Source organism: Ovis canadensis, chromosome 11 (genome assembly GCF_042477335.2).
Source record: "Ovis canadensis isolate MfBH-ARS-UI-01 breed Bighorn chromosome 11, ARS-UI_OviCan_v2, whole genome shotgun sequence".
Taxonomy (NCBI): Eukaryota; Metazoa; Chordata; class Mammalia; order Artiodactyla; family Bovidae; genus Ovis; species Ovis canadensis.
This window is the reverse complement of record NC_091255.1, coordinates 45,989,699-46,060,505: the sequence shown is the minus strand read 5'-3', so window position 1 is coordinate 46,060,505 and position 70,807 is coordinate 45,989,699. Positions and strand designations below refer to the sequence as shown.

The following is a 70,807-nucleotide window of genomic DNA, read 5'->3' as shown; positions in this document are numbered from 1 at the left end:
AAACAAAACCTCTAATTTAAAAAGATACATGCACAACCTAAGCGCATATATGTTCAACCTAAGTGTCTGTTGATAAATGAATGGGTAAAAAAGATATATATACATATATTATAATGGAATATTACTCAGCCACAAAAATGAAATATTGCCATTTGTGACAACACGGATGGATCTAGAGGCCATTATGCTAAGTAAAATAAATCAGACAAAGATAAATAATGTTTGATCTCTCTTATATGTGGAAACTAAAAATAAAACAAAATGAGAACCGACTCATAGATACAAAGAACTAATGGGTAGGACTTCCCTCGTAGCACAATGGATAGGAATCCACCTGCCAGTGCGGGGGACATGGTCGGTTCCCTGGTCTGGGAGGAGTCCACATGCGGCAGAGTAACTAAACCCAAGCACAATGACTACAGTAGCCTGCACACGCTAGGGCCCAAGAGTTACAACTGATGAGCCCTTGTGCTGAAACTCCTGCAGCCCAAGTGCCTAGAGCCTGTCTTCCACAACAAGAGAAACCACCACAATGCCTGTGCACTGCACAATGCCCGTGCGCTGCGAGCAGAGGGTAGTAGCCCCCACTCTCCGGAACTAGAGAAAGACCATATGCAGCAACAAATACCCAACCCGCAGCCAAAAATGAATAAATAATGTTTAAAATGAATTTTTATATACATAGAAAAGAACAAATGGGTAGTTGCTGGAGGGGAGAGGTGAGGTGGAGTGAAATTAGTACAGGGGATTAAGAGGTACAAAATCCCTGTTATGAAATAAATAAGCCCCAAGAAGGTCAGTATAAGGAATGTAGCCAACAATATTCTAATAACTTTGTATGGGAACAGATGGTTACTAGACTAACCACGGTGATCACTTCATAACATATTCAAATATCAAATAACTATGTAATACACCTGAAACTAGCATAATATTGTGTCAGCTATGTTTTTTTTAAAGGAAAAACAAATAGATAAAACCAAGTCAGTCTCATGCAAACGGACAGTAGTCACCCTAATTCCATGCTATAGTACATGGTTTTGGTGCCCCGTGTACAAATACCCTCTACTGAGCCAGGGGTTCCCCTGAGGGTTGACTACTGATGACCCACAGCTTGTCTCCAGCTTGAACCAGCATCATCTCGCTACCACCATCAGCACCACAGCCTCTCCTCAGGGGAACCTGTAGCCAGTGATTAACAGAGAAGCTGGTACGAAAGGTTAGCCCCTGGTTCCAAGAGGGGAGGAAATGTGTGGTGCAATTTACACTCCAGAGCTCCGCATGGACTCACATTGAAGCTAATCTCCAAATGAGACCATGTCCTTGCTTCCCTTTCCCTGCTTCCATTATTTCTCTTCTCCTGAGGACAGTCCATTCATCAATTACGTGCGCGAGCATCCCTGTCTTAGACTGTACTCTAGCAAACCCAACCGAAGACCCATGACTAGTGCCAAACCAGTCAACGATGAAAGCAATGAAACTGGCCTGATTTACTTCAGGTTCTGCCACTCAAGTTGGGGTGGAGTCCCTTTCTGCGGTCATATATACCACTGTGGAGAGAAAACACCAGCCCAAACTGCCCTGAAGAAGGAAGAAAAGGAAGACAAGGTTATTAGTTAGGCAATTAATCCAACAGAGGCACTCTAGCAAGGAAAACTCTTGAGGGAAGAAAGGAAGTAATCCCAGTACACCTGGGCTACACACTGTATTACTATAAGAGCAAGTTTAGAGCTTTATGAAATGTAAGCCCCAGATTTTACTTCCTGTGAAACCCCTTTGTATCTCTGTAATAAGCCCTCCTATTTTAAAAATTTTGATCGCTGAGGAAGGCTTTCTTATCTCTCCTTGCTGCTCTTTGGAACTCTGCATTCAAATGGGTATATCTTTCTTTTCCTCCTTTGCCTTTCATATCTCTTCTATTCACAGCTATTTGTAAGGCCTCCTCAGACAACCATCTTGCCTTTCTTTTCCTTGGGGATGATCTTGATCCCTGCCTCCTGTAGAATGTCATGAACCTCCATCCATAGTTCTTCAGGCACTCTATCAGATCTATCCCTTGAATCTATTTGTCACGTCCACTGTATAATTGTAAGGGATTTGATTTAGGTCATACCTGAATGGTCTAGTGGTTTTCCCTACTTTCTTCAATTTAAGTCTGAATTTGGCAATAAGGAGTTCATGATCTGAGCCACAGTCAGCTCCGAGTCTTGTTTTTGCTGACTGTATAGAGCTTCTCCATCTTTGGTTGCAAAGAATATAATCAATCTGATTTTGGTATTGACCGTCTGGCGATGTCCATGTGTAGAGTCTTCTCTTGTGTTGTTGGTGTTTGCTATGACCAGTGAGTTCTCTTTGCAAAATTCTATCAGCCTTTGCCCTGCTTCATTCTGTACTCCAAGGCCAAATTTGCCTGTTACTCTAGGTATTTCTTGACTCCCCACTTTTGCATTCCAGATGCAAAATTAGAGATACCAAGGGAACATTTCATCCAAAGATGGGTACAATAAAGGACAGAAATGGTATGGACCTAACAGAAGCAGAAGATATTAAGAGATGGCAAGAATACACTGAAGAACTATACAAAAAAGATCTTTACAACCCAGATAATCACGATGGTGTGGTCACCAACCTAGAGCCAGACATTCTGGAATTCAAAGTCAAGTGGGCCTTAGGACGCATCACTACAAACAAAGCTAGTGGAGGTGATAGAATTCCAGTGGAGCTATTTCAAATCCTAAAAGATGATGCTGTGAAAGTGCTGCACTCAATATGCCAGCAAATTTGGAAAACTCAGCAGTGGCCACAGGACTGGAAAAGGTTAGTTTTCATTCCAATCCCAAAGGCAATGCCAAAGAATGCTCAGACTACTGCACAATTGCACTCATCTCACACGCTTGTGAAATAATGCTCAAAATTCTCCAAGCCAGCTTCAACAGTGTGTGAACTGTGAACTTCCAGATGTTCAAGCTGGATTAGGAAGGGCAGAGGAACCAGAGACCAAATTGCCAACATCTGTTGGGTCATGGAAAAAGCAAGAGAGTTCCAGAAAAACATCTATTTCTGCTTTATTGACTATGCCAAAGCCTTTGATTGTGTAGACCACAACAAACTGTGGAAAATTCTGAAAGAGATGGGAATACCAGAACACCTGACCTGTTTCTTGAGAAATCTGTATGCAGGTCAGGAAATAACAGTTAGAACTGGACATGGAACAACAGACTGGTTCCAAATAGGAAAAGGAGTACATCAAGGCTATATATTGTCACCTTGCTTATTTAACTTTCATGAAGAGTACATCATGAGAAACACTGGGCTGGATGAAGCACAAGCTGGGGAATCAAGATTGCTGGGAGAAATATCGATAACCTCAGATATGTAGATGATACCACCCTTATGGCAGAAAGTGAAGAAGGACTAAAGAGTCTCCTGATGAAAGTGAAAGAGGAGAGTGAAAAGGTTGCCTTAAAACTCAACATTCAGAAAACTACAATCATGGCATCTGGTCCCATCACTTCATGGCAAATAGATGGGGAAACAGTGGAATCAGTGACAGACTTTATTTACCTGGGCTCCAAAATCAGTGCAGATGGTGACTGCAGCCATGAAATTAAAAGACAGTTGCTCTTTGGAAGAAAAGTTATGACCAACCTAGACAGCATATTAAAAAGCAGAGACATTACTTTGCCAACAAAGGTCCATCTAGTCAAAGATATGGTTTTTCCAGTGGTCATGCATGGATATGAGAGTTGGGCCATAAAGAAAGCTGAGCATCAAAGAATTGATGTTTTTGAACTGTGGTGTTGAAGAAGACTCTTGAGAGTCCCTTGGACTGCAAGAAGATCCAACCAGTCCATCCTACAGGAAATCAGTCCTGAATATTCATTGGAAGGACTGATGCTGAAGCTGAAACTCTAATACTTTGGCCACCTGATGCGAAGAACTAACTCATTGGAAAAGACTCTGATGCTGGGAAAGATTGAAGGCGGGAGGAGGAGGGGACTACAGAGGATGAGATGGTTGGATGGCATCACCGACTCAATGGACATGAGTTTGAGTAAACCCCAGGAGTTGGTGATGGACAGGGAGGCCTGGCATGCTGCAGTCCATGGGGTCACAAAGAGTCGGACACGACTGAGTGACTGAACTGAGCTGATTTTAAAAATTAACTTGATTTGTATTCTGTTATTTGCAATCAGAGTCCTAGATGACACAGAAAGGAACACCCAGAGTAGGGTTCAGATCTCAGACCTTGAGAGATACTCTAAACTTGGCTGATCTGGGCAGAGGGGTGCAAGAAGAATATGTGACCACAGAAAGGGAAGCTGACGGTCTTTGCAATGTAGTAATGAGATGATTAGTTAAACTCTTCCCTGGTGTCTCTCTCTCTCTCTCTCTCTCTTTTTTTTTTTTTTTTTGGTAGTTTCTTTTTTTAATTCAAGCATAGTTGATTTACAATGTTGTTTTAGTTTCAAGTATATAGCTAAGTGACTCATATCTTCTTTTTCAGATTCTTTTCCGTTATAACTTCTCACAAGATATTGAGTATAGTTCTGTGCTATCCAGTAGGCTTTTGTTGTTTACCTATTTTATATATGTTAATCCCAACCTCCTAATTTATCTCCCCCATCTTCCCCAGTATCTTTTGGTGCTCAATCCACATGTTAACTGAGACCAAAGCTTCAGATAACCTTATAGCAAAACAGAGTATGGTGGCCATTGTTTGTGGACTTTAGTAAGGTGCAGGGCATCCCAGGTGGCGCTAGTAGTAAAGAACCAGCCTGCTAATGCTGGAGACTTAAGAGACTAGGGTTCAGTCCCTGGGTTGGCAAGACCCCCTGGAGAAGGGCATGGCAACCCACTCCAGTATTCCTACCTGGAGAAATCCCTGGACAGAGGAGCCAGTACATAGCATCGCAAAGAGTCGACATGACTGAAGTGACTTAGCACGCAGGCAAGGTGCAGCCAGAGACAAGCTGTTATCCAGCAATGGTCCAATTGACAAAAAACGGTAAAATCCAGGGGGACCCGAGGTTGCTGTGGTCATGATCAAGAATTAGCCTTGGGGGGATTCTCTGGGGTCCGGTGGTTAGTACTCTGATCTTTCACTGATGAAGGCCCTGGTTTGATCCTTGGTCGGGGAACTAAGCAGAGAAGGCAATGGCACCCACTCCAGTACTCTCGCCTGGAAAATCCCATGGACGGAGGAGCCTGGTAGGCTGCAGTCCATGGGGTCGCTTTGAGTCAGACATGACTGAGCAGCTTCGCTTTCGCTTTTCACTTTCATGCATTGGAGAAGGAAATGGCAACCCACTCCAGTGTTCTTGCCTGGAGAATCCCAGGGACAGCGGAGCCTGGTGGCCTGCTGTCTATGGGGTCGCACAGAGTCAGACACGACTGAAGCGACTTAGCAGCAGCAGCAGCAGCAGCAACAGCATGGAACTAAGATCCCATAAGCCAAGTGGCTCATGATAAAATATGTTAGCCTTGGAATGGGAGTTTGGGACTAGCAGAAGCAAACTATTATACATTGACATATAGGATGAAAAAACAAAGTCATATTATACAGCGCTGGGAAATATATTGAATATAGTATGACAAACCATACTGGTAAAGAATATACGTATATGTACAACTGAGTCATTTTTCTGTACATAAGAAATTAACACAATATTGTAAATCAACCATACTTCAATTAAAAAAAAATTTTTTTTAAGAATCTCAAATCCTCCTGAACTGTTGTGTCAGATTTTCTGATTCTCTATACCTCCCCAACACCCAGGAATGAAGTTAGAGCATTGATTAGAAGAATTGTAAAATCTTAGCTGTTGGAATGAAAGTATTGATTCATTCATTCAATATATACGTTTTGAGCACCTACTCTGGCCAGATACTGTTCTAAGCATAGTGAATTAACATCCCTGCCCACAAAGAGCTCACGCAGGAAAGAGAAAGATTTGTTGTTGTTGCTGCTGTTGATAAGCTGTGACTATTTGTGACCCCATGAAATGCAGCGCACCAGGCTTCCCCGCCCTTCACTATCTCCCAGAGTTTGCTCAAACTTTTTCATGTCCATTGAGTGATGATGCCATCCAGCCATCTCATCCTCTCTCACCCTCTTCTCATCCTGCCCTCAATTTTGCCCAGCATCAGGGTCTTTTTCAGTAAATCTGCTCTTCTCATCAGGTGACCAAAGTATTGGAGTTTCAGTATCAGTCCTTCCAATGATTATTCCGGGTTGATTTCCTTTAGGATTGACTGGTTTGATCTCCTTGATGTCCAAGGAATGTTCAAGAGTCTTCCAGACCACAATTTGAAAGCAATTCTTTAGCATTCAGCCTTCTTCATGTTCCAACTCTCACATCCATACATGCCTAGTGGAAAAACCATAGCTTTGACTATACGAATGTTGTCGGCAAAGTGATGTCTCTGCTTCTTAGTATGCTGCCTAGGTTTGTTATAGCTTTTCTGCCAAGGAGAGAGCATCTTTTAATTTCATGGCTGCAGTCACTGTCCACAGTGATTTTGGAGCCCAAGAAAATAAAACATGTCACTGTTTCCACTTTTCCCCCTCTAGTTGCCATAAAGTGATGGGACCAGATCTTAGTTCTTTGAATGTTGAGTTTTAAGCCAGCTGTTTCGCTCTCCTCTTTCACCCTCATCAAGATGCTGTTTAGTTCCTCTTCGCTTTCTGCCGTTAGAGTGATATCATCTGCATATCTGAGGTTATTGATACTTCTCCCGGTAATCTTAATTCCAGCTTGTGCTTCATCCAGCCCAGCATTTCACATGATATACTCTGCATATAAATTAAATAAGCAGCCTTGACGTACCCCTTTCTCAATTCAGAACCAGTCTGTTATTTCATGTATGGTTCTGACTGTTGCTTCTTGGACTGCATACAAGTTTCTCAGGAGACAGGTAAGGTGGTCTGGTATTCCCATCTCTTGAAGAATTCCAGTTTGTTGTGATCCACACTGTCAAAGGCTTTAGTGTAGTCAGTGAAGCATAAGTAGATGTTTTTTGGGAATTCCCTTGCTTTTTCTATGATCCAGCAGATATTAGCAATTTGATGTCTAGTTCCTTTTTTAAATCCAGCTTGAACATCTGGAAGTTCTGGTTCACAGACGGCCTAGCTTGAAGGATTTGAGCATAACCTTGCTAGCATGTGAAATAAGAGCAAGCGGGTAGTTTGAACTTTCTTTGGCATTGTCTTTCTTTCGGATTAGGATGGAAACTGACTTTTTCCAGTCCTGTGGCCACTGCTGAGTTTTCCAAATTTGCTGGCATATGAAGTGCAACACTTTAACAACATCATCATTTAGGATTTGAAATAGCTCAGCTGGAGTTCCATCACCTCCACTAGCTTTGTTCGTAGTAATGCTTCCTAAGGCCCACTTGACTTCACACTCCAGGATGTCTGGCTGTAGGTGTGACCACACCATCTTGGCTATCTGGGTCATTAGGACGTTTTTTGTATAGTTCTTCTGTGTATTCTTGCCACCTCTTCTTAATCTCTTCTGCTTCTATTAGGTCCATACCATTTCTGTCCTTTACTGTGCCCATCTTTGCATGAAATGTCCCCTTGGAATCTCCAATTTTCTTGAAGAGATTTCTAGTCTTTCCCATTCTATTGTTTTCCTCTATTTCTTTCCATTGTTCACTTAAGAAGGCTTTCTTATCTCTGCTTGCTGTTTCCTGGAACTCTGTATTCAGTTGGGTATATCTTTCCCTTTCTCCTTTGCTTTTCACTTCTCTTCTTTTCTCAGCTTTTTGTAAGGCTTTCTCAGACAACCACTTTGTCTTCTTGCATTCCTTTTTCTTGGGGATGGTTTTGGTCACCACTTCCTATATAATCTTAAGAACCTCCATCCATAGTTCTTTAGGCACTCTGTCTACAAGATCTAAGATCTATTCTGATCTTAGATTCAGAATATTAGATTAGATTTAGAATATTCTTGATTCTAAATTCAAGTATAGATTCTCTTGGATCTATTTGTCACCTCTACTGTATAATCATAAGGGATTTGATTTAGGTCATACTTGAATGATCTAGTGGTTTTCCCTACCGTCTTCAATTTAAGCCTGAACTTTGCAATAAGGAGCTTATGATCTGAGCCACAGTCAGCTCCTAGTCTTGTTTTTGCTGACTGTATAGAGCTTCTCCACATAGCTGGCTGTATATAGCTTCTCTTCTTCTCAGCTGCAAAGAATATAATCAATCTGATTTCAGTGTTGACCATCTGGTGATGTCCATGTGTAGAATCATCTCTTGTGTTGTAGGAAGAGGACAAAGATAGTAAATAGTAAACAAAGCAATTATATTTGTTTATAACTTTCAGTATACAACAGTATGAGAGAAGGTGTTGGGAATTTCCTTGGTGGGCCAGTGGTTAAAAATCCACCTTCCAACAAGGGACCTAGGTTCAATTGCTGGTTGGGGAACTAAGATCCCACTTGCCACAAGGCAGCTAAGCCTGGACATCACTACTAGAGAGTCTATGCACTGCAACAAAAGATCCTACATGATGCAACTAAGACCTAATGCAGCCAAATAACTTTTTTAACGTGCTGAGTACTGTGGAGGAAATAATGGAGCAGAGTAAGAAATTTGGATAGAGTAGGAAAGCATTGGTTGCGATTTTAAATAGAGTGGTCGGGGGAGACTCATTGGAAAGGCAAGAATTGAGTGAAGACATGCAAGAAATGAGGGAGTGAGTTGTTTTTGCTTGTGCTCAATCACTCAGTCATGTCTGACTCTTTGCAATCCATGGACTGTAGCCCACCAGGCTCCTCTGTCCATGGGATCCTCCAGGCAAGAGTACTGGAGTGGGTTGCCATGCCCTCCTCCAGGGGATCTTCCCAACCCATGGATCAAACTCGCATCTCTTGCGTCTCCTGCCATTGGCAGGCAGATTCTTTATCACTGCACCACCTTGCAAGCCAAGTGAGTTACATGAACATAAAAGGGAAAGAGCAAGAATGTGCCTGGGTGTTCATGCAATAACCAAAAGGCTAATGGGGCTGGAGCAGGGCATGGGTGGGGAGAGTTGCTGGACAGGTCAGACAGGTAATGGACTAAGTGGGATGGAGTCTAAGTAAGGACATTGGCTTTGACTCTGGGAGAAGTGAGAAGCCATTGCAAGATTTTGAGCAGAGAAGTAATACAGTATACTTATATCTTAAACTAATCTCTCTGGCTGCTGGGTCAGATGAGAATAGACGACAAGAAAGCAAGCAAAAAAAAGCAGGACAAGTGTTAGGAGACCTCCCCAGTAACCCAGGTGAGAGAATGAAGGAGACTCAGGCTAGAGCGGTAGCAGTGGAGATGTGATTAAGTGGTCAGATCCTGCATGAATTTTGAAAGCAGACCCAGCATGGCTTCCTGGGATTGAATGAAGTATCTAAGAGAAAACAGCTTTTTTTTTTTTTTTAAAGAAAACACCTGATTTCTCCAAACCATCTCCTATTGAGCCCCCTCTGCTGGGCAAATGTGAAATTGCCTCCTACTTTAAAAGACCAACCTGCTGCTCTGGGACAACCCAGAGGGATGGGGAGGGGAGGGAATTGGCAGGAGGGTTCAGGATGGGGAGACACGTGTGCACCTGTGGGTGATTCATGCCGATGTATGGCAAAACCCCCACCACAATATTGTAAAGAAGTTATCCTCCAATGAAAATAAATTAATTAATTTTTAAGAAAAGACCTTCAAGGTTGCAGGGATGACCTTCCAAGGCAGATTAGAGGAGGAATTTAGACACCACCCCTGATATTCACCATACATACCCTGAAGCTAAAGCATTAACTGGAGAACTTGTATAACTGAGTAGACCCCCTAGGCAGGTCTAGCTTTGCATCTTAACCAGGCCTGGATAGTACCAAGAAAGACAAGATTCCTAGTTTGGACTTTTTAGCAGAGACTTTCCAAATGAAATGCCCAGGTCACCAAAATTTTACGGGAATTGTAGCACCAGAAAAAAGAAGTGGTGCTGGCAAACAGAGACCTGAGATTTTCATAAACCAATGTTACAGGAAGACTCAGTCCCTAATCACGGAAAAAAGATACCAGGAAAAAAATAAAAAGATACCGAAAATAGGAAGTAAATGACTCCCTAGAGAAGATCCTATCCACTAGTCTTCTTTGGTGCAGACCTGAAGGATGCTGGTTATATAAGGGAAGTCTTCCAAGCAAGTAGATCACAGGAACCCGGAACTCACTCCACTGCTCAGGAAGTGTGTTATACGACGATGCCCCCAAGATTTGCTGTTCCATCACTTACCTATGCAGACCTGTCCAGCAAGATACAGCACAGGTCCTGAACCACCAAACCCGTTTCTTAAGAGTAATTAATGTGATTGTCCTTTTTTTTTCTTTCCCACTATTGCATATGAGTAGTGCAGATACTACTAATCAGAACTAAGATTGGGATTGTATTATGGTCGATAATATGTAAGGAAATGTACCTTATAATTGATGCTAACATAAGATGATTGGATAGCATCGCCGACTCAATGGACATGAGTTTGAGCAAACTCTGGGACCTGGTGAAAGACAGGGAAGCCTGGCGTGCTTCAGTCCACAGGGTCACAAAGAGTCGGACACGACTGAGTGACTGAACAAAGACAAAATGAGTGCAGATGTTTAGGGATAGTTTGTGTTAGAAAAAAACTTCAATAAAGTTAGATGAGTATGTCTTGGTCAGCAAAATGCTGGGAAATTCAAAACTGATTTTAAAAACAGATTGTACCATTTGACTTTTTTTTTTTTTAATCATGAGAGAGGGAAGCATTGGGCTGAAAATTGGAAGAACTTTGTGCAAAGATAGTGATTGAGAGCCTTAGACTAAAGATTTGCCTGATGGACAAAATGGACTGCAATCAACCTAGTGCTCAAAAAAGGTCTTGGCCCTGCACCTGCATAAATGAACCAAGTGTTCTTGAATCTGTTCTTATCCTTGCACCACCTGAGAACTTTGATGCATGTGAAGGAAGCACAAGTGAGATAGGTGGGCTCTATCTATTGTTTAGTCCATCAGTTCAGTTCAGTTGCTCAGTCGTGTTCGATTCTTTGCGACCCCACGGACTGCAGCACATCAGGCTTCCTTGTCCGTCACCAACTCCTGGAGCTTGCTCAAACTCATTTCCATGGCATCAGTGATGCCATCCAACCATGTCATCCTCTGCCATCCCCCTGTCCCCTTCTCCTCCTGCCTTCAATCTTTCCCAACACCAGAGTCTTTTCCAGTGAGTCGGTTCTCCACATCAGGTGGCCAAAGTATTGGAATTTCAGCTTCAGCATCAGTCCTTCCAGTGAATATTCAGGACTGATTTCCTTTAGGATTGACTGGATTTCCTTGTAGTCCAAGGGACTCTCAAGAGTCTTCTCCAACACCACAGTTTAAAAGTTTAGTCCAGAAGTAACAGGATGATGTAGAACCACACCAGGGTAAGATAAAAGTCTGAACTAGAAGATTAGATAGACATCTCCGGGAGATGATATATGTGGGGAACAGCTGCTTCATGATGCTGCCTCTGGCTACAAGCTGGACATGGATGATTTTAACTTTGGGAAGAAGGTGAGTAGCAGTTGTCCTTGAAGTGGTTAGGTCATGCTTAGTGGGCTCATCTTAGGCTGTACAGGGAGAAAGGTAGGGGGGCTGGTAATTAGGATATAACTATGGCTGATTCATGTTGATGTAAGGCAGAAACTAACACAATATTGTAAAGCAATTATCCTCCAATTAAAAAAAAAAAGAATGTAGTGGAGACCTTTCAAGGTGATGGGGGTCTTTACTTCCTCTTCTCTAGATGCTGCCCATCAGTTTTTGATAGGGACTCCAACAGTCACATTTGAAAGGTTTATTTTAATGTCTAAAAGCATGTTTCATAATGTTTTGATTTCTCATTTAATTCTACTGTGGTCAGAGAATGTGGTCTGTGTGATATTGATTCTTTGGTATTTATTGAAGCTTGCTTTGTTACTTAGTAAGTGATCAATAAGTGTTCCATGTATGCTTGAAAAGAATGTGTACTCTCTAATTGCTGAGAGCAGCGTTCTATATAAGTTCACTAAATGAAGTTAATTGCGTCATTCAAATCTTCCATATCCTGGTTCATTACTGCTCTGTAGATCTGTCAGTTACTGACAGAGCTGTATTATCGCCCACTGTGATGGTGAATTTCTGAATCTCCCCTTACACTTCTGTCTATATGCATTTTATATGCATGTCATTAGAAGCACACACTTCAGAATTATTATATTCTCTTCATGAATTGAACCCTTTGTTAGTGTGCATGTGGTCCTTTTTTCTATAGTAGTGCTTTTTGCTCTAAAGGACACTGTGCCTGACATCAATACATAGTTATCTAAGGCCAGCTCCTTTTGGCTACTCAAGAGCATTATTTCAGAAGTCCTCACTTTTCTTTCATCATCAGTTTTTTTCCATCTTTGTTGGTTTGTTCCAATCACCATAAAATCATGCTGTTATTTTTTCTATTTAAAAAAATTTCATTTGACCCCACTTCCTCATCTAGCTACAGCCTAATTTCTCTGTTTTCTAAATTCTCAGTAGAATTTTTAGCAACATTTTTTGAAAGAATGATATTTAGCCTTCTCCTCCCATTCTCTTATTTTTCTCATGTTCAGTTTTTTCTGTTATGTTTTAAAATAATATATTATTTTAGATGAAATACACAACATTGTAGAAAATGTAGATAAACAAAATACGTGAAAATTATTTGTTCTCACTATACAGAGAATATTAATCTTAGTAACTTAGCACTCCAATAATAACTAGATCTTTTACATACATATTTTTTAACATATGGGGTTTGTTTAAAACAAACTTTTAAAACAAACATACTTTTATTGAGGTAACATTGGTTTATAACATTACATAAGTTTCCTGTGTACAACATTATATTTGCACTTTTGTTTAGACTACAGCGTGCTCGCCACCAAAAATTTAATTTCCATCCATCACCAATATAGTTGATCCTCTTAACTCATTGCACCCTTCCCTTCTTCCCTGGTAATCAGTACCCTGTTCTCTCTATCTGTGTGCTTGTTTTCATTTGGTTTGGTTTGTTCATTTATTTTATTTGCTTGTTTTCTACATTCCACATAAAGTAAAATTATGCAGCATTTGTCTTTCTTCATCTAATTTATTTCACTTAGCATAATACCTTCAAAGTCCATCCCTGTTGCCACAAATGGCAAGATTTCATCTCTTTTTGGTGGCTGGTAGTCTGTTTTATACATGTATATATATGTATTTATAAAGAACATCTTTATTATTTTTTTTGAGAAGAAAAATGTTTTAATTTTACTCATAGGTGTAAATCATTAAATTGTTTTAAACCATCAGTAACTTGAGAAGAAGAGCTTCTTTATATCCCAGTTTTTCCAAGATACAATTCAAAGGGGTAGTTCTAGGACTGCTAGCTCCCATCAAATGAAGCCCATTGCACTTCCAATCTGACCAGATCCTGGAATTCCCAATCTATGTCCTCAGAAATCTCACATTTGCCAGCAGTGCCTCCATCCATATAGACCAGCTGCACAGCTTGTCTTGAAGATCCTGGACGAGCACCCAAGATAATAGCTTCGCGGTTAACAGTGAACAGTGCCGCTTGGATTCGTGGTCTCTGAAGGAGATTTAACTTTTATTGTTGACTGAATTTTATCATGCTTGAAGTGAAGTGAAGTTGCTCAGTCATGTCTGACTCTTTGCAATCCCATGGACTGTAGCCTACCAGGCTTCTCTGTCCATGGAATTTTCCAGGCAAGAGTACTGGAGTGGGTTGCCATTTCCTTCTCCAAGAACATCTTTATCCATTCATCTATTGATGGGCACCTAGATTGTTTCCACATCTTGGTTACTGTAAATAATGCTGTGAGAAACATAAGGGTGCCTATATCTTTTTGAAATAGCATTTTCATATTCTTTGGGTAAGTAACCAGAAGCGGATCATATCCCTTGCTGGATCATAAGGTAGTTCTGTTCTTAATTTTTTGAGGAATCTTCATACTGTTCTCCACAGTGGTTGCAACAGTTTACATTCCCACCAACAGTGTGCGGGTTCAATGTATGGATTTGTAAAATATTTATTATTTATTTGGCTGAGCCAGGTCTTAGTTGCAGCACATGGGATCTTTGATCTTTGTTTCAGCATGCAGGTTCTTTAGTTGCAGCATACAGGATCTTTTAGCTGCAGCTTTTGAACACTTAGTTGTGGCATGTGGGGTCTAACTCCCTGACCAAAGATTGAACGTGGGCCCCCTGCATTGGGAACATGGAGTTTTAGCCACTGGACCCCTGGGAAGTCCCTGTATGGGTTTTTTTAAATCAACATGAGATCACATCATACATAGCACCAGGTAATTTCTCTCTATCAGTTAATCATCTCTGCCTTTCCAAAATGGAAATTTTTCATCTCATCTAACACCTAAACCATAATCAAATTTTCCCAATTGTCCCAAAAATGTCCTCTATAACTGATATGTCCATATCCTACTCAACCTATGGCCATACATTATGACACTAACTTATTGAAGGCACTAGCCCATATGTCCTTCCTTCTGGATTTGTCTGGTTGCTTCTTCATGATATTATTCAGTTTGTTTCTCTATCATCTGAATTTCTTATAAACTGAAAGTTAGATCTAAAGTCTTAATGGTTTTAAGGTAAATGACTTTGAATAAGTATACAATAAATGATGTATATTTCATTTTGCATCTCATTGTAAAGCACAATATCTAGTGACGCCGATTGTGACAGCAGTATTAGACACTGGCCCAGGGTGAAGACAGCCATATCCTTTATCTTAAATTAGATTTCCCCGATGTAACTAGAAAGTAAGCTCTGTGTTGTGACTTTGGCACTACACAATGTCCACTTCCCATCTGCTCCTTCTCCTGATGGTTTTAAACCAATTCATAATCTTTGACAGAATCAGTAATTTCATAGAGTTTGCAATATTATGATGCTGAAATTCTAGATTATTCAGGAAGGTTTTTCTTTGTCAACTGAATCTATTTGATTATCCTAAAATACTGTTCCTACTGGAAAGGCAAGGCCAGTGCTCATTTATTTTCCTTTGATTACTAATTTTCAAAGTACATTTTAGTTAAATGGTCATTTAAAATGATGACAAATAACTATGTTCTTAAACCCACTCTAAATCATCTTTCACTCCCACCAAGCCACAAAACATCCCTTAAGTTCACAGATGACCTCCAGGTTGCTCCATCCAGAATTCAAGTCTAGGTCTCCTCTGATTCAAGTCTAGGTCTCCTCCTCAAGTCTAGGTCAAGTCTAGTCTCAGCACCCGTTGAGACAGTGGACCACTCCCACCTTGAAACATTTTCGAATTTGACTTTCAAGCCATGACTCTGCCTAATTATCCTCCTACTGCCCTAGCCATTCCTTCTCAGACTCCTTTGCTAGCTCCCCTCATTTCCTTGACCTCTTAAGACTGATCTCCTCTATCTACACTCATTCTTTTTCAACTTTGAACCAAAAGGTATGTTTTCATTGCTAACTGATATATTTGATTTTTCAAAGTAAATGTATGTATGTTCATTATATACAATTAAAAGTTTTTTTAAAAAAATTAATTAAGGCCTGTGTTGCTTATAACCTAAAAATCCAGAGGCAATCATTGTTAACAGATGTATTTTTCAGATTATTTGGTTCTCTGTCTAGAAGTTGTGACAGGCCATTAAAAAGTATTTATAGAAATTCCCTGGCAAGTCCAGTGGTTAGGGGGCTTCCCAGGTGGCTCAGTGATAAAGAATCCACCTGCCAAGCAGAAGACTAGTTCGATCTCTGGATTGGGAAGAGCCCCTGGAGAAGGCAATGGCAACCCACTCCAGTATTCTTGCCTGGGAAATCCCATGGACAGAGGAGCCTGGCGGGCTACACTCCATGGGGTCACAAAAGAGCTGGACATGACTTGGCGACTAAACAACAACCAGTGGTTAGGACTCGGTGCTTTCACTGCTAAGGGTAATGGTTTGGGTTCAGTCTCTGGTTGGGGAACTAAGATCCTGAAAGCCACAAGGCTTGGCCAAAAATAAATGTCGATAAATAAAATATATCTTAGTCAATCAATCGTGTCCCACTCTTAGGGACTCCATGAACTGTAGCTCACCAGGCTCCTGTGTCCATGGAATTCTCCAGACAAAAATACTGGAGTGGGTAGCTGTTAAAAACAATTTATAACTATTTACATATCACTTGGATATATTTTCCTCCATCTTGTAGTGTGTGTGTTGTGTGATACACAATTTTTAGAAAAACAAAATTTTGCACATATGTATTTTTAATTGTGGTAAAATATACCATATTGGAGTTTCAGCTTGAGCATCAGTTCTTCCAGTGAATATTCAGGACTGATTTCTTTTAAGATTGACTGGTTGGATTGTAAGAGCTTTATAATACTTTTCACACAAATAATACATTAAAAACAAACACAAAAAATAAAGAAAACGTTTTTAATCTTATAGTACAGTACCTTGAAAAGTACAGTGGTTCAGTACAATAGCTGGCATACAGGGGCTGGCACTGAGTGAGCAGACAAGAAGAGTTACCTACTGCAGGAAGGAGAGGGTGGGGGAGATCCTAGAGCTGAAAGATCACCAGCAATAGGATTCAGAGGACAAGCTGCAATTTCACTCACAGCTGATGATGATGGAACACATATTCAAATACTTGAAAGTTCCCAACTTGAAGGTTAGTATGTAGGGGACTTACTGTATTATAAACCTCATTAACACAACTTTATAATTGCTGCTGTATGTAATGGTCTCAGATCGGGTAGAAGAGGAAAAGAGGGGGTGCACCATGAAGCATGTAGAACTTCCCCAACCAAGGACTGAACCCATGCCCCTACATTGGCAGTATAGAGTTTTAACCACTGGGCCACCAGGGAAATCCATCCTGTATTGTCTTTTACATTTACTTATGCATTTACATTTGCTAATGCTATGTATTTCTTCCTGTGTATTTGAATTACTCTCTAATGTCGTATCATTTCCACCTCAAGGGCTCTCTTTAGCATTTCTTTTTTTAAACTTTTATTTATTTATTTATTTTCGGCTGCCCTAAGTCTTCATTGCAGCGAGCTGGGGCTACTCTCTAGTTGTGGTACCCAGGCGTCTCACTGCTGTGTCTTCTCTTGTTGTGGAGCACAGGTCTAGGGTACACTGGTTTCAGTAGTTACTGCATGTGGCTCAATAGTTGCAGCTCCCAGGCTCTAGAGCACAGGTTCAATAGCTGTGGCACACAGGCTTAACCGTTCCACATCATGTAGGATCTTCCCGGGCCAGGGATCAAACCCATGTCTCCTAAATTGGCAGGCAGATTCTTTACCACGAGCCTCCAGGGAAGCCATTTTTAGAATTTCTTGTAGGGCGATTCTGCTAGTGCTGAATTTTCTTAGCCTTTGTTTATCTGGGAATGTCAATTTCTCCGATAATTTTCAAAGGATATATCTGCCATAAATAGATCCTGGCTGACAGTTCTTTTCTTTCATCACTTTCAATTTGTCCTCCCAGCTGCCTTCCGGCCTCCACAGTTTACAGTAAGAAATCAGCTGTTAATTTTATTGAGGATTCCCTTGTCCATCGTCAGTCACTTTCCTCTTCCTCTTTTGAACTTTCTCTTTGTCTTTTGACAATTTGGCTCTGATGTGTCTAGATACTCTTTCTTTGATCATCTCAACCAGTCTCGGGATGTTAAATGCCAACTATTTACTGATAACTCCCAAATAAATATTTCAAGCCCAGACTTTCTTCTAGACCCCAGACTCATATATTCAAATGCTGACTGTTGCTCTCACTTCAGTGTGTAACAGTCACCTCAAATTAATATGTTAAATTGAAATCCTAATTCCACCTTCAGAAAAAGAAATCTGCTCTAAATATGGCCAAACCTTATCTCAGTTAATGGCAACTCCATTATTCCAGCTATTCAAGGCAGAAACCTTGGAGTCATCTTTAATTCCTCTCATTCTCTCATCCTCATCCATCAATGCTGTCGTCTCTACTTTTAGAATAAAACCGGAACCCTATCATTTCTTACCACCTCCACTGCTACCATCTTGGTTCAAGCTACATCATTTTTCATCTAGATTATAACAGTAACCTCCAACTGGGGTCCCTGCCTGTCTTTGTCAGTATTATTTTCTCTGAATTACCTTTTCAAAACATATGTCAGACTATGTCACTCCTCTACTCAAAACCCTCTAATGAGTCACCATTTCACTCGGAGTAAAAGTCAAAATTCTTATAAAGCTAATATTTATAGAGGTTCCTCTTCTACCCCCACCCCCACCATCATCATCTTTCTAACTGCATCTCCAATGACACTCCCTCTTGATCCCTCCTCTCTGTTCAAACTGGTCTATTTTTATTCCTGGGATGTATTAATAATGGCCTTTCCACCTTTTGTTCTTTCTGCATGGAATATGTCCTCCCCATATATCCTCATACCTTACTCTTTCAAGATTTTGTTCAAATGTTACCTTCTCAGAAACTTTCTATTGTAGATAACTTATTCTTTCTTTGTGGTAAATTTTAATATCTTCTCTGTGTAGAGTGGTCTATTGTTTGACTAAGATGGGAATCGTGGATTTTTCTCATTTTATAAAATCCTATTTGGGCTTTGTTGAGATTACTAAACCAGAAGATTCATGTTTTTCATCAGTGTGTAAACTTCTCAGCTATTATCTTTTCAAATAGTGATTCTTTCCCATTCTCTCTATTCTCTCCTTCTAATATTCTAATTATGTGGATGTCAGCTCTCATTTTGCCCTCCATGTCCCTTAACCTCTTTTCATATTTTTGATCTTTTACTTCTTTGTACTTCAATCTGGATAATTTTCTCAGACCTATCTTCCAGTTTGTTAATTTTTCCTTCAAGCTGTCATCAATCTTTTGTTTAACCTATCCATCAGGTTATTTTCTTAATTTCAATTACTATATTTTTCACTTTTTATTTCATTTATTTCTTTTTCTTTAATTGTTCATTTCTTATTTATTTTGCTTTTTTATTGGAGTGTAGTTGATTTACAACGTTGTGTTAATTTCTGGTGAACCACACAGTGATTCAATTGTTGTTGTTGTTTAGCCTCTAAATCATGTCCTATGCTTTTGTGATTCCATGGACTGTAGCTCACCAGGCTCCTCTTTTCATGGGATTTCCCAGGTAAGAATACTGGAGGGGTTGCCATTCCTTCTCCAGGGGATCTTCCCAACACTGGGATCAAACCCAAGTCTCCTGCATTGGCAGGCGGATTCTTTTTACCACAGAGCCACCACGGAAGCCCACCCAAACTCCTAATTTACGCACCACCACCATTTATTTATTTTTCAAATCTGCAAGTTCTTTTTTATACCATCTTGATTTTTTTCCCGTGTCCTTGATCATTGTAAACATACTTAGTTTTAAATAATAACAAACATATTTGTGACACTATGTGCCAAGTGCTGTTCTAGGTACTTTATAAATATTAATTCATTTGATCCTCATAACAATCCCATATAAGGAAACGGAGGCATAGAGAATTTAATCAACTTACCCAAGAAAACCTGGATAGTAAGTAGAATGGCCTGTAGTCTGGCTTTAAATTTTATTCTCTTAATCACTGCATGTTACTGCCTCTTCCATAGTTGAGTTGTCATCTGAATATTACGTTATCTGAAATTCTTGCTGTTTTTTAATGTTTGCTGATCCTTGCTCATTGTGGATTGTTTCTTTATGGAGATTACTTTTCAGTCATCGTGAGAATCTTGCACAGGTTCAAAGGGGTTTTATGTTGTTTCATACCAGGGACACCCCCAGCCTAGAATAACTTTTCATGTCAATTCCTTAGCTTGAGCGTTCCTGGACCCAGGGTATATATCTGAATCCAAAACCAACATAAAGTATAATCTTGTAGTTATAAATTCTCAGGAAAGTTTTAGTTTTTTAAAAAAATATTATGTATTTATTCTTCAATGCCAGGTCTTAGTTGCAGCATGTGGGATCTAATTCCCTGACCAGGGGTCAAACCCTGCACTGGGAGAACAGAGCCTTAGCCACTGGACCACCAGGGAAGTCCCTAGTTTTAGTTGTTTGTTTTTCCTCACTGAGAGCCAGGAATAGGCAGACAAGCTTCTTTGTCACCTCCCTGTGGATGGTAGTCCACATTTAAGTCCACCCTTCAAAGGGTGTAGCCTTTTGAGGATCTTAGGTTTATTTGGAAATTTCAATTCTAACTCCTCTTATACAGACTCCAAATCTTTTTCTCCCATGGGGAATTAAAACTCCAGCCAGTTAATTTCTATTACTGATACCCCTTCCTCTATTCCACCATATTTCCAGACATGGCAGCTTCAGTTTAGTATACATGTTTATGGCTCTAATTTGTCTTCTCTTTCTTTAGGGTCTTTAGGCGTGCTCCTTAATTTCTTGTGAGCTCAGCTATGCATTTAAAAGCTAGCATTTATCACTATGAATCATCTCTCCCCTAACTACTCCCCTCCCCCCAAAAAAACTCCCTTTATATTCGTTACTATTGTTGTCACAGAATATATCATCACCAGCTGGGTCATTTGACAAAGGAGGTGTTTTTTTCAGGCGGTGGGAAATTAGCAATTTGGATATAATATAGAATATATTTTCTTTTAACTGTCAAAAACAAGGTTATGGGACTTCCCTGGTGGTCCAGTGGTTAAGAATCTGTCTGCCAATGCAGGGGACACAGGTTCGATCCCTGGTCCAGAAAGATTTCACATGCCTCACAGTAGCTAAGCCTGTGCGCCACAACTACTAAGCCCTCATTCTGGAGTCCATGCTCTGCAACAAGCGAATGGCTATGTTACCACAATGAAAAGCCCAAGCACCGAACTAGAGAGTACCCCCGCTCGCTGCAACTAGAGAAAGCCCAGGTGCAGCAATGAAGACCTGCAACAGCCAAAAATAATAAAGATTTTTAAAAAGCAAGTCTATGCAATATATGTGTTATATTTTATGTAGTGTTTTTAGATGTCATAGCAAGGGAATTTTCAGAATACTTAATCTGGCCATATTACCAGAATTGGAGTGTGGTAGTCATATTTCTGCTGTCCCAAGACCATGACTGATTAGTCTAAGTTTGGCTACACCAACTCTCCTGGGTTTCTACACATGTTGTTCACTCTGGCTGGAGTATCTTCATCCATTCTCACTTTCTCCCTTGACATATCTAGGTAACCAATTTTATCCTCAAAGCTAGCCCAAGGCTTCCCTGGTGGCTGTGTGGTAAAGAATCCACCTGTCAACGCAGGAGACACAGGTTCAATCCCTGATCTGGGAAGATCCCACATGCCATGGAGCACGTGGGAAAGCCGGAGCACATGGGAAAGCCTGCGCACGGAAATTAGAGTCACCCCCACTTTCCACAACTAGAGAAAAGTCCATTCAGCAACAAAGACCCAGCACAACCAGAACTAACGAACTAAATAAAATTATATATACGTTTAAAGAAAAGCTCAGCCAGAATTTTTTTTTTTTTTCAGAAAGGTCTTCCTTGGTTCTCTCTAAATGAAGTTAGTCCCTCCCTTCATTGTATTTTGCAAGTAGTTTTCTTGTGACGCTCATTAAGATACTAGTAAGGCAATGGCACCCCACTCCAGTACTCTTGGCTGGAAAATCCCATGGATGGAGGAGCCTGATGGGCTGCAGTCCATGGAGTCGCTAAAAGTCAGACATGACTGAGCGACTTTACTTTCACTTTTCACTTTCACACATTGGAGAAGGAAATGGCAACCCACTCCAGTGTTCTTGCCTGGAGAATCCCAGGAACAGGGGAGCCTGGTGGGCTGCCTTCTATGGGGTCGCATAGACTCAGACACGACTGAAGCTACTTGGCAGCAGCATTTAGTATTTATTTGCCTATTTATTTTCTTGCTAATTCTGAGATTTCTACTAAGCATTGGAAGGACTGATGCTGAAACTGAAGCTTCAATACATTTTGGCTGCCTGATGCGAATCTCCGATTCATTGGAAAAGACCTTGATGCTGGGAAAGATTGAAGGGAAAAGGAGACGGGAGCAGCTGAGGGCTAGACGGTTAGACAGCATCACGGACTCAATAGACATGAATTTGAGCAAACCCTGTGAGATAGTGGAGGACAGAAGAGCCTAGATTGCTATAGTCCATGGGGTCGCAAAGAGTCGGACACGACTTAATGTGGAAACTGGTTCTATTCATCTGTGTATTCCAGCACAGTGCACCACTTAAAGCTGTTAAGTGCTTTAAAATGTTTGTTGCGCTGAATTCCTAAAGGAAAAGTGAAACTGGATTAGAAGGAAAAGAAAGCTGATCTGAGATAAGATTCTCGGTGGAAGAGGTAGGTTTCGAAGAGTCGAAAATGTCTTTAGAAAGAGGGACCTGAAAAAAAGAAAAAGAGGAACTGCTCGTATTGTTATGCATGTTTGCCCTTTGTCACTGTCATCAAAAGCTTTTTTTGCCATACAAATGAACTTATTTACAAAATAGAGATCCACAGACATAGAAAACAAACATAGCTACCAAAGGGGAAAGTTGGAGTCGGGAGGAGGGATAAATTAGGAGTTGAGGATTAACATATACACACCAAAAGAGATAACCAACAAGGACTTACCAGATAGCACAGTAGGTTCTATACAATACAAAATCTTGTATAGCCAATATTTTGTAATAAGGGAAAGAATCTGTAAAAGAAATATATATATGTATTTATAAAACTGAATCATTGTGCTGTACACCTGAAATTAACACAGCATTGTAAATCAACTATATTTCAATTAAAAATTTTTTCTAATAAATCACTTTGTAGCCATTGAAAAAAAGCTTTTTTGCCTACTATGGAATCCTCTTACCTCTCAGAGTTCCCAAAGAAGTTAGTGGGTTTCCTCTAAGTCAGCTGGTACAATCCTGAGATGTCAGGTCTGAATTTGAGGTTTCCTAACTACCTTCCATTTCCTATAGTTTCTCCTAGCTTACCAGTACTTTTTACTTCAATAATTAAATGAGCACCTCTACATGTACTACCTCATTTACTCATAACAGTTCTTTTATAGATGATGACAGAGCCTTAGTTAAGTTAAGAGCCTTGCCCCAAACCACAAGGCAGTAAGTGGCAGTGCTAGGACTACTGCTTATTTAACTCCAAAACTCATGTCTAAGCATAGTAATGAAATATCTGATTTCCAGCAGGCCACAGGATAAACTTGACAGTGTTGAAGTCAAGCTATGAGTCAGTCAGTCAGTTCAGTTCAGTCACTCAGTCGTGTCCGACTCTTTGCGACCCCATGAATCGCAGCACGCCAGGCCTCCCTGTCCATCACCAACTCCCAGAGTTCACTCACACTCATGTCCATCGAGTCCGTGATGCCATCCAGCCATCTCATCCTTGGTCGTCCCCTTCTCCTCCTGCCCCCAATCCCTCCCAGCATCAGAGTCTTTTCCAATGAGTCAACTCTTCGCATGAGGTGGCCAAAGTACTGGAGTTTCAGCTTTAGCATCATTCCCTCCAAAGAAATCCCAGGGCTGATCTCCTTCAGAATGGACTGGTTGGATCTCCTTGCAGTCCAAGGGACTCCCAAGAGTCCTCTCCAACATCACAGTTCAAAAGCATCAATTCTTCGGCACTCAGCCTTCTTCACGGTCCAACTCTCACATCCATACATGACCACTGGAAAAACCATAGCCTTGAATAGACGGACCTTAGTCAGCAAAGTAATGTCTTTGCTTTTCAATATGCTATCTAGGTTGGTCCTAACTTTTCTTCCAAGGAGTAGTGTGTCTTTTAATTTCATGGCTGCAGTCACCATCTGCAGTGATTTTGGAGCCCAAAAATATAAAGTCTGACACTGTTTCCACTGTTTCCCCATCTATTTCCCATGAAGTGATGGGACTGGATGCCATGATCTTCGTTTTCTGAATGTTGAGCTTTAAGCCAACTTTTTCACTCTCCTCTTTCACTTTCATCAAGAGGCTTTTTAGCTCCTCTTCACTTTCTGCCATAAGGGTGGTGTCATCTGCATATCTGAGGTTATTGATATTTCTCCTGGCAATCTTGATTCTAGCTTGTGTTTCTTCCAGTCCAGCGTTTCTCATGATGTATTCTGCATATAAGTTAAATAAGCTCTATGAGTAGAGCTATGTAACAAATCTGGATGTGAAAAAAAACCAAAACATGCAAAGTTAGGGATTTCCTCATGAAACTATAACTTGTCCTAGAGTAGTAACAGAAAGGGAATATTCACCAAATACCAACCTATGCCTGGGGTTTGTTTTATCTCACATTTCTAAAAGGTGAATAGTATTAACACTTTTTATAGGTTCTCCAGTTTCAGGGAGGATCAAGAACTAATGATTAAACACTTTGGACCCAGACCTACCTGGACCCACATACTGACTTTACCTCTTACCAAATATGCCAAACTGGAAAAAATGATGCTCTGTAACATGGGGGTAATCTGTAAAATGGGGATAATAATATCCACTTAAAGGGATGTTGTAAATATTAAATCATATAATGGGTGAATGCACCTAACCCAATGCTTGCTATATGTTGAGGCCTCAGTAAACAGTAGCTTATTACACTAAAGCCAAAAGAGATTTGGTAATCTGCTTAGAGAGAGACATATCTAATTATATAATATAGCCCTGATGGGAACTCAAGTCTGTGTGATTTCAAAACCCCATATTCTTTCCATTGTACCATTCTGGCAAGATATCTTAAATCTCAAATCTCAATCTTAAAATATTTTTTCTAAGAGTCCAAAGTTCTGACTATCTGGACTGGCATAATTGTTAATACATACAATCAAATTGCCAACACCTGCTGGATCATCAAAAAGCCAGAGAGTTCCAGAAAAACATCTATTTCTGCTTTATTGACTATGCCAAAGCCTTTGACTGTGTGGATCACAATAAACTGTGGAAAGTTCTGAAAGAGATGGGAATACCAGACCACCTGATCTGCCTCTTGAGAAATCTGTATGCAGGTCAGGAAACAACAGTTAGAACTGGACATGGAACAACAGACTGGTTCCAAATAGAAAAAGGAGTACGTCAAGGCTGTGTATTGTCACCCTGCTTATTTAGCTTATATGCAGAGTACATCATGAGAAATGCTGGGCTGGATGAAGCACAAGCTGGAATCAAGATTTCTGAGAGAAATATCAATAATCTCAGATATGCAGATGACACTATCCTTATGGCAGAAAGTGAAGAAGGACTAAAGAACATCTTGATGAAAGTGAAAGAGGAGAGTGAAAAAGTTGGCTTAAAACTCAACATTCAGAAAACTAAGATCATGACATCTGGTCCCATCACTTCATGGCAAATAGATGGGGAAACAGTGGAATCAGTGACAGACTTTATTTACCTGGGTTCCAAAATCACTGCAGATGGTGACTGCAGCCATGAAATTAAAAGACACTTGCTCTTTGGAAGGAAAGTTACGACCAACCTAGACAGCATATTAAAAAGCAGAGACATTACTTTGCCAACAAAGGTCCATCTAGCCAAGGCTATGGTTTTTCCAGTAGTCATGTATGGATGTGAGAGGTGGACTATAAAGAAAGCTGAGCGCCGAAGAACTGATGCTTTTGAACTGTGGTGTTGGAGAATTTTGAGAGCACTTTGGACTGCAAGGAGATCCAACCTATCCTAAAGGAGATCAGTCCTGAGTGTTCATTGGAAGGACTGATGGTGAAGCTGAAACTCCAATACTTTGGCCACCTGATGTGAAGAACTGATTCATTTGAAAAGACCTTGACGCTGGGAAAGATTGACGGTGAGAGGAGAAGGGGATGACAGGATGAAATGGTTGAATGGCATCACTGACTCAATGGACATGAGTCTGGGTAATCTCCGGGAGCTGGTGATAGACAGGGAGGCCTGGCATGCTGCAGTCCATGGGGTCGCAGAGAGTCAGACATGACTGAATGACTGAACTGAACTCATAAAAATATAAATCAACTTTATTACACCATCCAGAAACAACTATTAATATTGTTTTCTTTTCTTTTTAATCTTTTTCTTGTTTTTCTTCACAATGCTATACAACTCTGCATGTACATCCTTAAAATTTGTCTTACATCATATAGATTTTCTCAATATAAAATGTAAAACCAGAAACATGATTTTACTGGACTTGCCTCAATTTCTTTTATTTTTTTATTTTTATTTTTTTGCCTCAATTTCTGATGCTGCCTTCTTCCTGGCAGCTGCCCACAGGGAGGGTTCACAAAGGACCCAAAGTAGAGCTGGTGAGGAGCTATCTTAATGCAACCCTGGATCTGAGAGCCCAGAGGAAGGCTGGGAAAGTAGAGTGTTGCAGTGGAAAAAAAAAGAGGAATGAATTTCTTTCTTTCCCTTTCCTGAGAACAAAAAAAATAAAGAGAACAGAGAGCAGGCCTGAACACTCCTAGTTTTGGCAACCCACTCCAGTACTCTTGCCTGGAAAATCCCATGGATGGAGGAGCCTGGTAGGTTGCAGTCCGTGGGGTCGCTAAGAGTCAGACACGACTGAGCAACTTCACTTTCACTTTTCACTTTCATGTATTGGAGAAGGAAATGGCAACCCACTCCAGTGTTCTTGCCTGGAGAATCCCAGGGACGGGGCAGCCGGGTGGGCTGCCGTCTATGGGGTCGTAAAGAGTCAGACACGACTGAAGCGACTTAGCAGCAGCAGCAGCAGCTCTTAACTCTGAATGCATGTAACTGTTTGTTTTTCTGCCCTCACACTATCATACTTAACTCACTGCTGACAACCTTGTGCTGAACTTACACCATGGAAATTTCACCCAGGGAAGTGACATCAAGGGTAAGAAATGAGGCTGGTTACCTAGAACTTGGCCCCCAGAGAAGTGGATCTGTTTTGCCTCCGATTTTTGAGGAGACAGTTTGGGGTCCAGCACACCCCCCTCCTTCCCCCTGGCAACATTTGATGGCTCCCCTAGCATCTGTCCTCCCAGTCCTTCTTGGATGAATGAGGGCTGACTCATTTTCAGGGAAACAACTTTTCCTCCTTACGTGGGCCAGGGATGTTGGGACTGTGTGATTTCTCCGTGATTTCCTAGTGCTCACTCCTCTTGAGGATGGGTGCCCACTCCTCTTGAGGATGGGTGCCCACAACCACTATCCTAGGATTTTTTGTTTGTTTGTTTGGCTGTTCCAGGTCTCAGTTGTGGCACACAGGATCTTTGATCTTTTTACAGGATGCAGGATCTGGATCCTGGACCAGGGATGGAACCTGAGCCCCCCCACATTGGGAGCAAAGAATCTTAGTCACTAGATGGCCAGGGAAGTCCCCCATCCCAGGAATTCTAAATAAATTTTTATTAAACTGAAAGGAAAAGAAAGAAACATAATTTAAGATATCTGCTTATTTCATCAAGTGAAAATATGGCAATTTATTTAACCATTTACTTGTTTCCAATTTCAATAAATTCTTCATCCTTTGAAGAGAATCTTTGCATTTGATTTTGTCCTTCAAGATAGATTTCTGAGTAATATTCCTGGGTAAAGGGATGGAGAGTTTAAAGGCTCTCAATTCCTCGAGAATTTCTAGGTCTAAGATGGACCATTCAAAGTCTGTCAACAAATACAGCCAAACAGCTTTCAAGAAATGTTCTAATTCATATTTTCACCAGCAAGTACACAAGTACCTGGCTCACATTAGTAAAAAGAACTCTGCACTTTTGATTAGTGAGAAAAGTTGCATTTAAACTTCTATTTCTTTGTATAGTTTAACTGAAGATACTTTTCCTTCAATTTATATTTCTTTCTGCCTGTTCCCATCGTTTTCCCGTCAGCATGTTAAGTGTTTTATCCTTGTAATGTTGTTGTTACAATACGAAAATACTTTAAACAAACAACTAGTTGCTAGTCCATGACTGCTCAACGCTGGCAGTGGTCCACAAACCTGCGCCAGCCCATGAGCGAGTAGACAGCCGGCATTTATGCTTCGTTGCGGAAGCAAGCCGCCCACAAATCTTGAGGGCGGGAATTGCTGCAAAGGCGTTGGCTCGCCCAGCCTGGGAGTCTCGCGGGATCTCAACCACCTCTGAAGCGACTACAAATCCCAAAAGACAACGCGCCTCAGGGCCCGAGTGCTCGAATGAAGGCTAAGGTCCAAGGTCATGTGTCTGTCTGCGTAAGCCGTCCGGTCTCTCCCCCATGCCTTTTTCTTCAGCTTTCCACCTTGGCCGCCATTTTGTGGGGAAGGTTATGGAACCTCTTGGTCCAGCAGACTCTATGGTCGAGCACTTCAGAAATCGGCCAATCGGAAGCCAGATCTCAAAGGAAAACCCCGCCTTTGCCCACATGGAGGCGGGAACTGCCACGAAGCTCCTGTGGAGAGAGAGAAAGAAGTTCCGCAAGACCAATAAGAAAGGAGGACTAGAGGATGTTAACCAATGGAGACTCGGGGGGATTGCGGCCAATGAGAGTTGGGGAACCCCGGGACACGTGGGTCCGGGAGCAGTGTGCCGAGTCCTAGAGCTAAAGCCGGGACGTGAGTCAGTCACCTTGAGCCGGGCGAGCGCTGTGGTCTGAGCAGGGGCAGCCGGGGCAGTGGGAGTACAGGTGACTTGAAGCCGAAAGCCAGCAATCGGCAAGGATGTGGCTGGGTTGTATGGAGGGGCATTTGTCCGTAGGGCCGGGGAAAGCGATGGGTATCTGTAACCTTAACAATTAATCTTAATTACCAACGGTAATGAGCGATAACTGTCCCAGCTGAGGCGGGCGGTGGACTGCTGTTTGAAATGGGCAGGACCCTGAACGGCATCTGTCTAATTCCTGCCTCCCCAGTCTATCCCGGAGATCATCCTCTTTGAGCATCATTTCCCTGCTGGCCTCGGGCCTTCTTTTACTTCCAATCTCCATGACCTTTCTTTACAGACCTGTCGCGCTGAAAGTGGTGGAACGGGAGTTTGCGCTGTCCCTCTGACCTCTAATGTTCTTCTCGGCTGGGGCATGGTTCGAGGAAGAGCGTGGTCCAGGGAGGACGGGCGGGGTGAAGGGGACGACCGAAGGTCGCAACTGTAAGCAAACAACTGGGCTGTCAATGGATTTTTTTTTTTTTTCCCTCTGCAGACTGAAAAAAAAATGCAGACCACCGGGGCACTACTCATTTCTCCTGCTCTGGTAAGCTGCGGCTCCTGGGTGCTCTGTAGCACCAGGTGTGCGAGCCATCGTGTTTAATGAATGAACCGAGAGGAGCTTGCATCCTGATGATGTTGCTCCTTTAGCGAGGCAGTAAGATGGATGCAGTTAAACCCTGATTATTTGTGCATGTAAACCAAGCTATCTTGGCTTTGGAATGTGGTCAGAATCTGGATCTGACGTGTACCCCCAGTCTAGCTTGGCCACAGCAAGACTGCCCTCTGAAACAGTGATTCTCAACCTTGGCTGCACGTTGGAATCATATGGGGAGCTTTAAAAAATCTTGATGCCCAGGCTGCACCCTATGGGGATGAAATCCATGCATCTGTATTTTTTTTAGAACTGAGGTGATTATAATGTTCAACCAAGTTTGAGAACTGCCACATTATATTTCTTAAAATAGCTCAAGAAAGCTTTGTTACAGGAGTCTCTGCTTTGGTGACTGTTTCAGGAGCCTTACCAGGCTTACTGGCCCACTCCATTCAGGGTGTGTAACAGTGACTACATTTTTAGCAAAATAAGATTTTTCCCCTTCTGATTCCTTTGGTGGTCTGGATGCAAACCCTTCCTGTGCTTGATCTGATGTTAGTGGTTTTTTGTTTTTTTTTGCATTCTGGGATACTGTGCCCATAGAAGTGAACTTTGTTACTCAGTTTTAAATGGAAAGATTGCCACTGCTGACTGCACCAGGGTCTCTGGTACAGCCATGTCTGATAGAAACAATAATGCATTGATTGACCTTGAAATACCTTGGACTTGTTTTATTTATATTTGTAATCTTTTTTGACAGAAGCTCACCGGTTAGAGGGGTTTTCTCTTTTGTCTTCTTGCCTGATTTGGAGGAATGTGTGTTTCTGATTTTATAGATCCGTTCTTGTACCAGGGGTCTGATTAGGCCTGTGTCTGCCTCCTTCCTGAGTAGGCCAGAGATCCCATCTGTACAGGTAAAGGAGAATGGGCCCTCTTAAGAATGTTCCCAGACTAGGTTCCTTTAAGTTTGTGCAGTTGCCTCTAAGGCAAAGTGGGAAGACAGTCAGAAAATCTGGGGTGCTTTAATAGTTTTAAGTACCCACAAAGTGAGTATTATATGTGAGACTTGGAAAACTGAAATTGTGTTTTCATGAAATTTCCCTAGCCCTGTCTGGAAATGGACCGTAAGACTAATTCTAATCACACCCTGCAGTCTGAGCATTCTGTACTTGCTAAGCAGCCTTCCAACAATTTCTGAGCTCAGGTGGGTGGAGTAAGGGGCGGGGTCAGCCACCTGTCCTTGAGCCTTACTATCTCCTCTCTCCTTCCCTACTTTCCCTCTCTCTCCCCCTCCTTCTAGCCTTCCTACAGCAGTGGCCCACTGCAGGTGGCTCGGCGGGAATTCCAGACCAGTGTTGTCTCCCGGGACATTGACACAGCGGCCAAGTTTATTGGCGCTGGGGCTGCCACAGTTGGTGTGGCAGGTTCAGGGGCTGGTATTGGAACAGTGTTTGGCAGCTTGATCATTGGCTATGCCAGGTAAGGTCCAGGGTGGTCTAGAGCATCTCCTACTGTAAATTCCACCTTCAGCAAAAGATCCTTCTAGCTTTGTGTTGATTTCATTTACATCCTATTTTCGCAGAATTTAAATGTTTCCAACTTGGCTCCCTTAAAACTTACCATGTTGATACTCTGCTTGCCTGTCCAGTCCCCAGGATATATGCAAGCTGGGCCCTCTCCCATTTAGCACCCGCCATTCACCTAAACTACTTGAGTCTTCCACCACCACCCATGATCCATGCCCTCACCCTTTTCTTTCCCTGTCTCTGTGCCTTCACAGGAACCCGTCTCTGAAGCAGCAGCTCTTCTCCTATGCCATTCTGGGCTTTGCCCTGTCTGAGGCTATGGGGCTCTTCTGTTTGATGGTCGCCTTCCTCATCCTCTTCGCCATGTGAGGCTCCGTGGAAGTCACCTCCCCACCCCTGCTGCTTCGACTCCAGGCCATGCCCGGTGCTGGAGTGTGCTAACCTTTACCATTAAACACAATGTTTCTCTAAACTCATATGCCAGTGCCTCAGTCCTTTGCCCTTGGGGAGGGCCTTCATATATTAATAGAAAGGTGAGACAAGGAAGTAGGATTAGGGCAGCCACTGGAGATTAAAACTCCTCAGGGCTGAGAAGTAGCACTGCCATGACTGTAATAACATCTCCCAAAGGAGAGAACATGGATTTGTCTAATGATGATTGGTGCTTTTTTCAAATTTAGTGTAATAACATGTAACATTTTTGAGGGGCTTAATTTGCACCAAGCTCTTTATAGAGTGTTTTGCATTTCTTACCCCAGCAACCCTATGAATTATAAGTGCAGTGATTATACCTGTTTTGCAAATGAGGGAACTGAGGCGTAGGGAAACAAAATAACTTGTTCCTCATCTCAGAGCTGGTAAGTGGCAGAATTAGGGATTCCCCCCTCAGGCCAGCCTAAGCCTTTATCTGCTGTGTTGTCCCATCTGTTTTCATTTTGGCCACACAATTAAGGTGGCACAGACAGGGAAACTGTCCTAAAGACATTGAATAGCACGTTAGAGGTGGGCCTCCATCTGCCAGCATTTGGCTCCACTGTAAGTTTCATTGCCATTCTCAATTAGAACACTTAGAGTGCCTAAATGTTCTTGAATAAAGCTGATAAGGGACATGGTCTGTGTTCCTGGAGAATTTAAAATCTTAGCTCTGCTAGAGATGAAAAGGAGCCAGTGTGGGGTGAGCAGGCTCCGGGAGTTGGTGATGGACAGGGAAGCCTGGCTTGTTGCAGTCCATGGGGTCGCAGAGTTGGACATGACTGAGCGACTGAACTGAGTGCGTGGGTGAGCAAACTGCTTTCAGAGCTCCTCAGAGTATCTTCCTGTGGTCTCAGTCTCCGCTCAGCCAGTGTCCCACACTTGGCCAAAGTGGACTTATGACCCAGGTAAAAGAAAGCTAAGCTGATATATCCACAGAATCAAGGGTGCTGGTAGACATGACCTGCCTCAAAAAGAGACTCACTTTTTGAAAGCGGTACTTAAATATACTGTAAAACTGTGAACTAGAAACAATAATTAACACCTTCCAGCTGAAGGGCAGCTAGCAAAGGTTAAAACACAGAAAAAAAATGTGAGTCAATAAGAATGAATTCAATTTACATGCAATTTAAATACAGTCATGCAGGTATTTAGGTGTTAAGCATTCTCCTAGGAGTTTGGGGGAACGCTGAAAATCAACAGAGTGGAAACAATACTGAACAATGCCACAAATTATCAGCTCTGTGGGTAGACAAGCCATGTGCTGAAGAAGAGGGAAAGCAAGGAGGCAAGTGTTGGTTGTAATAAAACCAGCTAACATTTGGGCACTTGCATGACAGGCATATGTGTGTGTGTGTTGCTCAGTCATGTCCAACTTTATGACTCCGTGGACTGTAGCCCCACCAGGTTCCTCTGTCCATGGAATTCTCCAGGCAAGAATACTAGAGTGAGTTGCCATTTCCTTCTCCAGGGGATCTTCCCCACCCAGGGATCAAATTTGGGTCTCTTGTATCGCAGGCAGATTCTTTACCATCTGAGCCATCAGGGAAGCTTCATGACAGGCATCAGTTCAGTCGCTCACTTGTGTCTTGACCCTGCAACCCCATGGACTGAAGCACGCCAGGCTTCCCTGTCCACCAACTCCCAGAGCTTGCTCAAACTCATCCATCGAGTTGGTGATGTCATCCAACCATTTCATCCACTGTCGTCCCCTTCTGTCTTCAGTCCTTCCCAGCAGCAGGGTCTTTTCCAAGAAGTCAGTTCTTCACATCAGGTGGCCAAAGTATTCAAGCATCATCTTCAGCATCAGTCCTTCCAATGAGTATTCAGGACTGATTTCCTTTGAGATTGACTGGTTTGATCTCCTTGCAGTCCGGGGGACTCTTAAGAGTCTTTTCCAACACCACAGTTCAAAAGCATCAGTTCTTTGGCACTCGGCTTTCTTTATAGTCCACCTCTCACATCCATACATGACTACTGGAAAAACCATAGCTTTGACTAGACGGACCTTTGTTGGCAAAGTAATGTCTGCTTTTTAATATGCTTTCTAGGTTGAACATAGCATGACAGGCATGATGATAAGTATTTTCAATTAATAACCTTAACATCCCTAGGAAATAAGTTGCTCTATTGGTAAGGAAAATGAGGGAGGCACAGAGGTAAGGAATCCTATGAAGGTCATTCAGCTGGTCATTCAAACTCCAGAACCTGTACCCTAATCACTGTGCTGAGTCATCTAAGGTCAGTGACATGCTCAAGGTCATATAGCAGGCCAACGGTTTCAATCCTAGACCACCTCACATTCAATAATCATGGTCTTCTCCCAGAGGTTTGCTCACCTGGCACATTGGAGGTCAGATAATTCATTGTATGAAGATGTTTAGCAACATCCTTAGTCTCTACCCACTAGATGCCAGTGACAACCATCCCTTCCCCGATTGTGACAGCCAACTGTGAAATGTCAGATATTGACAAATGTCTTCTAGTTAGGGGACAAAATCACTCTCAGTTGAGAACTATTGGTCTACCATAATCTGCTGCTTGTCCTCATAGCCTCTCCCCCTTATGTAACTCAAGATTGTCCACAGCAACCCAGTGATAGAACCTAAAGCAGAGCCCAGGAATTTCAGGGCCAAAGAGAAGGAACCAGACTGAGGTTGAAGTGGTAGCTCAGGTATCATCAAGAGAGCAACTGATCAACTGGTAATGCTAGTGTGCAAATGGAATATGGTAACCTTTTGGGATGTCAGGCTGGCACCCTCGGGCCAGGAGCAGCCCTTAGGGAAGATGGTTGCCTTTTCCTTCCTGTGAAGTTCCTCGAACCTTTATTTTCCCAAGTGGCATCATGGGTTCCAATCAGCTTTGAAACTGCTGGGGTTTCAGATCCAAAACAGCAGGATTGGGAATGTGGTTCGTGAGCCCATGGAACCTCAGAGTCAAGAGAGAATGTGTTCCTAGCCTGAGTCAGGCAAATAGTCCATGACCATTGAGGTTCTTTAAGGTCTATGGCTCATGGGTGGGATCATTTTGCTTACTGCAAAATATTTGAGTGGAGACAAGGGTACATTGTTCTTGGGAGAGGGTCCTTTGTTTCATTATACTCTCAGAGGAATAACGACATTGAGTAACCACGGCCTTAAGCATGGTGGCAAAGAGCATGGACTTGTGAGTTACAAGGGAGTGCAAATCTCAGCCCTGCCATTTCCTATGAAGTTAATTTTCTCTCCTGAGCCTTGATTTTCTCAGCTCTAAAATGGGGATGAGATCAATTCACGGTGGTTGTGACAACAAAGTAAGATAATACAGGGAAATATTGGGTTTCCCTGGTAGCTCAGATGGCAGAGAATCTGCCTGCAATGCAGGAGACCTGGGTTCAATCCCAGGGTTGGGAAGATTCCCTGGAGAAGGGAATGGCAACCCAGGCAATCCCACTTGCCTGGGGAATTCCATGGACAGACCATGGGGTCAAAAAGAGTCGAGCAGGACTGAGTGACTAACACTGGCCTCTAGAAGGAATCTTATAAAGACCTTTATTAAGATGTCAAAAATACGACCTTTTGCAGAAGGAAATAGTAACCCTGGCAGGCTATAGTCCATGGGGTCACAAAGAGTTGGACATGACCGAGCAACTATCATTCACTCACATATGCAAATGATAATACATGTAATATATACATGTACAGATTTTTAATATACATGTATAGCATTAATATATGTAATATAAAGATGTATTGATATATGTAATAACAATACATATATTCTTAAATTTTTTTAATTTAGCTATTATTACTTATAATCAGAAGTCTCAAGATACCCAGTCCAAGTTCTGATTTTTCCGTTTATCCCCAATTTACAACCTGGGTGGGAGTTCTTCATCTGTTCCCGGCACCCCAAGACAAAAGGCTAGGCACTGGGGAGGAGAGGCACTCCCGACAGCAGTGGGACACAGGATCTTGGGGAAGGACCACCTTCACGATGTATCGATATAGAGAGGGTCGAGGCACAGCGGTGACCTGAACTCCAGGGTACTTGCTGGCCTCTGTCCTGGGGAAGTGTGCTTGCCAGGTTGCCATGAGTAAGGTGCTACCAAACTGCTGCACTAAGAGATGGCTCAGTGCAGTCCAGTGTGCTGGGGAGGAAAGAGGCTTGGATCCAAGTTCCCATCTCCCAGTTCTCCCAGGGAGATTGCTTGGTTGTGTCATCTATCCCCAGAGGCCATGGGACTGGCTCCAAAAACCACTCTTGCCCTCTGGTCAAGCTGCCAGGGAAAAGCGCCAGGTATTGCCTTGAAAAAAGTAGCACGTGACCAAGAAATGCCAGTTCACAAAGTCCTGCTAGCCTCTCCCTGGTCCTTCTTCTTCCCAGTTTATAGGCCATCTGGAGTTCCCTTGGGAGTTAGCTGGTCCTTTAAGCAGTTGCAGCCCTTCAGGCCTCGAGTTGATTCTTTGTACAAGGCTGGCCAGCCCTTTGGAAAGAAAACAGGCATTTCTGAGGAAAAGGAAGTGAAATCTTAAAGATCCATGGTAAGGGGAAGGGCAACTGGCTACCATGTCTTAATTTCCATTCCGTTCATCATTTCTTCAATAATCACACAGACTGTCAAGTCCTGAAGATGAAGGTTACTCCATGCTTATATCCCAGAGAATGTATGGACAGATGAGTAACAAAACCACTAAAATAAAAAGCAGGATGTGCTATAACAAAAGAGAAGGCAATGGCACCCCACTCCAGTACTCTCGCCTGGAAAATCCCATGGGTGGAGGAGCCTTGTAGGCTGCAGTCCATGGGGTCGCTAAGAGTTGGACACGACTGAGCGACTTCACTTTCACTTTTCATTTTCACACATTGGAGAAGGAAATGGCAACCCACTCCAGTGTTCTTGCCTGGAGAATCCCAGGGACGGGGAGCCTGGTGGGCTGCCGTCTATGGGGTCACACAGAGTCCGACATGACTGAAGCGACTTAGCAGCAGCAGCAGCTATAACAAAAATCTGAGTTACTTCAGAGGATGGAATCATTTTAAATGGCTAATTAGTAATAATATTAATAATATGCCTGGAGGTGTTAACGCTTGGCAGAGAAAGTAATATTACAGCCAGCCTTGACAATGAGTAAGAACAATAAGAAATAATAATTACTGAACACTTACTCTGGCCAGGTATTGTGTACATTCACTATCACATTATCTCTTCTTTATAACTGCTATTACTTTATCAATATTAGGAATATTAATATTAGGAATATTAGGAATATTAGGATGAGGAATAGAAGCATAGAGAGTTTAAATAACTAGGATTTTCCCTAATGAACGGAAAGAGTATTCCAGGTAAAGAAAATTATGAGCACAGGCTCAGAAAAGGTACATGGGCAAGTGAAGTGCCAACTATTTAGACAATGCTTGAAGGTGAAGTCTCTCAGTCGTGTCCGACTCTTTGCGACCCCATGGACTGTAGCCTACCAGGCTCCTCCGTCCATGGGATTCTCCAGGCAAGAATACTGGAGTGGGTTGCCATTTCCTTCTCCAGGGGATCTTCCCGACCCAGGGATCAAACCCAGGTCTCCCTCATTGGAGGCAGACGCTTTACAATGCTTACCACTTTGCAAAACACATCTAAAAGTGCCACACTTAATCTTCAGAAAAACCCTGAAAGGTAATAATTTATCACCATTCTATGGATGCAGAAATTGGCTCAGAGAGGATATTTGCAGAGTGCTGCAGATCAAAGGTTGAACCTCATTCTCTAAGGCTGTGTTTTCTGTCATTGTCCCATTGCTGATGGACCTTATACTTGAAAACAATGTTCCAGTAATAAGGAAGAGACTCACTAAGGGACTCCCTGAGGGTGGGAGGGAAGAGAATCTCACCCATGGGTCTCTGCAGTCTGTAGCCCTGGAGAAGCTATGTAGTGTTTTTCTTTGTGTGAGGTTTTACCCTGTGAGTTGACTTTTGATCATCTTACTAAGTAACTAATAACCAAGAAAAATTCTGGAATCCTTGAAAAACAAATGAAATGTATACTTTGAATAGGCAATAGATGCACAGCACATATAAAAGGTACAAGTGTGTGAATATGTGTGTGTACCTATGTATGTATGTTGCAACCAAACCATCAAGAGGCAACCACTGTTACCAGTTTCTTGAGAATCCTTTCACAGATATTTGGGCATTTTTATTATAGAGAGGTAAAACACTATACCAACAAAACATGAAATCTGTATAGCATATCAATTCATTTTGCTTCATGTTAAGTACCTAAGTTTATGACAGGGTCCCTGCTAGATTCATAGATAATACATGATCTAAAGTCCCAAGAAACAGGGGTAGAGAGTAGGAAGCAATAGGTATCAAATTAGTTGTACTTTTATGTACCATAATTAGTATAAGGTATAATATGATAGTGTCAGAGAGTTCCAAGCTGTAACAATATGCCACCTATCAGAAGGGACTAATAACAATACTCACTTCACAAGTTTGTTGAAAGGAATAAACAAGACAAAATATATAGAGCCCTTGGCACATATTCAGTTCAGTTCAGTTCAGTTGCTCAGTCGTGTCCAACTCTTTGCGACCCCATGAATTGCAGCACGCCAGGCCTCCCTGTCCATCACCATCTCCCAGAGTTCACTCACACTCACGTCCATTGAGTCGGTGATGCCATCCAGCCATCTCATCCTCTGTCGTCCCCTTCTCCTCCTGCCCCCAATCCCTCCCAGCATCAGAGTCTCTTCCAATGAGTCAACTCTTCGCATGAGGTGGCCAAAGTACTGGAGTTTCAGCTTCAGCATCAGTCCTTCCAATGAACACCCAGAGCCGATCTCCTTTAGAATGGACTGGTTGGATTTCCTTGCAGTCCAAGAGACTCTCAAGTCTCCTCCAACACCACAGTTCAAAACCATCAATTCTTCGGCACTCAGCTTTCTTCACAGTCCAACTCTTACATCCATACATGACCACAGGAAAAACCATAGCCTTGAGGAGACGGACCTTTGTTGGCAAAGTAATATCTCTGCTTTTGAATATGCTATCTAGGTTGGTCATAACTTTTCTTCCACGGAGTAAGCGTCTTTTAATTTCATGGCTGCAATCACCATCTGCAGTGATTTTGGAGCCCCCAAAAATAAAGTCTGACACTGTTTCCACTATTAGGCACTCAATAAATGTTTTTTTTTTCTTTTTTTCTTTACTCAATAAATGTTAACACAATATTTTAATTCCCAATAAATGCTGGCTATTATCATTCAGCTCCACAGTCCCTTGTTGGAAAATTCACAAAACAGTGAAGACAGGACTTCCTTTTTACGAACAAATTTGGCGGCAAGAATATAAAGTAAAGCTATTTGTTTTAGTATGAATATTCATAAATTACCCAACTAGTATGAATATTCATATGCTTTCCTGCAGAAATATCAGTATGGTTACTCAGTGCTGCCCCAGGCCCCGCTGGGAGTGCTAGATTATGATCCTGTACTCTTGCTAGGAAGAAAAGGGAAGACTTTTTTTCCTTGATAGCTTGTGTTCCTTAGCCCGTAGTGTTTTTTCAGCTTACATATCTCAATAAAGCCCTGAGAAATCCTTCCAGGATTTAAACTCACATCCCCTTGAGTCCTGCATATTCAAAGATTTGTGGGAAGAAATGCTGAGCGTGGAGTCAGGAGGCTTGATTTTTTTTTTTTTTTTAATCAAGCTTCTCTAGGTCTGTTTCAATATCCCTATGGCAACGCCTAGCAAAAGTGCCTGGCATTTAGCAGGCCCTTCATAAATATACATCGAATAAAATCTAAAACGAGGTAGTTTTCCCACTAGCAATTTCTGATTCCTTCCTTCCTTCCTCTTGCTTGTGTTGCAGGCAGGGGGCAATGGCAGCCTGCCCTCCGTGAGTGAGGGTGCAGGAAAAATAAATCACAGTTTCGGACAGGAAGGGCCCTAAGCGAGTCAACTCCTCTATTCAGGGCCTCCCCACAAAGAAGCTGGAGCCTCAGTCCTCCCCCTTGCGCAGGTCTGAGGGTCGCGTTCCTAAATGTGGTCAATGGTCCTCCTCTCTTTCCCTTTCAACGCTTGAAAACAAAATATTCCTTGGAGTTGGGCACCCAACCACACCTAGGAGTTCCAACCAGCCTCAGGACCCTCTCTCCCAAAGCGCGGGATCCGCGCAGGCCCAGTACACACTCTTGCCCGGTGAGCTCCGACCCCCACCCTCTCTGGAGGACTGTGGGTGGACGCTCTTGCAGAGCGCTTCTCGCTGCTCTGGGAGGGGGCGGGCGGAGCCAGCGCCGCCCGGCCCGGGGAAGCGGAGGGTGGGGACACTCTGGCCCGGCTCTCGGTGGTGCAGGCACGGGAGGGAGCAGCGGCCGCTCTGGTCGGCGGACGTGCTGCCTAGCAGTCCCGGAAGCGAAGGAGCGATGGCGGAGAGTCCGACTGAAGAGGCGGCGACGGCGACAGCAGGCGCCGGGGCGGCGGGCCCTGGGGCAAGCGGCGTTACCGGTGTTGTCGGTGTTAGCGGCAGCGGCGGCGGGTTCGGGCCGCCTTTCCTGCCGGATGTGTGGGCGGCGGCGGCGGCAGCGGGCGGGGCCGGGGGGCCGGGGAGCGGCCTGGCTCCGCTGCCGGGGCTCCCGCCCTCGGCCGCTGCCCACGGGGCCGCGCTCCTTAGCCACTGGGACCCCACACTCAGCTCCGACTGGGACGGCGAGCGAACCGCGCCGCAGTGTCTACTCCGGATCAAGCGGTGAGCCGGGGTTTTTCCTCCCCCAGCCCCGAGCTCCGGGACTCGACCTTCCCCGCCCCCCCTACCTTTTCCCACTACCACCCCCCCAACCCCCGCTGCCTCCGCGCTGCCCTCGCGGTGGCCCAACTCCAAGGCCCACGTCTTGCTTACCTGGAGCTTCGGGATCCAAGTCCTCTTTCCCCCCGCCCCACAAGCACCAAGCCCCTCCTAGGCTGTCCAGGTCCGACCCCGCCCCTCAGTAACCTCTCTTGAGCCCTTGGTCTCCAGTCCGGACACCCTCCCCCACACCACCCGACCTCCCGCCCGAAACCCGACCCTTTCGCGCTTCAGTAACACCCCCTCCCGCCCTCTGCACCGCCTCAGTCCCCTCTTCCCCACCCCAGCTTTGCTAGATGCTGCCGGGAGGCCCCACCCAGCGGTCCCCTGTGTCGTCTCCTCCCGAGCCCCGTTTGTAATACACAGCTTGCTTTGCCCGGGCTGAGACTCCAGACCAGTCTGGCTTTTTATTCCCGGCCTCCTCAAACCCCCTCCTCAGAGACCCTTCCCCAAGTCTAGGTCTCTTCCCCCATATGCCAGCAGCCTTCCCTTGAACCACTTTTCTAGAATCGCAAAACTGTCTGTTCTCACACCTGTTCCAGGAACTCAAGCTTCCTTCACACTCAGCCCCCACCCCTAGTCTCACTTTTGCTTGTAATATCCCACTCAAGACTTTGTTTTCTGTAGTCTTTCCCCTGAGTCATGTGATTTACTTTCTGAAGCCAATATACCCAGTTCAAATATAGGAACAAAGGTCCAGGTCCCTTCTGTGCTTATTTCTTGGGTGACTGGTCTTAGATCATATCATTTAATAGATAGTGTTTTTGCGAAATTGGTTAGCGTATAGTACCTATCACAGAGGAAAAGGGAATGCTTTTTAGCTACTGTCAGTCCTGAAACCTGTTTGCTGACAACCAGATTCTCTCCCCATGCCCCCATCACAGTCATCCTCATCTGGGTAATCACATTCCCCACATTCCAGGTTCCTTCAGATGTTTCTACCTACTGATTGTTCTGAAAATTAAACAGCATACTGTGTGTAAAGTACCTGGCTCAGTGCCTGACACAGTTTGCCGACTCCATCGAGGTTGCCACCGCTAAGTTAAATTCAGCACTCCTCAACTCTTGTAGTCCTTTGGCCATTTTCAGCCTTCCAGTCCTAACATACCACTCAGTTCTGCCAATACTTCTTTTCCTTTACTCTGTTGCTTATTTGCACTTTTTAATGCCCCCTATGTACCCTCAGTTCAGTTCAGTCCAGTCACTCACTCGTGTCCTAACTCTTTGCAACCCCATGAACTGCAGCACACCAGGCTTCCCTGTCTATCACCAACTCCAGGAGCTTGCTCAAACTCATTTCAAGAGCAAGTCCCTAAACTTTCCAACTAGAACATTCTTCTGTAGACCCTTGCTCACAACTGATCCGTTCTAGTTCATGAGCTATGACCTAGAAGTTTTCTCATCTTATATAGTAATGGTTACATGACCTCTTCCACATGTGCAATTCTCAGCAATTTCAGAGGATCCCTTCCCCAGCCTGAGGACATTTGTACCCTATTAGTCTCCTGGTCAAGAAGGCTGTTATTGCTCCCTGTTAGTTCACTTGCTTCATATAATCCACATGCCAACAACGATCTACTGTGTGGTTTATAGAATTGGATTTTTAATGGAATTAAGCCTTCCTAGTAACTGAAAAGTCTTCATTTAGCATTCAGGAGTAGTACCTGGGAATCTCGGAGGTGGGGAGTGAATGAAGTGCCATGTGGGAGGAAGTGAGAGTAAATGGGATGTGGCTTTTCCAGGGTGACATCTGATGCCATTGGGATCTCTGATTCCCCCCCCCCCACTACCCTCCCCCTGAGGAAACAATGCCCCTTTGATAATAATTTGCTCTCTGCTTGCCTGACAAGTACTCCCTCAGCTGAGATTTCTCAGCCAACAAGACAGTGCAAACATTTGTGATACCAAGCACCACCTTTTCAAACCCTGGCCTCACTGAGGTGACAACTATCCTGCTCAAGGGATTCCCTTTTTTCTCCTCTCCCTCACTCCCTTCCACTTCCTCTTGGTGTTATACAGGGATATCATGTCCATTTATAAGGAGCCTCCTCCAGGAATGTTCGTTGTACCTGATACTGTTGACATGACAAAGGTATGTACCTTGGGGTTTGGGGAAATTGGGGCCATAAAGTTGGAAGAGCCTAAAAGAGATTATCCAATTCACATCTTTGATTATATAAGTGAATAAATCAAAACTGCAAGAGAGTAAGTGGCTTGCCCAAGGTGACACAGTGAGGTGGAGCAGAGTCTTGAACAGGTTATTTGTTTTTGGGGTGCCAAAGGTTCTAGTTGGCTTGGAAAATCCCAGTTTATGCCTGTTGTCCAAGCCTAACTATTAATAGGGCTCTCTTTCCCTCAAAAATGCTCCAGTTTGGATAATAAATTATATGGACATCCTATTGTACTACCCAACTCTTCCCCTATCCTGCCATTCTTGACCTTTAAGTGTGGTGCTCTAAATCAGATGAAAAGATGGTTGGGGATGGGGAAGCTTGAGTGAGCAGTGTTTGTAGTTGCAGGGCCTTGCTTAGGCTCCTGTCCTTACTGATCCTTTGAATATCCCTTCCACCCCAAAGACTATTCCTGTCTTGTCCACACACAAACACAGAGAAAGCTTAAATTCCTCTGGCATAGATACCTAGACTTCCTGTCACTGATTACTCTACCTTAGAGATGAATTTTCACTTAAACTGATATTAGGAAGAAATTGGATTACCTGAATCTTGTGTTGTTTAAATGAAAATTCCTCATATCATATTTCTTACAGTAAAAATTCAGATTTGGTATTTTTTGTGTGTCTCTTTTGTTTTAAATAGGTTTCCCTTTAAATTGAGATTTTCCTTTTTATGTGGTTGGAAATTTTTTCCTGGGACATCTTGTCCTTAGTTAAGTATCAGTGTTATACACTAGTCCCTGGCATCCCAGAGTTGATGTCATGTTGATACCATTTGAGCTTGCTATTCCAAAGAACTGAAGGCTAAAAGATAACAAAGGATGCCACCAGGACAAGGTGGGGACTATAAATGGAGGCATTGGATTGCAGGTTCTTTTTCCTCTTGCTGTTTAAATTCTGAGCAGACTTAAGTGCCTAGGAGCCTTTGCAGATGAAGAAATATAACTGAGTCAGTTAAGGTTTTCCTCCCTTGGAGAAGAGAAATCTTGTTTGATAATCACAGCTGGAGGAAGAGAATTTAGTTCTAAGTGCTGATTTTTATTATTGAACCTACGGTGTTGGGGAAAGTTCTGGGGATAGTCTGTGGCTCCGAGTGGACCCTGAGTTTCCCCATTTTTCTTTGTATCTTTCACACAGCTGGATGCTGCCTGAGCCACATCCTCTACAGTAGGTTTGATCCTTTGCAGAGGAAACAAATACCAGAGGCCCCCATCACAAACCTCAGCTCTGCCCTGTGATTGGCACTGTTGTTGTGGCCTCCGACCCCTTTCCTCTTTTCTGTTCATCTACCTCCCCTTTGTGCTACATACCTGGAGGGTGGAGTTGCATCGTACACATGTTTAACCTAGGCAAATCCAAATATTCGTACTCAGTTTAAAAAAAAGTATTGATTTCTTAAAATTAAACATTGCTAGGATAATATTTTACAGGTGTGTGTTATATTTTGTACATTGGTGTTCTATTCATTTGTTACATAAAATGCTGATCAGCAAAGTCCAAACGGAAAACATACCTTAAGGGACACTCAAGGGTGATTTTTGGCTAGATCGAATGTTCACCCTGGGCTCTAACTTTAGAATGTAACCCCTGAGTAAGATGCCACTCCACTGTAGTGGGGGTTCTTAAAATTCCAAAAATATTACTGTGAGTGAGCACAGGCCATTGATTCTGCATGGTGAGGATATGGAATATGGATTCAGATGAAGGTCCTGCTTCTGGTGTGGGTAGCAAGTGGAAGTCAGGAGGGTTTGGGATGGGACATCACCTCACAATTTTGAGATGGGGTTTTATTTTGCAGATTCATGCATTGATCACAGGCCCATTTGACACTCCTTATGAAGGGGGTTTCTTCCTGTTCGTGTTTCGGTGTCCGCCCGACTATCCCATCCACCCACCTCGGGTCAAACTGATGACAACGGGCAATAACACAGTGAGGTTTAACCCCAACTTCTACCGCAATGGGAAAGTCTGCTTGAGTATTCTAGGGTAAGAGGAGACTCCTAAGTGGCCAAGTTGGTTGTCAGCAAATACTACTCAAGGCCAGCCTTTATCAACCAGGGTTTCTCATCTGAATCACAGAACATGGAAAATAATTGGAATGACTGTTTCCTCAATTCTACCCTGGATGGTACTTGATTAGTATCATTCTAGATGCAAAAAACAGAATTTATGATGTACACTGGATGCCTTAGTGAAGTGGTTCACCTGGAGCAGCAGTAACACCTGGGAATTTATAGCCATACAGAATCTGGGCCCCACCCTAGACTTACTATATCAAAAGCTCTGAGGGTAGGGCCAGCAATGTGTCTTACAGGCTCTCCAGGTGATTCTGGTGCAGACTGTTGGAGAACCACTACCTTAGGGCATCAGGGCTTAATTCTTTGCTGAGCAGGTTGAGAAAGGCTGCAGATCCTGTGCCATTCAAGGGTGTGAATGTTTTATTTCTGAGTTTATCGTGAGTGGCTTTGAAGGAAGTGGTGGTGGTGATGATTAAATATTTTAACTGAATGAAAAATGTTAGATTGGAAATCATATCAGATATGAAACAAATTTCAAGTTCATTTTTGTTTCTAGGTGATGCCAAGGTTTTGCTTCATGTAGTTCTCATCCATTCCCTTTTAACCACCTTTGGGGGTTAATTCAGAAAGAAAATATCTTCTAGCATATTCTGGATTGGTCTTTTTAGTGTGATCTGAATTTCCCTGAGTCGGAGAACAAGTAAAAACTGAAGTTAAGAAAGTTGCCCAGACTGGTGGTACTGTTCTCTTTCTTCCTGTCCAGTCCAGTACTTTTTAGGCTTGTGTAGGGAAACGGCAGCTGAAACAAACTTCTCCTCATCCCCGTTTCTCTCAAATGTAGGAATATGTTACATGATTGTGGCAGTGAGAAAGTCCTTTAAAGGAGATTGTCTTTAAAGAAGTCCTCTTATCTCATTAGGGTGGAGAATTGTCTGTGCTGGGAAGATGGTGATATGTGTGTCCCATAGTGGTAAGGAGATTTAGTTGTTGCTTTGTATGGAAGCCGTTCTTGAACGTGTTTTTGTATTAAGTTTTCCTTCATTAGGCCAGTATAAAACTATTTTGAGCAAACATCAGCTCACGGTAGAAACAGGGGAAGTAAGATGGTGTGGAGTACAAGTGACATAAGTACTGGGTGGAAAGGAAAAGAAGCTACTCTGAAATGGGAAATTGCCATCGAGAGTCAGAGGAGAATATTCTCATGCATACTTAGTTGTCCATTCACTTTATCACCGTCATCCCTTTCCTCCTTAACTATAAAAAATATTGGGCTGACTTACAAAAGACATTGAAAGTTTACCCTGTTGACTTTAATTCCCACATACTAGAAGCTTCTAAGAGTGTGATGTCTGGGGTTCCTGGGGGAGCAGAGCTGAGAAGAGAAGTTGAGAGGCACTGAAGAGTGAGCTCTGAGGAAGTTGTTATTCCTCATCACTTACTGGCCTTTTCTCAAGACGAGCAGGGAGAAGGAAGTGGCCAGTTAACTTGAACAAGCCAATACTGTTTTAGGTTGTGTTCAGCTTCCAGCTCAGGTGCCATCTCTTCTATTAATTGAGCTAAAACATAAATGTCTTTATGTCCAAGCTTCCCTGCTTCTCCCAGCATTCCATCAGGTTTATGAAAGAGCAGTAATTTTGATGTTTCTCTGTTGTTGAAGATGTTATTTACTTTCAAATCCTCCACGTTCTCGGAATGCCCTTTGTTTCCTTTCTGTCCTTTGTCAGAGTTATGTAGTCTTCAGAGAATTTGGCCGTCTTTGGGGGCTTGATAGAGACTGGATCCCCAATCATCAGTCCCACCACGTGGCCTGTATCTAACCAGATGGCTTCACTCCCTTCTCTGCCTCTGTGCTCAACTTCTCTCCTCTCTGACTCCATCACCACCCATAAATAAATAAGCAAGCCCTTTGAGATCCATAGAGGTTAACATTTAGACTGTCGTTGGAGTTGTTTTCTTACCTTATTTCTTTCATTTTGATGAAGGGAACCTCCCCTGTCTGCTGTTTCTCTCCTAGCCCTAAGAAAATCCCTTCAAAGTTACCATGCTTGCTTTACCCTCTTTTGTGCCACTTGATAAGAGGATTAGTCAGTTGACTGATTTCTGGTGAATGAGAGGAGATGGAGGCTGGGAAATTCCAGAGTATTCATAGTGAAAGAGAAAGTGAGTCACTTACGATGGTGCTGCCAGGCCCCAGGGTACTTGTACACTGGTCTTTCTGTGTGGCCTTTCCCCGTCTCTCTCTGCCTCACGTGCTTCCCTCCCCTCTGCTGTGTTTTGCAGTACGTGGACCGGCCCTGCCTGGAGCCCAGCCCAGAGCATCTCTTCTGTGCTCATCTCCATCCAGTCCCTGATGACCGAGAACCCCTATCACAACGAACCTGGCTTTGAGCAGGTAAGGCCACGTGGGCCCAGCTCTGCAGTGTAAAATATTGAATATCGAGTTTTAAGAGATCTGAAAGATCTGCTTGAGGGTTTTTGTTTCATTTTTGACCTGGCTCAGTCCAGTATATTACACTTGTCCCTGTTGGAACTGGCATGTGTGTGTCTTAATGAATTTTTTTTCTTACTAAATTACAATAACATCATCAAGTTATTTCCATTGACTTGGATTAATCTACCATGTGGAAGTCAGTGGAGTCATTTGGAAATTGATTTCCACGTCTTATTGGGAAGGTTGCAGCCAGTGTGTTCTTCTGTATGCCTTCATTCTCCAGTATCCCTTTAAGGTGCTCCCAAGTGACTGCTGCTGAGCCAGACTTTCTTCTGGAGTCCTGAAGTACTGTTACCTACAGAGCCAAAGGAGCAGTTGTTGGCTAGAGCAAGAGTATTTTAGTCAGTGCTGCCAAAGGAAAGTGGAGGAAACTCATGTTTTCCAAGGGGATACCGTATGCCGCTGCCAAACATTTATATGCAACTTCTCATTTAATCTTCATACTGTCTCCGCAAAATAAATGTTATCCCCATTTTCAGCTGAGGTAATTGTGACTCAGAGAAGTTAGTTAACTTTCACAAGGACACACAGATCAGGATGTAGTCCCAGGAGCCCAAAGTTTTACATTGTTCCAGAGACCCTTCCAGGGTTACTCGTGAGCACAGGAAAAGAATTCCACTGATATCTCAAAGGATAATAATTCAGTTTAGGTGATTAAAACAGCTTAGTTCATTTTGAAACTATTTGAGATAATGTTAACGTTGGTGATTCCTTGCAGGCCTAAACAAAGGGAAATACCCATTAAGAATGAACAGAAATTATTCCCTAAGCCATCCTTTCAAACATACAGTGAATGCAATTTCAGGAGTAGTGGAAATGGAAATAGACCTCATTGGCTAACCAGGGAGCTTATTTTTACATATTGTCTTGTGTACTAAGTCGCTTCAGTTGTGTCCAACTCTTTGCAGCCCTATGGACTGTAGCCTGTCAGGCTCCTCTGTTCATGGGATTCTCTAGGCAAGACTGGAGTGGGTTGCTGTGCCCTCCTCCAGGGGATCTTCCCAACCCAGGGATCAAACCTGCATCTCTTATTTCTCCTGCATTGGCAGGCAGGTTCTTTACCACTAGCGCCATTAGGAAGCCCATGTCACTTTCAAGACATGTGACTTTTATTCTTAAGTCTACCAAACATTCTTGGTTCACCGAACCCTCTTGTCTTGGTGGTTTTTCAGTTTCCCAGGCAGAAACGCCAGACTCTTCCATTTGTTAAGTAGTTAGGTCCAAATCACTTACTTCCTTCTCAGGTGACTGCAGTGACTTAATAATAGGATGTGTGCACCTGTTGAGTGCCGCACAACTTTTAAACTCATGGAAACAGATCAGAGCCACCACCCTCATTTCTGTCTTTCCTGTCTTCTTATGGTACTTGATATTTATCAAAGTAGAGACTGAAAATCCAGCTTCACAAAACAGTATGTCATCAACAGGAATGTAATACAGGTCAGTATTAAAACTGAACTGCTACCTCGTGGTAACAGCATGGAGTTTGTACAAGTGTTGAATACTCTTGTTTCCCTCAAAAAGTTCACAGTATCCCGCATTGCCCTTGTGATTTTGCTCTGATGCACATTGGGAACTGAGATGGTAGGCTGCAAGCACGTTTATCTTTCCTGTTCCTTTTATGTTTAGATCAGGGCCAAGGCTCTCATTGATTGATGGTGGTAGGAGGGGGCAACAAGGGAAGAGTTAAAGGTAAAGGTTGGGACACCATGCTCTCGCATTTTCTGTCAGCTCTCTCAACCAAGTTTGGAGTTTTTCTTTTGAAAATTTCGAGTTCTACGTCTGATAGATAACAGTTGATTCAGTGATGGTGGCACCAACAGGCATGTAAAGGAGTTAACCAGGAAGCATCCTGCTGTCTATAGGTTTTTCAGGTTGAGACTCCTAGCATCATTTATAACTTTTTGTCCCACCATTATTCTTACATATGGTTATTTCCCACTTAATCCTCTCTGCAAAGCTGTTCGTTTCAAGCGTAGGGAAGTTTGATGCATCTGGTTTGCTGCTTATAGTCAAATGATCCATAGCAGAGGATGGGTGTTGGTATGCACGGGGAGAGGTGAGTGGTCTCAAGTACTTAGTTGCTCTTCATGTCTGCCATATAGTGGGAAAGGTATCCTCATAGTTAATTTGCTTGGTTCATATACCATATACTAATCTAAAGTCTCTTCCCATTGGGTTTTCTTTTTACCTGATTTTTATACTTGGATACTGTGCTATCTGTCACATTATAGGAGAGACATCCAGGAGACAGCAAAAATTACAATGAATGTATTCGGCATGAGACCATCAGAGTGGCAGTCTGTGATATGATGGAAGGAAAGTGTCCCTGCCCTGAACCCTTAAGGTATGTGTAAAGAGAGCCCACTTGATACTTGATATTCCTTTTGGAGATTTAGCTTGTTCATATCTTTGGGGCAAAGTCCAGTGTTGGGCACCAGAGGGAGGTAAAAAGGAAAGATGTGGTTCATGCCTTTAAAGAGCAAGTGACCAAAGGGTTATCTTAAGAGGAAGTTCAAGGAGCCTCTCAGTTTTGGGAGAGTGCCAGGCCTGACTGGAAAGATGTAGTCCATGCCCTCAGGGAGCCCTTGTTTGATAAGGACCTGGACATATTAAAGACATGTGACTGTTACAGAGCCAAATGAGGTGTAGAGCACTCCATAATAAACCCATTTCTTATGTCGACTTCTAGGTGTTAAAACTAGATGAATAAACAGTTAATGAAACAAACTTTTCTAAGATTTGAAGGGGCTACTTTTCTTTTTTTTAAGTTGATATAGGGTTCATGTACAATGTTTCAGGTGTACCTAGCAGAATTTTGAATAAGGTTTGGGATTAGGGATGGCCTCTGGAAAACGATTGGGCAAGTCATGAGTTGAAGTTGGGGTTCAGGTGATCAGTATTGAAAGTCACTCCCATTTTAAAATCCTTAAAATCTAAGGAAAATAAACCATGAGCAGTCAGTGGAAAATAATCTCTCTTTTCCATTCAAAGATTTTCATAGGAAACCAAATCTGGTCATGGGAACTCTAGCTGCTTAATTTGGCATTAAAGTTAGATGGTGAAGTGGTGGTGCCTTCCCCTCTTGTGCCTAACTTAAACTTCTCTGCTTTCCAGAGGGGTGATGGAGAAGTCCTTCCTGGAGTATTATGACTTCTATGAGGTGGCCTGCAAAGATCGCCTGCACCTTCAAGGCCAGACTATGCAGGTAACAACAGAGCCCCTGCTGCTAGCTCCAGAGACCTTATAACAGACCATTTAAACCCCCCTATAAGGGTGACGTCCGCATCTGTCATAGCATTCAGAACCAAAAGGAACCTGATGCATTTGAGTCACTGAGACCCAAAGAGAGTGAAGCCATCTGGAGTTAGTTCTGGGTTCCTGGCCTAAAGTAGGTGCTCATGAGTCATTCTACTTTCTATCCTGTAACCCCTTCCAATCTTGGTCAGCAGTCTTTTCAAACTAAGAATATCAGCCTTCTCCGAATTTAGGGATTATAGAGTCAATTATTGGGATTTCATCCCTAGTTCAGAGGGGTGCCAAGAGAAAGAATGCTTAGGGAAACATTGAGTGTGCAGTTGTTACTGTTGAAAGATTCCTGTTACAAGGATGGTAACCAGTTGTTCATTCTCTGCCAGAAATGTGCTTCTGCTTCCAGTAAGAATGCAGAATCCAGGCTTGTTTAAATGAAGAGGTTCTTATTAAACTAAGTTGTAAGTAGACTCAAATATAAGCAACAGGTTGAGAACCCTCGTGTCCTGAAGGACCAGTCCTGTGTTTTCGGATCCTTTACTTGCTCTAGAAAAGTGGTGACTTGGCTAAACGACTAAGGCGTCATCAGGTTTTTTCCAGTTCTTTTTGGTCTGTGTTGCCACACACCCACCACCACCAGCCATGGGAGTAAATGTCCTGTTTCCTCAGGTGCTCCTCAGAGATGGTAGTTTCCCTATACTTCCTTCAAGGACTTCCTCCCTACCTGCCCCATTTAAACTCAGAAGACAGGGCAAGTTCAAGGTTGACTTGTTCCTGAAACTTCTCTAAGAGTACATTGAGGATGCTGCGTGCTGTAGCTTGTTTCCCATCAAGAATTCTCTTTGCTGGTATCTAGCAGTATTTCTAATAGTCTGTGAAGGAAAAACAATTTCTGATGAGGGAAGGGCAGGAAAAACAGCATCTGGGGAAGAGGAGAGTGGGTGGAAATGGAGCCAGTGATGGAGGAAGATTTGAGAAATTGACAGCTCCAGAGTAAGTGTGAAGTTCAGCCTCTGGGGACCATAACCCTCACATGTGAAAAGTGCAAGCTGTAGTCTCGAGACTGTGCTTTCCATCCACTGGCCCCGATCGTGAGGGTAATGTGTGTGCAGAAGTGTGACCGGAGTTTATGTGGGAGAGGCAGGCATTGTGGGAGAGGCAGGCATTATGGGAGAGGCAGGAGCATGCACTTTTTTGTAATTGCCAAGGAAAGAGGTCTCCACTTGCGTAAACCTTGGCCCAGCTACACTGCTGCCATAATCCCTATTTAGCATTTTTAATTCCTTTTTTATATTCTCCACCCCACCCATAGTTATTTTTGAGACTTTAAGGACAGTTATCCCCTTTCCACATGATGTTTGGTGATCTTTGATCTCGAATGACAAGGACTGGCTGCTGCTGCTGCTAAGTCGCTTTAGTCGTGTCCAACTCTGTGCGACCTCATAGACAGCAGCCCACCAGGCTCCGCTGTCCCTGGGATTCTGCAGGCAAGAACACTGAAGTGGGTTGCCGTTTCCTTCTCCAATACGTGAAAGTGAAAGTGAAGTTGCTCAGTCGTGTCCGACTCTTAGCGACCCCATGGACTGCAGCCTACCAGGCTCCTCCGTCCATGGGATTTTCCAGGCAAGAGTACTGGAGTAGGGTGCCATTGCCTTCTCTGGACAAGGACTGGAGTGATGCCCAAAAATCTGGACAGGAATGTAGTGACTAATCCTTGGGGAGGAGGGCAGGTGCTTATCCAGAAGTCAGAATTCCTGAGTTCACTACCTGCCTGTGATCTTAGAAAAGTAAATTTTCCTTTTGAGTATAGGGAATGAAGGACAGTTTTTCCCTTGTATAGTTTGAATGAAAGTGAGGTGTTAGTCACTCAGTCATGTCTGACTCTGTGACCCCCATGGACTGTAGCACACCAGGCTTTTCTGTCCATGGGATTTCCCAAACAGTAATACTGGAGTAGGTTGCAGTTTCCTTCTCCAGGGGATCATCCGACCCAGAGATCAAACCCAGGTCTTCTGCGTTACAGGCGGACTTTACCATCTAAGCCACAGAGAACCTCTCATAGTTTGTATGAGGTTAATTGAAAACATCGCCATACTTAATGATTACAGTCCTCGTCTTGAATTTCTCTTCTCTCTCCTCCTGTTAGTGTGTCCCCTTTTTGCATGCTGGCTTGCTTTTGGGGAATGCAAACACATTTCAGTGTTAGCCCAAGCCAGACCTGTCTGGTTGTTGAACGCGCCACAGTATCCTTAAACAAGGATGATGTCTGCTGTTGGGAATCTCTGTGCTATGCCTTCCTCTTGTCCCCATGCTCAGAAGTTGAGCGTGTACTTCATGTGGGCCTAAAGCTGTCTCTCTAGGGTGAGCCGCCCAGACTTGAATCTTCCTTCCCGATTGTCTCCTTTCCCCCCCACAGGACCCTTTTGGAGAGAAACGGGGCCACTTTGACTACCAGTCCCTCTTGATGCGCCTGGGACTGATTCGTCAGAAAGTGCTGGAGAGGCTCCATAATGAGAACGCCGAAATGGACTCTGATAGCAGCTCATCTGGGACAGAGACAGACCTGCACGGGAGCCTGAGGGTTTAGACCCTGCTCCCCTCTCCCCTCCCCCAACTCGAGAGTCCCAGCAAAGTCCCTTCCCCCCACCCCAGGGATGGAGAGGCACTGTGTATCTCCCTCCAAATGTGACGTCATCCTGCAAGATGGCAAGAACCAAGCAAGCTCGGATCCCAGGGTGTGGGAGAGGGGAGGCTGTTTCTGATCTGACCTCCTTGGCTCTCGAGCATCTGGGACTGTGTTCATCCTAAATCAGGGGCCAAGGTACCTATGCAGAAGCACCTAGGGCGAGGGCCTCTGGCAAAAAAAAAAAAAAAAACCAACACACCTCTCCACAGGGCCAGCTCCTTAGGGACAGGTGGGAGACGGAAATTGCAATTCCTAGAGGGAGTGTTCCCAAAAGATTTATGGGGATATCTGGAAGGGAGCTTGGGGTGGGGGGCTGTCTGTGACACTTCAGCAGTCTGGGTGGTTGTCTGTCTGTCTGTCTGCAGTCTTGAAGCAGGGCTCCCCAGTGCCCTTTTCCTCCCTGCCTCTACCCCCGTTATTTCCCATGGGCCAGCGTAAAAGTTTTTCCTAACTTATCGTCACTGTTCTAGACAGACCAAAGAGAAGGAACAGTGGTGGAGTCTAGGCTGCTGATGAGTAAGCTTTACCTAGCACCTGAGCACCTTTCTCCTCTGTCCCCATTCCCCCACCCATTTTAGATTTAAGACAGAAGGTAAATGTGACTGGGACTGAACCAAGGTCGTGGTAAAGCCTGCCCAGGCACCATAAGAAGCTGAAAATGCCATTTGTTCCCACAATCACTGATTAGAAAAGTCCCCCACACAAGCAGCTGCTGTGTGGATGGGATTAGAGCCACTACATGAAATAGTCCAACAGATTTTTCACAAATACTAGTCACGATGAGGGTCTTTCTCCTGGGGGTGGGATACAGAGAGGAGGCTGATGCTAGTCCTGTTGTATTTTGTTTGGCTGTCCTTGTGTATTTTCACTTCAGCCTGTAGTCCCACCTCCTCCCTTCAAAGCCCAGGGAGTTGTGGGGAACAAGGGTAGCCAATGGCAGAGGGGATGGGGGCTGGGACTCTGAAGACTCCTCCCCTTCTCCACCCCCCCCTCACCTCCAGCTGCTCTGTCACTGACTGACAGGTGTTTCCCTGGCTGTGTTGCTTCTCTTATCTGTATTTAGCTGCGGTGATCCTTTAGCTGGTTGGCTCAGAAAAATGTGCTTTAGGTGCCCTGTGATACTGGGCATCAAGGGAACCCATCCTTCCCTGCTTTGATGTGTTCTGTACTTTCCAGATTCTTACTGTTAGGGCTCCCAGTGGGCTAATAGTGAGCCGCATGACACAGGGCCTCAGTCAGTATCCAGCCACATGTAAAGGGGAGGATACTGGTAATTCGTACCTGCTCCGCCCACTGCGAGGGAGGCCTCTGCCTTGTGGATCATGGGACCTCCCAGGGGTGGCAGGGTGGGCACAAAGGAGAATGTCCTTGGGAGGGCAAGAAGAAAAACTGGACAGTACGTGGGCTTGGTGGATGGAGGTTTAGCGTTGTACCTAAAGGCTGGGTCTTTTCACAAGGAGACTCAGAAAGGGACCCTGCTTCCAATTTTCCCTCTTCCGTTCCCAGAGCTAGTACAGGGCTGAGAAGAATGCCCTTGGTCTGTTGGTCCAGTGTTGTCTGTCATCCATTTAAGTGTTCCCACTTTCAAGTGACAATCCTCCTTGGCCCTGCCATGGGCAGAGCATGTCTGGCATACCAGCCTGACTTTTACGCCCTAAATCTTGAGTTGAGGAAATATATGCACAGGAGTCAAAGAGATGTCTTTATATCTGTACATAAATGAATTTTTTTTTCCTTTTTGGTGCAATAAAGTTTGTTTTGGCAGAAGGAGGAAGCGCCTGTGGGTGTGGGAGGGTTTGTGTAAAAGAAAGAATGATCGTTTTGACAACCAAACTTTTCACCTAGGCCTGAAACTGTCGGATAAAGATAGTGCTCATTGGAAGCCAGAAACTTGGGTTAAAAGATGTGTGGAAACAGGACTGCTAGTGACAAGAAGTTTCCATCCATCAGAAATATGGTCTTTTTTGAGGCTGTAACTTTGGCAGTCAAGGAAAGGAATGCCACCTTGGTCTTAGTTGCTTCCAAAGAAATACCTATTCAGGAAGTGAACATGTCCTAAAGGACAGGCAGAGCTAGACAGGCTCTGACTATAGATCCCCTTGGTAGGGGAAAGGTGTGTCAATATGGATATCCCAAACCATTGGGTTTTCAGTTTTCTGATAGCAAATCAACCCTGGGGAATATAAAATTAAAGACCATGAAGACAGAGCTTAACTCTGGCCACCCAGCTCATCACCTCTATTTGCTATAGAAGGCTCTTGCTTTCTGGTACAGAGGCTTCTCTTGGTTGACCATCTGTATAGGAAGAAATTAAATACAAAATCTATTAACCTGTGCCATGCAAAGCTAGATAAAGGCAAGTGTGGGCTCTGGGGTTAGTTGGCCTAGGCTCTAACTTGAGCTCTGCTTAAGGTGGTGGGTGAAAGTGAAGTCGCTCAGTCGTGTCCAACTCTTCGCGACCCCATGGGCTGTAGCCTATTAGGCTCCTCCGTCCATGGGATTTTCCAGGCAAGAGTGATGGAGTGGATTGCCATTTCCTTCTCCAAAGGTGGTGGGTGGGCCCTGTTAATTAAGATTCCTCACCTGAAAGGTTAGGGCACCCGTTTGACATTTACCATTGTGAGGACTATATAAAAGGTATAGAAAACTGGGTGTCTCACGGGTGTTCAATAAATGATTCCCACCCATAAGGCTAGAGGGACCTGGTGATCACTATAGGAGGGAAAGTCAGTAAGGAATTTGAGAAATACTGCATCCTCTACTGGTTGATTCCCCTCAAATTCCATTTTCTTTCCTCTAACCACCATTGACCTGTATTTCCTTCACACTCACAGCTGAGTCTGCAGCCATAAGCTGGAACCTCTACAGAGGAAGCTGGAAGAGACTGAATATTTATTGGCCTATTAGGGTCTGCTCATTTGAGATAAGGAACATCTTACGAGGAAGGGGCTGGAGTTAACAGACACTAGAATTTATGTCTCAGGGCTACAGGGACTAGACTGTCCTAGCCAGGGGACAAGGCAGCCTTCATTCTAGGCCCGGCTCGACCATGACCTTGTGGTAGATGACCTTTGCAAGTCGTTTTATACGTGCTCGCGGTTTTCTGTTACTCGTTATCCTTAGTGGATAAACAAGGTTTTCTCCAATAAAAATGCAATATGAAGGCACTTTAAAAAATAATAATAAAGCAATGAATGAAGAATATTGGGGGAAGAAAAAAACTTGGAATTTTTTGGGGGGGTTTTTTGGTTCTTTTTTAAAACAAAGTTGTCCAGGTTTTATTCACCACCAGCTCCTCCCTCTTCTCCCTGCCTGTTGCGGTGCCCACTTCATTCCCAGTCAAGGGAGCGCTTCTCTGGCCTCCTCCGCTGTAATCTCCTGGGAGTAGAGGTCAGTGAAAAGAGCTGGCAGCCAGTAGTGGGCCTCCCCTGGGGCCTGCAGGTCCAGCCAAGCCAGCCCTTCCTTCAGCAGGTGTTCCTGGTGGAAAAAGGAAAAAGTCAGTTGAGAAAGGGGAGTTTCCACAAAGTAGGGTATATAATCTTCAAACCTATCTTGGCTTCAGTAGGGTTTTCAAGCTAAATCTACAAGAGTGCCTTCACACATCCACACAGCCGAACTGGAATGATGTGTTTAACCTAGATCTTTACCCGCTGTGTGAGAAATACTACCACGTTGCTTAATCTGTGCTGCTGGGAAAGAGGATCATGACAAGGGGGGATGTTGTGGAAGGAAGGTAGGGCCACAGAAACATTTGCTACATGGCCTTCAGTAAATCACTAACTCCATTCCCTAAAACAAATGGAGATCACTGACTTTCAGTTAACTTACTGGGTAACAGACAGCTACAAGACAGGGAAACCCTTTTGGAGAAGTTAATGGAAAGTCTGTATTAGAATGGACCCATAGTTCCTGTAACTGGAAGTATGCTCCAGATGGGTTGGTTTAACCCAATATTATTAAATAAATGCTTATGTCATCCCCACTTCACAGATGAAGTTAAGTCTTTAGTTTAACTGCCCGGGTAAGGATACTGAAAGCCAGGGCTCCTACATGTTCGTGCTACTCTCTCTTCACACTAGTCTTGCATTAGTACCAAGAAACTTGTATATATAACTATATATAAATGCACTAATTATAGAAATGTAATATCATTAGTTAACAATTCCCTTCACTCTATATCAACTGTTAATTTCAGTCAAACCACATTAACCATCTGACGAGGCTCTACAGGTCATGAGAGAAGGTGTTGGTGACTCCCCAGTGGCAGAGGCAGGCTGGTTGCACCTGTGTGCCAGGGTTTGAAGCCCCTTCCTTTGTGAGTTCTACCTCTCTGTGCCATCTGCAGAGAAACACTGGGATTACTTCTGTGTGGTAGCAACAGCCTTCAAGGCGAGAAGTTAGCAGAAAGAAGCTGCAGCCCTTGCCTGAGTGGTACCTGTCTACCCACCTCCTCCCATCTGGGGCCCATCTTTTCTCAGCCATTCCAAGAGTCACGTACCAACACTTGCCGCGCTCGCTCCGTCTCCCATTTAAGATTGGCCTTGATATCACTGACAGTCACATAGCCATTTTTCTAAAGGAAGGAATGGGGAGTGAGTTAAGTGTGTGCTTTCCCTTAGAATCCAGCATCTGCCCAGGGACAAGTAATTTATCCAGACAGGAGGGGGACCTGCCCTTGGGTAGAGCCTAAGGGAGCACAGAAAAGAATGTTTAGAGGTCCCAGCAGAGAGTAAGAAGTGATTTTCAGGATGACAGAGGTAGGCAGACTGAGGTGCTCAGTCTTAAGTAGAATCCCTGGTACTAAATATTAATGTAGACTTTTTTCAGAAAACTCGAGAGTATGGCAAAGATTCAGAATGATTAACTGATAGGAAGGAATGATGATCATCAAAACTGATCATAATCTAAAATAATTAAGAATTCAGCCCTTGTCCAGCCTCACCCGAACCATTCCCCAACCCAGAAAAGCCCTCCCTTGTTCAGTTCTCGTCTACATTACAGCACTGAAAACTGAACGTGTCTTCCCTAAACACATGATAAGGATCTGAAGGAAGATGGTATAGCTTGAGGCACTATTAAGGAACAGGAGGATGGTAAACAAGATTAAAAATTTTTTTCAAAGAATCCATAAAGTAGTTTTACAAAGACATCAAAAAAATCTGTTCACCGAGGATATTCAGTTAGTTGTGTGCATGTCTACTACTCCACTAGAATGTAAGCTCTTTGAGAGCAGGAACTATGTGGTGCCCATCTTTATTTGCCCCTACAGCCTGGCCCAGTGCTTTGCACTGTAGCTGCTCAATAAACATCTGCTAAATAAGCACAGGTCTGAGTAGTGCATCCGTTAGACAGTTTCAGCAAAAGCATGAGTGATGGTGGGGAGATGAGAAAATACCTTCCTAGACTCATGCACACACATGCACATGCATGCGCACACACACTCTCTCAGAAGGCACACCGGTACCTCCGCCAGCTGCAGCACCACCGTGTGATCCATATTGAGCTCAGCAGGAACAGACTGGATGAGGTAAGTGCCACCCACAGGGATGATGCCGAAGCCAGTGCCGAGTGCCTTTAGTTTCTTGATGGCCCTGATCAGGTCGTCTCTGAGGTGAGGAAGAGCTGCATAAAGATCCCTGGCAGACCAGACCTAGCAACAATGCAGTTTCATCTCTGCCCTAGGCAGGATACCCTGATGGAAGACTCACAGGTCTGCACATTTAACTACATTGGTAAAAAGGCAGGGTTAAAGTGCACCAAGTGGTGCCTGGACGTTCAAGGGAGATGGTAGAGGAGTCAGGCTTTCCATTCAGCAAGCCGTTCCAACACCAGAGGTAAAAAACATGCTTCCAGGAGCCCATCAGGAAATGTGAATAAGCGAGCTGAACTTAATAGGGAGTAGTCTGAACCATAGCAAAATACAGAATGCTTATCCATTTGAAAGGGGGCAACCCAGCTGATTACTGCCATTTGGAAATTCAGACCCAGCAGTGTTAGATTTTCTGATTCCTTAGTTGACAATTGACTGAAATTAGAGAAGAAAACCCACGTCTGAAAATGTGCAGACCACATATGCAGTCTACATGCCGATGAGCTTTTTTCACCTTTTCTCAGATTGGAGTCGTGCATAAAGGCTAGTGAACCAGGACCATTTAGACCTCATCTTCTGAGCTCAACTCTTTTCCCCAGCCTTTCTCAGTGCCTGCTCTAATCTCCTTGACCACAAATAACGTCAAGAGTATACAACACCTCAAGTATATTTTAAAAAACATGTATGTGTATACACACACATTCACATATTTATGCATGCTTAGAAGGAAATCTGTCAAATGTTTAATAGTTATAATCTCTCAGCTGAGAAACAATGGGTGGTTTGGGTTTTTTTATATCTTTTTTCAGTTTTCTAAAATGAAAATGTTTCTTCTGATCATAAAGAGGAATAAAAAAGATTTCTAAACTAGCCTAGATCTACAAACAGTAAGGAGAAAAGATTTCCACCTGATTTTTAAAAACCTTTCTATACTCCAAGAGGTTGGAAGACAAAACCTACTGGCTGACATCCTGGGCGAATTTGCCCCTTCCTTTTAACACCTGTTGATGCAGTTCCTCCAAAGTTATCAGACCTATTGGAGAGGGGGAACAGAAAGCAGTTGAAGGATTACCTTTATGACTTAAAAAAGTCAGCATCATATCTGAAAAACTATAAATGTTCTCTTGACACCAGGGCTGTGTCTACACAGCCTATGATTTCTAACTGGTTTTAAGCTTTAAGACCATTCAATATGCTTATTAAGATGACACCACTGGATGACCATTTTGAAGGTCACATTTTAGGGAGCTCAGAGACTCAGTTGGCATCACACCTTGGAGAAGCAGAGCAGGCCTACCGTTACTAATGAGAAAATCATAACCCAAACATATCATCTATCAGGGGAAAAGGCCTATTTTCTACCTCCCTATATGTTCTGTAACAACTAGGAGCTAAGCTTTCCTGACCAAAGACCTTTGGAGAATAGAATCATTCATGTTTACCGCTGGCCATGGAGACCAGCCATGAATTCAACTGCATGAAGCACTAACGTGCTTCTCAGGACCATACAGCTTCTCAAGACCTTATTGGCCTGCAGACTGCCAGACTGGAAAGATCATTTTTCAAGACTTATTTTTTTTTCTCAGAGAAGCCCAAAGCCCAGTCCACAGGACTCTATTCAGCCACCCTCACCTCCATTCCGGTGCTTCAGGGCCAGGCACACTTCAATAATCTGGACACCCAGCTCGTAATAGAAGTCCCCCACGCCTAGCATCTCAGACCAAAATCCTTTTCCAGCTAAAAGACAGAAAAACAAAAGCTAGGTTATTCATTAGTTAACAACTTTTTCTTTCAAAGCTAGATTAAAACATCTACTCTATGGGCAGTCTTCTCTGCCCAGTGTTAACCCCTCTGGACTCAGGATGCTCAACACAATCTGACTCTTGGTTATTCCTACTAAACAACAGGTCCAAAAAGTTTTAAAGGTGGGCAATCTAAAAAGCAGTGCTATTTGGCTGCTATCTCTGGCTCAGAGTGAAATATAATGGGACATATGGTCTAGACAAAGCTAAGAATATAAGCAGACCTGGCATTCAAAAGTCCACTGGAGATATTTTATTGAGTAAAAAATGCAGGTTATAAAGCAGTAATTACAGCATAATCCCATAGATCTTAAAAAAAAAATAGTTTATAAATATGATGAAGTGAATATGATTCACTTTCTATGTCTAGAAAGTAAATATACCTTAACCATACTTTATCTCTGCAATAACGGGCAGGGTCAAAAGACTTCTACTTTCTCATTTTCTTTTTTTTGTTGACTGACTGAAACACATACCACTTTTATCAAAACTAAATATTTTTTTTAATAAAGGGAAAAAACAGTCATAAAAAAATTTTTAGAGCACGTCATTCCAGGGAAGATCATGCACACTGTCTACTCAGCCTGCACTCCAACCTCTCCATCGTTCCCATCAAACTGGACATTCAATTATCCTGCTGGCCACTCCCTACAGATAACATCCTCTGGATCTCCCTGTAAGCCTTTACAGATGTTCCAGCAATAGTGACGACAACTAGGTGAGCTCTGTCCCTTAGCAACCAAACACTACCCCTACGGATTCCTTACAGGCCAGAGGATCCACTCCAATAGTGGCACACATGTCTTGAAACTGCACCCGGAACTCAGGATTCTTCCGGATCTCCTGCTTGTGTTTGCTGGCAAATTCTTCCAGGTTGGTCTTGAACATGTCCAACTGCTTTGACATCTGCAGGATGAACAAAGGGAAGGTTGGGGGCAAGCCAACCAAGTGATAACTAAATGCCAAGAGTAGGTCCCTGGGCCAGTGGCACAGCAAAGGCTGAAATGCCCTACTGTCTTCAGGACTACCATAATACCGTTAACTGTTCCCTTCCTTTTCTTTCCTGCCTCTCCTTCACAGTTCTGCTATAACAGAAATAAGATGCTGTAATGTTGCTTCAGTTCTAACATACACATTTCCCCCTACGTGTTTCTGTTCTGAAGTCAGTATTCATCTAACAATTCTTTCTTTCCCATTCTTTCTTGTTTAAAAATCTTCATATTTACTCATTCATTCACTTTCTTCCAGATTTACAGAGATAAAACTGACTTACAGCACTGTATATATAGCATTATACGACATAATTATCTGACTCACATACATCATGAAATGATCACAGTTAAGTTTAGTGAACATCTATCATCTCATACAGATACAAAATTAAAGAAATAGAAAAAAAAAGTTTTTCCTTGTGATGAGAACTCTTAGGATTTACTCTCTTAACAACTCATTATATAACATGTTGTAAGTGCTTTTCTTTTTCCCAGGGTTGGGGGTGGTGGGGTGGGGAATGTTATTAATCTGAAGGACCTACAAACAAGGACCTACTGTATAGCATAAGGAACTCCACTCAATATTCTGTAATGACTTATATGGGAAAAGAATCTGAAAAAGATATTGTGTAACTGACTCAACATGCTATACATTTGAAACTAACAGAACATTGTAAATTAACTATATGCCAATATAAAATAAAATTATTTTTAAAAAGCTAATGAAATTAATTGAAGATGCACCTAATAATCAATTTTGCAGCATTCACACAGTGGGAAATCTTCAGCAACTGACAGAAAAGCTAGATAGGAGAGTAAGCAAGCCTGGCATGAGTCAGGTGTGTTGTTGAATCTTTGGGTCAAGGACTTCCTTGAGGATAACCCTGGATAAAGAATCTCTGAGGAAGGGTTTTCAGTCTACAGTCTACCACATTACATTCTAAACCTACATTCTTTTAGCTTCAGGGGCTATTCTGATTTCCTATTTGCATTACTCCTTCTCTTTCCCTAATTAACAAAGCCTATCTTCAACCCACCAAGAATAACCACTCCTGGCCTAGCATGTCCTCATTTTCTCCTATTAAAAATTTGTGTGTTATTATAGTCACCATTTCCAGTTGATTCCTGCATGTTATCTCCCTCTATGACAGGGACCTTTTGAAGAGCACAGCCTGTGTCTACCTTCTTTCCTCAGTCCCAGGGCCCCAATTCCCTGCCTCACTGCCTCCTTTTCTTCACCAGGAAAAATAAATGAGTACACTAGAGGGCATGTACAGAAAAGGAAATACTAGAGAAGGAAACTGCAGGAACCACACCCTCGTCACTGTCACACACTTCTGGTATGCACCTAGATGTGATGGTGGTGGGTGCCAGAGGTTAGGCAATATTTCCATGTTATTCTTTGGCATTTAAAGTAAAAACTCAAAAGACCCAAATCAAAGACGTGCCTAATAATAAAATTTGAAGCATTCACACAGTAGGAAATCTTCAACCACTGACATGGCTCAAGTTTTCTACCACTTACTATCTATGTAACCTTGGATAAAGCACTTAACACCTCAGCGCCCTCAATTCTAAACTGCAAAGAACAGAGTTCTTTCTTGATAGAACTGTCAAGAGGAATGAACAAGACAGCGTACCTAAAGGAAATGTACATATGCCTGGAATGCTGAAAGTAGGTAATCATTCAAAGATGTCAGCTATTGTTGTTATTAGCAAGTCACCTTAATGATCTGAGCAGCACAGAAATCAGGATTTGCCAAATACCCTATTTTTGGTTGATCCAAACAATTTGGTTTATATCAAAGGGGTCCTGCCCAGCTTCGTGGGATCTCTTTTGCTACCTGGAGCCCTCCAACCTACTCACCTGGGCCAGCTGGTCCTCAGCCAAGACAGTCCCTCGCTCCTTGTACTTGGCCTGTCAGGCAAAGAGACAAGGATGAGTTGAGCGAATGGATGCTGGGGGCTCCCACTTGTATCGCCTCCTCAGAAGTATGAAAAGAGGAAGGTCTCGCAAATGGTTTTCCTTAGGGAGAGGAGGGAACAGACGACTCCCTTGTAATCAAATTGAGGGGCGTGGGGGAAAGGACTGATGGGTCAGGGGATGGTGACATTCCAATCCACCGGAAGCTGGAGAAACTCAGCTCCCCGGGATCCGAGAAGCCCGCGTCAAATTCTTTCGGGAGGCTATTTGAGGGTATAGAGCTCTGCTCGGAGAGATTGTCTCTCGCGAGTCAGGGGTGGCTGTGGGCCCGCCTTCTTCCCCTCACCTCGGCAAGCTTCTTCTTGGCGATGGCGCCAGCTCCCACCCCACGACGGTGCATCCCCGCCGTGGCCCGCGGGCCGCCCCACTGCTGGGACCCCGGGTCTCCACGTCCCGGGATCCACCACCGGCCCCCCGACGCGGAAGCGCGTGTCGTACGTCATCTTCGCGCGACGGAAGTTACGTCCCGACTTCCGGCTCCGGAGCTGGAATCGCCCACCGCCAGGGGCCGGCGGCCCCGCCTCTTGCGCCGAGAAGGAGCTGCAAAGCTGCGCCCGGGTGTTCCCACCCACGTGTACTCTGGGATCCTCTTAACTTCCTGTGGCCGTCCTCAACTGCCACCCCAGCTTCCAAGTGGAGGTCCGCCACTGCTCCTTGGCTGTCTGCCGAGTGCCGTACGCTGAGCTGGACACCAAGGATTCCGTATTAGGCATACAGCAATCGATTCTGTGCTAATAGGGTTTACCTTTTGGAATCACTCAGCTTCTGACTGGGGAAGGCCTTATAGTTAAGAACTTGGACTCTGAAACTAGTTTACCTAGCTCGTAGCTTCCACTACATATGATCCAGTTGTTTAGTCTCTTAAGTGAAGTCGCTCAGTCGTGTCCGACTCTGCGACCCCATGGACTGTAGCCTACCAGGCTCCTCAGTCTATGGAATTTTCCAGGCAAGAATACTGGAGTGGGTTGCCATTTCCTTCTCCAGGGGATCTTCCCAACCCAGGGATTGAACCCGGGTCTCCCGTACCGCAGGTGGACACTTTACCGTCTGAGCCACAAGTCGTGTGCTACTCTTAAGACCCCCATGGGGGAAAAAAAAAAAAAAAAAAAAAAAGACCCCATGGACCATAGCCGGCCAGCCTCCTCTGTCCAAGAGATTTCCTGGAGTGAGTTGCCATTTTGTTCTCCAGGAGAATCTTCCCCACCCAGAGATGGAACTCGTGTCTCTTGCATTGGCAGGCGGATTCTTTATCGCTGAGCCACCAGGGAACTTCAGGCAAATACCTTAATCACTTGTGTTCCATCCACAGTTGTGAAAGAGTAATACCTACTCATGAAGTTATGAGAAATAAGCCAGAAAATATATAACAAAGCATTCAGTACAATGTCTGCCACATGAATATCAGCTGTGTTTGTTATTCATCAGGTCTGTGATAGAATCAGTTTTCTGTGTGTTTAGAAAGCTCCATATGTGATTTCCAAGGGCTCTCCTTGTGGCTCAGATGGTAAAGAATCTGTCTGCAGTGCAAGAGACCTGAGTTTGATTCCTGGGTCAGGAAGATCCTCTGAGGAATTGCTACCCACTCCAGTGTGCTTGCCTGGAAAATCTCATAGACAGAAGAGCCTGGTGGGCTACAGTTCTTGAGGTTGCAGAGGGAGACAGGACTAAGCAACTAACACTTTCACTTTTCCTTTTTTTTTTTAAAGTAGGTGATTTCCATAACATTATTGAGTCTTCCAAAGGAGGAGCCAGTAGAGGTTTGGAGGAGCCAATGGAGGTTTCTTAAGTCAGAGAGTAGTAATAAATTTTTGTTACAGGAAAATTAGTGGCAACCTAGACTTAATTTTTGAGTCAGTTGTAGCAGTCCAAAGAAATGGTAAGGGGGCAATTAAGATGGTGGCAGTAAGGATAGAGAGAAGGGGACAAATTCAGGACGTATTAAGGTGGGATGATAAAACTGATGAGACGGGGGCAGTGAGTGAAAGTCGCTCAGTTGTGTCTGATTCTTTGTGACCCCCATGGACTATACAGTCTGTGGAATTCTCCAGGCCAGAATACTGGAATGGGTAGCTAGCTGTTCCCTTCTCCAGGATATCTTCCCAAACCAGGGATAGAATCCAGGTCTCCTGCATTGCAGGCAGATTCTTTATGAGCTGAGCCACGAGGGAAGCCCAGGAATACTAGAGTGGGTAGCCTATCCCTTCTCCAGCAGATCTTCACAACCCAGGAATCAAACCGGGGTCCCCCACATTGCAGGCAAATTCTTTACCAGCTGAGCTACCAAGGAAGCCTGAGATGGGGGCAGAGTGGGTGGGAAGACTTAGCAGGATGTTCAACTTCCTGGCTTAGGCAACAGGGTGGTGCCATTCAGAGAGAACAGATTACAAGATGAAGTTGAGGAAATAACAGTGGTTTTGAAAATGCTGAAATTGAGGTTTGTGTGACATCACAGGAGAGATGGCCAGCTGTCATTCAGATGTACTGGTTTGAAGTTCTGCAGAAAGATATGGGCTGGGCTACAGGTCAAGGCAAAACCATGAATGTGACTAATGTTACCAGAGTGTTTTCAAGTAAAAGGATAAAAAGAAGACGAAGACGTGAGGGACTTCCTTGGTGGTCCAGTGGTTAGGAATCCACCTTGCAAAGAGGAGGATGCAGGTCCATCCCTGGTCAGGAACTAAGATCCTAGATGCCGCAGAGCCACTAAGCCTCTGCACTGCAACGAAAGAAGCGCATGGTGCCACAGTGAAGACCCAGAGCAGCGAAAGAAAAAGAGGATGGGAGCGGGGACTTCCCTGGAGGTCCGGTGGTTAAGACCCTGTGCTCCCAATTCAGGGGGCACAGATCAGGGAACTAAGATTGTGCATGCCACATGGCACAGCTTCAGCAAATAAAAGAGGATGGGAGCAGAGATAGGTGGCAGGATATTTAGTTGGCATTTGGGGCCTTGAGGGATGGTGGAGCCATGAGCCCAAAGAGCCTAGGTCCCTGAGGATTTCATAGGACAAGCTGTCACACCAGCCCTAGGCTACCTGCCTCTAAGTAGAGAAATAATGCTCTATCTTGCTAAAAATATTCAGCACTGTTATTTTATGTTTTACTCTCTTTTGAAGCAGAAGGTAATGTTATAGATTCATGGACTAAGGCTGGAACAGTTATTCTGGCTATCATAGTCCTACCTTTAGGCTCATTCTGATGCATACCCTCAGATACTGAACATAGATAACATAAGCCCCCTAAAACACAAACTTACTTTCACAAACACAGATTTGTCCCCTCCAACACATATATTTGACACCCTTTCATACGCATTCAATCCTCCATTATACCTACCCACCCCTGACTATGAAAAACACACTAACCTCATACAGACGAGCTGAGCTCCATTGATTTTGAGCTCATATTTTCATATTCTTACTATACCACTACTTAACACAAAAATTCAGTCCTTTAGATACTCACTGACGCCATCTAGACACACCGACCTGATTTTCACTCTGTGACTCCTTAACATGTACAAACTGACCCCCTCACTCATACTCATTACTTCAGAGAACTGTGGTGTTGGAGAAGACTCTTGAGAGTCCCTTGGACTGCAAGGAGATCCAACCAGTCCATCCTAAAGATCAGTCCTGAATGTTCATTGGAAGGACTGATGATGAAGCTGAAACTCCAATACTTTGGCCACCTGATGCGAAGAGCTGACTCATTGGAAAAGACTCTGATGCTGGGAAAGATTGAGGGCAGGAGGAGAAGGGGACTATAGAGGATGAGATGGTTGGATGGCATCATCGACTCAATGGACATGGGTTTGGGTGAACTCCGGGAGTTGGTGATAGACAGGGAGGCCTGGCGTGCTGCGGTTCATGGGGTCGCGGAGAGTCGGACACGACTGAGTGACTGAACTGAAGTGAACCCTGGGTTGGGAAGATACCCTGAGGAGGGCATGGCAATGCACTCCAGTATTCTTGCCTGGAGAATCCCCATGGGCAGATGAGCCTGACGGGCTACAGTCCATAGCGTCACAAAGAGTCATACACAACTGAAGAGACTTAGCACGCCCGCACCTTCAAATGCACACATACATCTTGAAGTACACACATTGGCCCTTGATAAACTTCATTGGCACCCAGGAGCAGACATGCTTATTTCCTTCTTCAGACACATTTATTCTCCTCTATAAGAGAAAGTTTGTTGACCAATAATGTGCTGGTAAATAATCACCTCTCTAGGTTGGAAGAGAGGTGCTCTGATTTATAGCACTTGCCAATTTCCATAGTGTAAATACTCTGAGTATGCCCTTTGCTATTGTTTCAAGTTATCAGTGCTTTTGCAACCTGCTCACAAAATTACTGCCAATTTCACAATGCTCTTAGAAGCACTTTGGTCCAGTGCACCACTGAATGCTGACCAACCCAGATGCCCTCACTTGCTTTAAGTGACTGGCGAGTCATGGGTCTTACTGCAAAGTGGCTTAGAGCATGGGCTTATAATTCTCTGCCTCATGGAGGCAGTATAGTGCATGGTGAACAGCTATTACATTATCATTATCTTGAAGGATTGTGATGAGGCTTTAAATTAAATGAGATTACCATGATTTTTAAAAACTGGTATTTACAAGTATGAACAAAAACAAGAGTAAAAAAAACCCACCAAAAGTTGAAAAAAAATGTTTAGAAAGCACTGAGCGCAAATGCCTGGCCCATAGTAAGACAGTTGTACAAAACTTTTAAAAATAACCCTTTCAGATTCATTGACTCACAGAGACACCCAAGATTGCAGAAATAAAGATCCAAACTCCTCCTCAATGCAGTCGGCTCTATCATGGAGAATCACTAAAATATATCCCCTCTGAGTAAAGGCATGCTCTAAATTGTGTGATGCATTCTTTTAGAACTCAAGGAGTTTAAAGGAAAGGAAACCCAAAACGTTACAACTGAAAGAGATTGCAAACTGGCGGGCCTCAGGCAAATTCAGTTCTCCAAGGAGTTTTATTTGGTCATCAGAATGCCTTTAGGGTCACATTTCTTTCCCATTTTCACAGTCCCAATCTTTCCCCTTGTTTTACAAAATCCTCACTCAGCTTATTTGGTTTACCAACCCAGCCATTCAGCCAATCCAGTTTGCCAGTCCCTGAAATTAAGCTAATACTTTGTTTTTTGTTGGTTTTTTTTTTGCTCCTACATGCAGCATGAAGAACTTTGCTGTGTGGGGATAAAACCATTTACCTCTGCAGTGGAAGCGCAGTATTTTTTGTTTTCTTTTTTTAATTATGAAAATATGATAACACATACAGGAGGTTTGGAAAATACAGAACAAGTTTACATATAGATCCACTACATATTGAAATTAATTTTAAGTAGATAAATTAAGATTTTTAGTTGGCATTTTAATATCAAACTCTCAAGAATTAATAAAATGAATATACAGAGAAGTAGAAGGATATTGTAGACCTGAAAAGCATTATGAACCAGTTCAATATAATTAAGATTTATACAGTTTTCACACAAGAGTAGGATACAAATTCTATTCAAGTTCCCATAGACGATAAACTAAGAAACATTGGAAAATATCCAGGGACATAAGACCAAGTGCAAAAACGTGATGGTCAAAATTCCCATTTTCTTTTTCTTTTTTTTTGCAACATAGTATTTCTTTATATTCTCAGCATTGGATTCAAAGTTTCAAGCCTCATTCAAAATTTTTTTAAAATCAGTAAGATAATAAACTTTCTAGACTTTAATCGGTAATAATACTAGATACCAAAATACATGAAACTATATCAAAGTTTCTAGTGAATATAAATTAGAAATCTAGCATTCTATTCATATTAAGTCCAACAAGTAGAATCAAAATGTCATAAATTGTTTAGCTAGTCAAACAGTGTAAGTTTTCCAAAATGTATATTATGTATGTGTACATATGAATACACCAAAGAACTATATAAAAAAGATGACCTAGATAACCATGATGGTGTGATCACTCACCTAGAGCCAGACATTCTGGAATGTGAAGTCAAGTGGGCCTTAGGAAGCCCACTTGAATCACTAAGAACAAAGCTAGTGGAGGTGATGGAATTCCAGTTAAGCTATTTCAAATCCTAAAAGATGATGCTGTGAAAGTGTTGCACTCAATATGCAAGCAAATCTGGAAAACTCAGAGGTGGCCACAGGACTGGAAAATGTCAGTTTTCATCTTAATCCCAAAGAAAGGGAATGCAAAAGAATGTTCAAACTAGCACACAATTGCACACATCTCACATGCTAGCAAAGTAATGCTCAAAATTCTCCGAGCCAGGCTTCAACAGTACATGAACCTTGAACTTCCAGATGTTCAAATTGGATTTAGAAAAGGCAGAGGAACCAAAGATCAAATTGCCAACATACACTGGATCATCAAAGAAGCAAAAGAATTCCAGTAGAATATCTACTTCTGTTTTACTAACTACACCAAAGCCTTTGACTGTGGATCACAACAAACTGCGGAAAATTCTTCACTATATGCAGGTCAAGAAGCAACAGAACTATACATGAAACAACAGACTGGTTCAAAATCGGGAAAGGAGTACATCAAGGTAGTGTATTGTCATCCTGCTTATTTAACTTACATGCAGAATACATCATGAGAAATGCTGGGCTGGATGAAGCACAAGCTGGAGTCAGGATGGCCGGGAGAAATATCAATAACCTCAGATATGCAGATGACACCCCCCTTATGGCAGAAAGTGAAGAGGAGCTAAAAAGCCTCTTGATGAAAGTGAAAGGGAGAGTGAAAAAGTTGGCTTAAAACTCAACATTCAGAAAACTAAGATCATGGCATCTGGTCCCATCACTTCATGGCAAATAGATGGGGAAACAATGGAAACAGTGACAGATGCTTTTTTGGTGGGGGGAGGGCCTCCAAAAAATCACTGCAGATGGTGACTGCAGCCATGAAATTAAAAGACACTTGCTTCTTGGAAGAAAAGCTACGACCAACCAACATAACATATTAAAAAGCAGAGACATTACTTTACCAAAAAAGATCCACCTAGTCAAAGCTATGCTTTTTCAAGTAGTCATGTATGAATGTGAGAGTCGGACTATAAAGAAAGCTGAGCACCAAAGAACTGATGCTTTTGAACTGCGGTATTGGAGAAGACTTTTGAGAGTCCCTTGGACCGATGGAGAAGCTCTATACAGTCAGCAGAAACAAGACCGGGAGCTGACTGTGGCTCGGATCATGAACTCCTTATTGCCAAATTCAGACTTATATTGAAGAAAGGGGGAAAACCACTAGATCATTCAGGTATGACCTAAATCAAATCCCTTATGATTTAAGGGACTAGATCTGATAGACAGAGTACCTGATGAACCATGGATGGAGGTTCGTGACATTGTACAGGAGACAGGGATCAAGACCATCCCCATGGAAAAGAAATGCAAAAAAGCAAAATGGCTGTCTGAGGAGGCCTTACAAATAGCTGTGAAAAGAAGGGAAGTGAAAAGCAAAGGAGAAAAGGAAAGATATAAGCATCTGAATGCAGAGTTCCAAAGAATAGCAAGGAGAGATAAGAAAGCCTTCCTCAGAGATCAATGCAAAGAAATAGAGGAAAACAACAGAATGGGAAAGACTAAAGATCTCTTCAAGAAAATTAGAGACATCAAGGGAACATTTCATGCAAAGATGGGCTCGATAAAGGACAGACATGGTATGGACCTAACAGAAGTAGAAGATATTAGGAAGAGGTGGCAAGAATACACAGAAGCACTGTATGAAAAAGAGCTTCACAACCCAGATAATCACGAT

At 43.3% G+C, this 70,807-nt stretch overlaps 3 protein-coding genes and 1 long non-coding RNA gene across 5 annotated transcripts; 2 read left to right on the top strand and 2 right to left on the bottom strand.

Moving 5' to 3' along the window:
• Window positions 1-28,230: 28,230 nt before the first annotated feature.
• On the top strand, window positions 28,231-31,218 carry ATP5MC1 (ATP synthase membrane subunit c locus 1). Of its 2 annotated transcripts, none has more exons than XM_069543208.1 (5): window positions 28,231-28,607; window positions 29,118-29,168; window positions 30,053-30,130; window positions 30,517-30,695; window positions 30,997-31,218. In XM_069543208.1, the coding sequence occupies exons 2-5, from the start codon at window positions 29,130-29,132 to the stop codon at window positions 31,109-31,111; spliced, it is 411 nt and encodes a 136-aa protein (XP_069399309.1). In that variant the 5' UTR covers window positions 28,231-28,607; window positions 29,118-29,129; the 3' UTR covers window positions 31,112-31,218. The 2 variants fall into 2 exon arrangements, with proteins under 2 accessions (XP_069399309.1, XP_069399310.1); XM_069543209.1 differs by having other exon boundaries at window positions 28,474-28,635.
• A 3,502-nt stretch (window positions 31,219-34,720) lies between these two features.
• LOC138415091 (uncharacterized) lies at window positions 34,721-40,172 on the bottom strand. Its single transcript, XR_011247100.1, has 2 exons — window positions 40,086-40,172; window positions 34,721-35,678 (listed from the first exon to the last, which is right to left on the bottom strand). It is a non-coding gene; the product is annotated as an uncharacterized lncRNA (long non-coding RNA).
• UBE2Z (ubiquitin conjugating enzyme E2 Z) lies at window positions 38,380-54,418 on the top strand. Its single transcript, XM_069543206.1, has 7 exons — window positions 38,380-39,935; window positions 42,051-42,123; window positions 44,003-44,190; window positions 46,503-46,614; window positions 48,948-49,060; window positions 49,831-49,921; window positions 52,382-54,418. Exons 1-7 carry the CDS (start codon window positions 39,613-39,615, stop codon window positions 52,550-52,552), a joined length of 1,071 nt encoding a protein of 356 aa, XP_069399307.1. The 5' UTR covers window positions 38,380-39,612; the 3' UTR covers window positions 52,553-54,418.
• A 1,437-nt stretch (window positions 54,419-55,855) lies between these two features.
• Window positions 55,856-63,476, bottom strand: SNF8 (SNF8 subunit of ESCRT-II). Its single transcript, XM_069543207.1, has 8 exons — window positions 63,306-63,476; window positions 62,903-62,953; window positions 60,811-60,949; window positions 59,874-59,978; window positions 59,202-59,274; window positions 58,116-58,257; window positions 57,150-57,224; window positions 55,856-56,128 (listed from the first exon to the last, which is right to left on the bottom strand). Exons 1-8 carry the CDS (start codon window positions 63,357-63,359, stop codon window positions 55,991-55,993), a joined length of 777 nt encoding a protein of 258 aa, XP_069399308.1. The 5' UTR covers window positions 63,360-63,476; the 3' UTR covers window positions 55,856-55,990.
• Window positions 63,477-70,807: the final 7,331 nt, after the last annotated feature.

Excerpts from the sequence above, each read along its gene's own strand:
- SNF8 (XM_069543207.1), bottom strand. The coding sequence starts at position 63,359 with ATGCACCGTCGTGGGGTGGGAGCTGGCGCCATCGCCAAGAAGAAGCTT. Across the intron at positions 60,950-62,902 it reads CTGAGGACCAGCTGGCCCAG|ATGTCAAAGCAGTTGGACAT; the intron begins GTGAGTAGGTTG and ends TTCATCCTGCAG. Across the intron at positions 59,275-59,873 it reads CCTGAAGCACCGGAATGGAG|GTCTGATAACTTTGGAGGAA; the intron begins GTGAGGGTGGCT and ends CCTCTCCAATAG.
- ATP5MC1 (XM_069543208.1), top strand. The coding sequence starts at position 29,130 with ATGCAGACCACCGGGGCACTACTCATTTCTCCTGCTCTG. Across the intron at positions 29,169-30,052 it reads TACTCATTTCTCCTGCTCTG|ATCCGTTCTTGTACCAGGGG; the intron begins GTAAGCTGCGGC and ends CTGATTTTATAG. Across the intron at positions 30,696-30,996 it reads TTGATCATTGGCTATGCCAG|GAACCCGTCTCTGAAGCAGC; the intron begins GTAAGGTCCAGG and ends GTGCCTTCACAG.
- UBE2Z (XM_069543206.1), top strand. The coding sequence starts at position 39,613 with ATGGCGGAGAGTCCGACTGAAGAGGCGGCGACGGCGACAGCAGGCGCC. Across the intron at positions 44,191-46,502 it reads GTCTGCTTGAGTATTCTAGG|TACGTGGACCGGCCCTGCCT; the intron begins GTAAGAGGAGAC and ends TGTGTTTTGCAG. Across the intron at positions 46,615-48,947 it reads ACGAACCTGGCTTTGAGCAG|GAGAGACATCCAGGAGACAG; the intron begins GTAAGGCCACGT and ends GTCACATTATAG.